Source organism: Amphiura filiformis, chromosome 18, assembly GCF_039555335.1.
Source record: "Amphiura filiformis chromosome 18, Afil_fr2py, whole genome shotgun sequence".
NCBI lineage: Eukaryota > Metazoa > Echinodermata > Ophiuroidea > Amphilepidida > Amphiuridae > Amphiura > Amphiura filiformis.
In genome coordinates, this window is record NC_092645.1 from 19,961,235 (window position 1) to 20,022,182 (window position 60,948).

At 36.4% G+C, this 60,948-nt stretch overlaps 1 protein-coding gene across 1 annotated transcript; it reads left to right on the forward strand.

Moving 5' to 3' along the window:
* Positions 1 to 23,824: 23,824 nt before the first annotated feature.
* LOC140139968 (intraflagellar transport protein 52 homolog) lies at positions 23,825 to 60,008 on the forward strand. The gene is given in 16 exon segments (XM_072161775.1): positions 23,825 to 23,889; positions 37,586 to 37,716; positions 39,306 to 39,393; positions 40,523 to 40,652; positions 43,978 to 44,053; positions 44,333 to 44,404; positions 46,552 to 46,650; positions 48,447 to 48,573; positions 49,990 to 50,059; positions 50,062 to 50,144; positions 51,699 to 51,764; positions 51,766 to 51,854; positions 52,694 to 52,781; positions 53,115 to 53,223; positions 54,743 to 54,888; positions 59,731 to 60,008. Coding segments are annotated over 16 exon segments (1,422 nt in total). The 5' UTR covers positions 23,825 to 23,871; the 3' UTR covers positions 59,761 to 60,008.
* The last annotated feature ends 940 nt before the right edge of the window (positions 60,009 to 60,948 follow it).

Genomic DNA, 60,948 nt, shown 5'->3' on the forward strand with positions numbered 1-60,948 from the left:
TTATCAACCAATCAGAAATGCTGTTAGATGACCAGTTAAATAATTCCACAAGGATACTTTATATCCCAATCAATGACTGTCATATACTCATCCCATCCATCAATATGGAATTTGACAACATGTAAAATGAGCAGACGAGCGCATCCCACGGGAGTTACCGACATTACATGCATGTATGTACACGACACACATGTCAACAGTAACATGGGACATGTAGGATGAAGAAACAATACATATGACGTCAACGTGTGTTACCTAACAACGGATAATAATGCCGTCCCATGATGCATTGCTTGAAATTGTGTCACATCACACAATGAAATTTATAATTTACTTTAAAGGCACTTTCAGAGATATTTTGAGGAGCAAAAAACAATGGGAAAATAAATCAAGGAAATACCATTACCTGATGATTTTTCCAGGAATTATCATGGTTAGAATGACCCTTGGGAAATAAAAATAATGAACGCATTTGAAAATTTCACACCCAGGGGGCATTTATTAGAGGATATATGGTATGCCCTGGATAAAAAACTTATTGTCTGTTAGCGTGATGTCAAAGATTGGAATTCTGGGCAAGGGTAGCGCTAAGTTGCTTTTTGGGGTCCCGGACCCACCAAAATAGAGTTGGGACCCCCTGTTTTTAAATTTTCTGCAAGTTCAGGGGTCCCTGCAGACCCCAGTTTTTCAATCTAGCGCTATTGCAGATATACTATTTATGCTGCATGTCTGCAACTGGGACTCCCCAAACTCTACTCCGGACCCCCTACTTTTTAATTTTTTGCAAGTTCGGGGGTCCCTGCGGACACTCGAATGTTTAGTTCTAGCGCTACCCCTGATTCTGGGGGGGTACTCAGTACAAATGACCATATGGGGACGTGCCGCAAATATGGGTAGCATTTTCAGCCTTTTGGTATATCAATGACCCTTTTTTCAAAGCCTATTTTGGTATATGAATGGGTCCTTTTTTCAAAATGTTCTCAATTTATTCGGAAAATAGCCCAATTCTTCCTTAATCTAGCCAAAATTTTCACAATTTTTCTACCAAAACCAAACTTGAGTACCCTGCCCCCCCCCCTGGGTTTGGCCTGATATGGCTGTTCCAAGTTACTCCCTGGAGTGACAGATCACCTTTGGAATGAATGACTATTAAGTCAACAAAATTTCTGTTTACAGCTATATTATTACTTATTGTTTGGAGTTATTTCTTTGATATATCGTCAACATTAATGTCCTACAAATGTGCTTGAAGAAAATTTAACACTATCAAGTCCAAAACATTTTAAATTTGACAAATTCAGGACAACTCCATAGACACCCCATGAAAAGTTTCACTCCAGTTATGGGTGGTGAGTGAGCATGTCAAATTCAACAACCCCGACTGACTAATAAAAAATAGGGAATTATGGGATAGCAATCAGCGGTGCTGTTAGTACTGTTACAACCTATTTTGAATATATGTGTTGATAGATGAGCATTCATTCACTGGTTAAGATGCATGCTCATATTTTGCATTCATTGAAGAAAATAAATACTACAGTTGGAAGCACTACTGAATTGGGATCAAATTTCTCTTAAATATTTAAAGTGAAAAAAAATTGTTTCCGGTATGACGTACATATTTTGTTTTTGGGAGCAATTATGTTGCATTTCATTTGCATTTCATTGAGAAATCAAGAAATTATATATTTCATGAAAAAAATATGCCCCAAAATGGCAGAGTAAAAATACTAAACTGTTGAATTTTTTGTCATACAGCTTGCTTCCGGTATGTGGAATCAATACCCTTGCTTTAAAATTGGTAAGAATCTGACGGAAATCAGAGAATCATTGGGGGTGGGCGGTGGGGGCAGGGGTAGGGTAACTTCAATATAAAATGTATAGGTGTAGGATTGAATACTTTCACAGTAAGAGGAGAGCAAAATATAAAAACAAAAATAATGGGGTCATTGGGTGAGAGCATGAATGATTTTTGGCATTCGGTGCCAGCAAAATGTACAAAATATGGGGTCATTTGGTGAGAGATGACCGTTTGGGCCCTAACTTAGGGTGGCATTAATTGCGTGAGAATATGACTTTTCGCCAGCCCATCGGGCTGGTACCTATTTCTGGGATGGTGTTTGTATGCTCAAGAGATTATTTTTTATTGGTATTGGAATGACTTTTGTTTAAAACTTTTTGTGGTTGAATTTTTTTTTTTTTTTTTAATTCGATTTGTAAGGAAAAGTAAGTATGTTTTGCTGTTTCAACGAACTAAAACGAGTGAGTATTACCAAAGTTATGTTTGAACTAATTATGACTTTAAAAGTTCTAGGTATAGGCCTAAATGTAACAATAATAGTTAATATATAGCATCATATGGTCAGCAAAAGAAAATCTGACATCACCTATGATGTCATATCAGTGTCCTTGACCGGGGTCCTTACTCCTTGACCACTGAACAGCGTGATATCATGTTGATAACAGATCTATAGAATCAAAATCTTCATCATATCCCGGATCATATCACAGATTCTCAACAATCTGTGATCATATGGACCATATTGATGTGAAAGTAGTTATCTATCATATCCTGTGTCGTTTTATGGATAACAAGAGCACCAATGGCGCTGTGGCTCTTTGCTTTTTGGGGACAGTGAAAGTGATAGTAATTTGACCTCAGATGACCCCTGGGTGACCTCAGATAACACTGAAATGACCTTCCAAATACTTGACTCTAAATGTTGACTGTACCCACCAAGTTCCATGCCCATACGACAGTTTTAGTCATTTGACCTCAGATGACCCCGGGTGACCTGAAATGACCCTGTAATGACCTTCCAAAACCTGACTCTATATGTTGACTGTACCCACCAAGTTCCATGTCCATACGACAGTTTTTACTAATTTGACCTCAGATGACCCCCGGGTGACCTGAAATGACCCCGTAATGACCTTCCAAAAACCTGACTCTATATGTTGACTGTACCCACCAAGTTTTATGCCCATGCGACAGTTTTTAGTAATTTGACCTCAGATGACCCCTAGGTGACCTAGGATGACCCCAAAATGACCTTCCAAAATTTGACCTCAGATGATCCCTGAGTGACCTTGGATGGCCCCGAAAGGACCTTCCAAAAATTTGACTATAAATGTTGACTGTACCCACCAAGTTTCATGCCAATGCGACAGTTTTTAGAAAGTTGACCTCAGATGATCCTGGGTGACCTTGGATGACCCTGAAATGACCTTCCAAAAACTTGACTCTAAATGTTGACTGTACCCACCAAGTTCCATGCCCATATGATAGTTTTTAGTAATTTGACCTCAGATGACCCCTGGGTGACCTCAGATAACACTGAAATGACCTTCCAAAAACTTGACTCTAAATGTTGACTGTACCCACCAAGTTCCATGCCCATATGACCGTTTTTAGTAATTTGACCTCAGATGACCCCTGGGTGACCTTAAAAGACCCGAAATGACCTTCCAAAACCTGACTCTAAATGTTGACTGTACCCACCAAGTTTTATGCCCATGCAAGTTTTTAGTAATTTGACCTCAGATGACCCCTATGTGACCTCGAATGACCCCTAAAGGACCTTCCAAAAATTTGACTCTAAATGTTGACTGTACCCACTAAGTTTCATGCCCATCCAACAGCTTTTACTAATTTGACCTCAGATGACCCCAGAATGACCTTGGATGACCCCAAAATGACCTTCCAAAATTTGACCTCACATGACCCGGGTGACCTCAGAAGACCCTGAAATAACCTTCCAAAAATTTGACTCTATATGTTGACTGTACCCACCAATGGATGACCCCTTAACTTACTTAAAATATAAAAAAACACCTTGGGGTCAAATTTTTTTTTAAAGGTCAGGTGAACAATTCTTATGACATTACTATGCTTATGCCCCAAACCCAACCCCTGGACCCCCTCAAGGTATTTCATTTGGATTTTTCATAATTTTTTTATTTCATCTATTTCAATAAAATTCATTTCAATAAAATTTATTTGTTTCACTTTTATTTTTTGTTTATTTTTTATCATATTAATTTTGCATTTTCTTATTTTATTTATTGTGTTTTTATTTTCATAAGTAAATATCACTATTTAAATATTATTTTATTCTATTTATTTACTTCAGCCTCCCAATAGCATTATGAATATTCATTAATAGCATAATGAACCAATCACTGCCGGTCGAGCTTTTGTCATACAGGCTTGATATAGCAAGTACGTAAAATTTCCACTTGGTGAAATATATTCTTTTTTGGCGTTCCTATTATGCTCGGATTCGACTATTTGAGACAACAAAATGTCCTTATTTTAACAGTTTTATGTAAAATATACTCTATCCTCTGTTCATACGCAACATGAAAAAGGTTGCTTTGGTGAAAGTTATGAAATTGTTGGATTCAGCGACCATTATTTTTGAAAGATCGGAGAACATTCATCATTTTCTGGCGACAATTTTGCTTTCGTCTACGTAAATTGCTATGTGGTTCTTCGTCAATTTACTCACGAAACTTGGTGATTTCCGCAAATTCAGCCATAAAGTCATCATTATTGATTCTTAATCTGCTGTAAAATGTAGCATATTTGTGATTATTGATGCAAAAAGCTAAGAATAACGATAGCTTCGACATGGTTTCATCGCCTGGTTTCATCATAGCTCGATGGTTTCATGTTTACACTTTTCTTTGATGTAGCCGGCCCTATTAAATTGTAATTTGTTTTCAATAATATAATTGAAGATTTCTCCACTTATCTTTTCCTTAAGGGCTCTTTCTCCTTTTTTATTTGGTGAAAATTCAGTATTTTTCCCCCCGTTTTTCCCCCGATGCTTTGGCTCTCAGTCATAGATAGCGAGTTGCATTCGCGCTGCTGCCTTGGGGTTGGTATCTGGGTACCGGTAGGCCTATATGGAATGAAAATTTGCTAGGTTGTGATGTGCGATACTGCAGCGCTAGCAGCGATGACCGGCCCGCCGGACATGTCCCTGGCAGGTACTAGCATGATCCCGGTATGATTGCCGTGTGGCAGGTATGCATTTTATTATATTCCAGTGATCATCATCAAGATTTACAAGCAACTAATGACATAGCTAGATCTCCTTCCACCTCCCATTGTGAAATTGAAAATCTCAATGGTATCATTCGAACGTTATTTTCTTCCTAATCATCTTGGTAAACTATTTTCATGAGTTCAAAGTCCGAATGTAGAAAATCACGACCTTGACCCGCGAATGCATAGAAAATAACCATGGATTCAGGGTTGCCAAAACCCGCGATTTTGTAGCCTATTAGGCGACTTTTGAAGATTTTCCCATGACTTTTCCCTGCCCCCATATAAACCAATGGTAAAGAGAAAAATTGGGCGACATCTCGGTTATTTGACCCGCCATTCAAGCTGAAATTTGTTGGCAACCCTGGTTGTTTAACCAAAAATCATCACAGTGCTTTTGTACTGCACTTGCAAGCAAAATAGTCCCCAGAAAAGTCATTTGTTCAGATTTATTCGGGATTTATTCAAGATTCAGACATGTTCTTGACTATTTTTGACATTCCTTACCTATCTCTTTATTTAAATTATAAAGAAATAGTGAAGAAAAGTTAAGAAGTAGTCAAATAATTTCTGATCTGAACTAAATCTTAAGAAATGTACCTCCATTGGTTTCCGTCTGTATCACGCATCTTAAATTATACAGACCAGAATAATCTCTAGCACACACAGGAACCAAGATATAACTTCGATTATCGTGACTATTTCGGACTTTTTACCCCAAAATAATACTTTTATCGCCTGAATTTCAATAAAATCTGGAGTGCAATTGATTCAAAAATAACTTAGCCAAACTTTGAAACGAAACTTAAGTCTTCATATCAGTCATTAAATGATCCTTAGCATAAAAACCAACAGCGTATTGTGGCCTGAAAATGAATGCTAGTTAGTTGCATGATAAAGGCACTGATAGCTCCGCTCAGAGCCAAAAATGACTCAAAATGTTATTGATGAAATGGTTGCTATCATAAACATCAGTTTTGTCTTTTCAACGGGAAAAATCCGATGCAAAATAAAGTTTTTAGGGCCTAGCTATAATATGGGCATAATTTATGCATGTAGGCCTATAGTATTGAACAATGTACCCCATTTGACATGCACTTATAGATAAATAAATTGTCTTACTTTATTAATTTAATAACTTCTTTATTATAAATAAAATGACACATAACTATTTGATTCATAAAATTACATTCAACAAAATGATTGAAGAGAAAACACACAAGGCACTAGGCAGACTGTTATAGAATGGAGTATGTAAGATGCCATGTCCATAGCTTCGCAGGAGTTTCCGACTAGCAATCAACATGATCAGCACATTCAGAAAAACACAGTTTAAGAGTGAAGATTGTAGTGAGTAACCAGTCCTTTATAAATGTGCTGGCCACTATCTATTATAATATAGTAGGCTTAAACTATACATTGCGAATTAATTAAGTTATTTTAAAATAAAATGTACATGTAAGTTAACTCAAACCGGCAGTGTATATATCGAAAGCAGTGAAATCGGATATTCCTAAGCGAAGATATTGAGTTCGTAAGTTCTGGTATTACAAAATTGGAAATTGAGATATCGTGGGTAAAAAGCTGAAAAGACAAAAAACAACAACAACAACAAAACAAACAGACCAGAACAATTTGGAGTAATGAATTAAAAGAGTTGACATGAGATTAGGAATTAATGTTTTCTGCTGTTTCAGTGTGCATGTTCTCATCGTTGATGGTTTGGTGGACTGTCATGTAGATGTAAGCGTGATCCTAAAAATGCCTTTCACATTGACCAAAACTAATTACAAGACCTCTTTTACATTGAGGCTGGCTTTCCCTTTTAAAGGGAATTTTTATTTAAATGGGATCTTTTTGTGAGAGCCAAAAGAAATCAAATTTCTAGTTCTAAATGGCTATGTTATTTCAAAATAAGTACCGTAACAAAATCAGTGATAAATGAAAGTTGCTATTCAAATTAAAAAATAAGGGTCTTTGGGTGCCAGATGGAATAGTAAACTAAGGGGTCTTTGGGTGACAGAACTTGTGTTCAAAGAAAAATGTGGGGTTTTGGGGTCACAGTGACTGAACTGACACTGAAGTGTGACAAAATGGAGCCCTGACCAGTTGACCACAGAAAGACTAAAAAACATGCTATTTTTAATTTTACACAATCCAATTATTTACTAGGGATTTCACTGCTAGGATGCCTAAAGACAATTTTACAATAAATATCACCTTTCTGATAAACCTGAAATATGGAAAAAAAAACTCATTGCAAAAAATGTAATGCCATGACATGATCATTATGAACATTTCATGGTTTTCTTGTTTTTCCATCCATTTTGCATTTCACTAGTCACTATACCTAATAATGGGTGCTCTTCCAGTTGAAATCCATACACCCCCATGGAAGACATGATCTTAATTTCTCACACAGGGAATATGGATGTCAAATGGAGTTTACCTGAATGGGTGACTCCATCTGAAATCTACACCCCCATGGTCATGTCTTCCACAGGGGGCATATGGAATTCAACTAGAATAGCCGAATATCGAAACTAGTTCAGTTCAAATCGTGTCTTACACTCTCCATTCTCTTTATATAATGTGCAATGAAGCTCCCTTTGTAAATTTGGTTTAGTCTTTCCACGTTTACAAATATTGTACACTTTGTCACATACAGTTGAAAATCTATGTACTAATTACATGTTGTATTCATGTGTAAACATGAAATACATGTAGGCTGTGCAAAGTAAAATTTTAGTTCTCCTCCCATCGCGCCTCAATTTCCATGATTTTTAAATGGTTTTACATTTTGGAATGCTTTACAATTATTACGTATATTAGAGAACAAGGATTACTTTTTGTCTTTTTGTGGTATTCCAGGGGTCGGTTCTCAATTTCTGGGATTTTTAAATTATGGTTTTACATTTTCCATAACATAAGACTTTGGAATCCTATAAGAAAACTTTATAGATATTAAAATAAATTCAAAGTATAGACCTCTGGCAAGGCAACCGTTACTTAAAGTTTCACGGAATACCCTCACTTACGATCATTGGGTAAACCGATCATCAGACGGATAGTTTGTCATGATTTCAAATTTACAGAAATGTTTATACGAGTATATACATTCTGTGGTGTCAAAATCATGACGAACCAAGCCAACCAGAACAGTCCCTACTCCAAAAGTAGTCTAGAGTGCTCAACCACTAAAAATAGTGGGCGTATTATAACAAGTTTACTTTACAAGTGACTAACTTTGGAATTTAAAGTGCTCAAACCCATTACAGGTGAGCTATAGAAACAAATTCAAAGTATAGACCTCTGGCAAGGCAACCGTTACTTAAAGTTTCACGGAATACCCTCACTTACGATCATTGGGTAAACCGATCATCAGACGGATAGTTTGTCATGATTTCAAATTTACAGAAATGTTTATACGAGTATATACATTCTGTGGTGTCAAAATCATGACGAACCAAGCCAACCAGAACAGTCCCTACTCCAAAAGTAGTCGAGAGTGCTCAACCACTAAAAATAGTGGGGGAGTATTATAACAAGTTTACTTTACAAGTGACTAACTTTGGAATTTAAAGTGCTCAAACCCATTACAGGTGAGCTATAGAAACAAATTCAAAGTATAGACCTCTGGCAAGGCAACCGTTACTTAAAGTTTCACGGAATACCCTCACTTACGATCATTGGGTAAAACGATCATCAGACGGATAGTTTGTCATGATTTCAAATTTACAGAAATGTTTATACAAGTATATACATTCTGTGGTGTCAAAATCATGACGAACCAAGCCAACCAGAACAGTCCCTACTCCAAAACACGGGGGTGACACTAAATTCACGGTTATTCTATCAAGCACGCAAACCTATGACAAATCCCGCTGGTTTGCTTGGTAGAAAATGAGTCCAGTTATCGATCGGTTATGAATATATTATGTTCGACCCCTTGATCATGTTAATTACGGTTGACAAAAAAACCGCCATTCAGTTTTTGAACTTTGTCTGTTCAATGCGAGTACCAAGCTTGAAAGTGTGTCCTCTATGAGAGCTGAGACCACTGACCTCCCTGACCTCGTTTGTTTTTGTTTCCTCGTGTGCTGATAAATATCATTCAATCTATAGTTATCGGATTTATTACCGTTGTTTATTACCGCCCTAAGCAGTTTGTTTTTAAAAACAAGTAAATAATCATTACTCGCCATTCTATTTGATCTTGTGCATTTCCCAAATCACGTAATAAATTGAAACGCCCTCAACTGAGCTGAGGCCACTGATTATATAATCACCCCAGTGTTTTAATTTTGATTTATACACTACAGCGTGTGAGCGGTTAGTAATATTAATGAAGTGACACACTGATGCACGGCGTTTATAGCACTTGTATAGGCTACATTGCACTGATAATGTCACTTGCTGAATTACGTGTATAGGCCTACTACTAGAAGAATTTAGGTCTATCAAAAGAATGATTGAATGATTTTGGAGTTTATCAAGGGCTGCATGTAATAATTCTGAGCCGGGGAGGAGGAGAAGGGGATTTTTGCACACATTTATGGTAGGCCTACGCCTATTAAATAAAAGCGCTCGAAAAGGCCTAGGATAACAGTACGCGTCCGGAAACGCTTAAATATGCAAATTGTCTTTTGAACAAAACCAAATTCTTCGCCTGTTTAATAGGCCTATGGTCAATAATCGGTCAAGTTTGTTCAAAATAATATATTTCTTTACGGTAAGCCTATAGGAGGGCCTATCCACCAATCTCATGAATCTATTTAATTTAAGGTTTGCGGGATCCCAATAATTTGGATGTACAAGGAGGGATGGGGGTGTCACAATTTTATTTGCAGATAAGCGATTTTTGGCTCATTTTTGACACGCCGTTTGGAAATTTGCTCCCCCCTCTCAGCCTGCCAAAAATCGCTTGCACCCCCCTCTCGGTCCGCCAAAAATTCTAAGCGACCCCCCTTGCACATGCCAAATTTTTGGGATCCATTTGCAAACATTATACATGTATCATGCGGTATGGCTTGTTGTGTTATGAAGCAGCGAGCAGGAAACTTTGCATATTAAAGCGTTTCCGTACTGTTTTTCGAAGCCTTTTAGAGGCGTTTTATTTAAACGCACCCCAAGGATGTGTGCCAAAATCGCTTCCCCCCCTCTCGGGTGGCCAAAATTGCTTGCCCCCCCCCTTGTGGCTCGCCAAAAATTCTTGCCCCCCCCAATTTTACCCTATAATTATTGCACAGCCCTAATGATTTCAAAAGAGAAATAGGCCTACAACAAAAACATTAAGAGAAGGGAATTGAGTGGTTGATTGATTTACTGACCACATATTATTTCACACAATATTATTTTGTAAGATGGATGATCACTGAATCTGTCATTATGGTAAAATAGACAGTGGTGACGGACTGACGGTAGATTTCTTGGCATTGGTGGGTGAATTATTTTTTCTGAAATAAATGCTAGCAATAAATTGCCATTTTGAAGTTAAAGTGAGACAGGTGTCAAGAGAAATCAAAAAATCATCATTATATCAATGTGTTTTTCATTATTAGACACATTAACATAATGCACTTTTGATAATACATTAAACAAAATTTTAAAAGTTATGCATATCGGATAAAAGATTTAAAAACAACGCTTTTTTTTAAATTTTCAAAGCGTTTTTTACACATTTCATTTTTTTACCATATTTCGACCTGAGATAAAATGTAGCTCCAAAAGTATACCCACCATAATAGGCCTTAAACTTTGCATATATTGTCTTTAGACTATTTTCTACTGCATGCACCTACAATCAAATTGATCTATCTGGGACATTTATAAACTATTTGGTCAAATTTACAAAATTGAAATAATTTAAATAATATTGTTCATGATATAATTAATTGGGTTGTTTTGTCATCAGAATGAGATTAATTTTAAGTGAGCGAGTGATGAAGTGAGTATAAATGTTAGTGATTAAATAATAAATAAAATAATAAATAAATAAATAAATAAATAAATAAATAAATAAATAAATAAATAAATAAATAAATAAATAAATAAATAAATGAATAAATAATAAATAAATAATAAATTATAGTATAGACAAGTTATTGTAATATATTTTTTTCCAATAGAGGCGTAACATTCTGTTTCAAAATATTTATTTAAATTTATTTGATTATTTTCTAACTTAAATATTTTCTTTAGAGCAAAGACAAATATTTTCCCTTTTCTCTAGTAGAGCTTTCTCCAATTTGAGCCCTAAATAAAACTATGCTTCTTTTATTATTGATTTAATTTCACGATTTATTCCATTGAGCAATATCAAGGATTAAAATCACACGTCTCACATCAGGTAGTTACTTGGCTTAGCGGTCGTGACGCTGTGCCTTTCAACCGAGAGGTACCGAGATCGATTCCGCCTCTGCCTACTATTTTGTTCAAGACTGGAAAGAATGAAGCTTATTTGACTTTAGACCACTTAATTATTCATGACTTACCCTACGCGGTGGTGTAAAGTGCTACCGGTAAACATGAATATGAATTTATAACACAATGGCTAATTTAAATAAGAATGCGGCCTCATGCTTATTAGGGAGTGCCTCTTCCTATCAATTATTCCATGTCCAAAAGTAGTCGAGAGTGCTCAACCACTAAAAATAGTGGGGGCGTATTATAACAAGTTTACTTTACAAGTGACTAACTTTGGAATTTAAAGTGCTCAAACCCATTACAGGTGAGCTATAGAAACAAATTCAAAGTATAGACCTCTGGCAAGGCAACCGTTACTTAAAGTTTCACGGAATACCCTCACTTACGATCATTGGGTAAACCGATCATCAGACGGATAGTTTGTCATGATTTCAAATTTACAGAAATGTTTATACGAGTATATACATTCTGTGGTGTCAAAATCATGACGAACCAAGCCAACCAGAACAGTCCCTACTCCAAAAGTAGTCGAGAGTGCTCAACCACTAAAAATAGTGGGGGCGTATTATAACAAGTTTACTTTACAAGTGACTAACTTTGGAATTTAAAGTGCTCAAACCCATTACAGGTGAGCTATAGAAACAAATTCAAAGTATAGACCTCTGGCAAGGCAACCGTTACTTAAAGTTTCACGGAATACCCTCACTTTACGATCATTGGGTAAACCGATCATCAGGCGGATAGTTTGTCATGATTTCAAATTTACAGAAATGTTTAAACTTGTTATAATACCACTATTCTGTAGTGGTTGAAATCATACTTTTGAGTAGGGACTGTTCAACCAGAACAGTCCCTACTCCACAGAATGTAGTAGTCGAGAGTGCTCAACCACTAAAAAATAGTGACAAACGTATTATAACAAGTTTACTGAGTGACTAACTTTGGAATTTACCCAATGATCGTAAGTGAGGGTATTCCGTGAAACTTTAAGTAACGGTTGCCTTGCCAGAGGTCTATACTTTGAATTTGTTTCTATAGCTCACCTGTAATGGGTTTGAGCACTTTAAATTCCAAAGTTAGTCACTTGTAAAGTAAACTTGTTATAGATATTAAAATATGTCTATTAGAGAACAAGGATCACTTTCTGTCTTTTTGTGGTATTCTAGGGGCCGCTTTCTCAAAGCATGGCTAGTGGTCCTGAAGGCTTCCTAAGCCATTAGTCCTATATTCCAATGCTTACAATTTAACATCATACATCACCTAGCGGGATCCACATTGACAGGGCTAGCCTACTGGCTTAGGAACCCTGACCAGTGACCACTACTAGCCAAGATTCGAGAATCAGACCTAGGGGACTTAAATCGCTCAAAGTTTCATATTTCGAAGGGTTTACATTGTACACAGAGAGCCACAAAATGTTTGTGAGTGGTACTTGGCTAATTAGGAAGTGCTGATTCAGAATCTTTGATACATACCGCATGATAACAGGTACTTTCAAAAAAAGTAGTGCAAGTCCTCAAATTAACATGAATCCTGTTTATGAGTGGAATTATTTGACCAACTTTGATTTTTGACCCATGTGTTACCATTTCATGTCAAATTTGAGGACTTTTGGCCAGTAATGGCCACTTTTATGAAAGAATCAGTGCACCAAATTGACCATGAACACATTTCAAACCTTTTGTGACACTAACTAGACATCAATGTTTTTTAGCCTTTTTAGCAGGCTAGCACCCTACATACAATACAAAATTTCTATTTGTGGAACACCTTGAAAACCTTTTAGTAAAACTATGCAGGTATCTGCATTGACATTGATGTAACATTTTGTATGTCAAACTTATAGTGTTATTTAATTTTCAATGTCAATTTTACTTTATGAACATGCCAAGCTATTTTAAAGGTGGTATTAGAGGCATTATGGAAGTGCTCTAAGCATGTTTTAAACAGATTATTTGAGTAGAGCAAAGCACACTTATCAACATGCAGGCCTTTTGTTTGACATATGGTTAAAGAAAATAAATAGATGTAGGATTATGGAAACCGTATATCCGATTTGCTCCAAACAAAAGGCATATTGATCAGTGTACATGTACCTTACTCAATTAATCTGTAACATACTCAAAGCATTTCCTAATTTCTAGAAAATGCCTACAATACCACTCTTACATTGGGCTAATTCCAGTTGAAATCCAACCCCAGTGGAAGATTTTGGAAATATCTTCCATAGGGTGAGAATGTTTTTCAAATGTTATAACTTATAGGTAATTATTTTGAAACCCATACTCCCCCTGTATAATGGCTTTACCTATATCTTCCACAACTGGAGTGAGTATTTCAAATGAAAGTTACCGTACCCAATTGTCTATTCTATTCAAAATCCACACTCCCTCTGTGGGAGACTTTTTGAAGAAAAAACTTTGCCCACTGATCACCTAACTAATGAGTAAAAAAAAATCCCCCACCAACTCTGTATAAAGTAATACATTAAAACTGGGAAAAATGCCACCTTCGGCAGGGGGGAAAATTTGCCGCCTTCGTGGGCAAAAAAATCCTCCTGACCCAAACTCCCATGCCCCCAGAATCAAATGGTCGGTTCTAAGTTCTAACTTAAGGATTATAATTGGATCATGTTTCATCAGGAAAAACAAGATAATATTTTTTGATAAAAAAAAACCAAAAATAATGAGTGTTGTATTTTTCTGGAATCAGGAGTACAGACAGGAAGATTATTACCGTACCCTGGAGCACGTAAGGTCAACTGCGGTCCTCACATTTGAACAGGATGAAAATTATTACAAACCTAAGGAAGGTATTTCCAAAATCTTCCACAGGGGTAGTGTGGATTTCAACTGGAATGGCCCATTTGCCCACAAGTGCAATGCATACACACACCATTTGCACTCTGCAGAGCACATAGAATTTAGTCTAAGCCCCCCCTTCAATTTGCAAAACTATACAAAAAGTCCCTAAATATCACAATTTGCGATCGTAGCTCGCCAAAAAATCAGGTCTGTGGTCCAAATTTGGGGAAGAAAGTCCACTTTTCTCAAAATCACACCCCCACTTGAAAAAAAAATCCACTTTTTCAAAATCAGCACCACCCCGAAAAAAAAAAAAAACTGCATACGGGCCTGCCTAAACCTAATAATGTACCTACAAAACATTAATTTCACTGATGGCTGACCGTGACCATAAACTCTTTCAGCAGATAACTGACTATACATGGAAATGAGAGCATAGAACCCAATGTCAATACCATCATGTAAACAGTTGCTGAACACTAGAGGTTTTCAATGCTACTGTTGACACTCCAAGTCGGCATGGATGGCGAGTGCTCGGAGTGCATGCCCGGACTACCAATTCACCTAGTTTCAACATTTCTCAATACAGTTACCGGTAAATGGGCTATTCCATTTAAAATCCACACTACCCCTGTGGAAGATTTTGGAAATATCTTCCAAAGGGGGAGTATGTTTTTTTCAAATGTAACTGGTCAGGGTTTATCATTTTGAAACCCTGCTCCCTCTGTATTATGGCTTTACTTATATCTTCCACAACTGGAGTGAGTATTTCAAATTAAGTTACCCAACTGTTTATTCTATTCGAAACTCATACTCCCTCTGTGGAAGACTTTGGCTAAATTTTCCACAGGGGGAGTGTGGACTTTAAATGGAATAGCCCAATAGATTTCATTCCTATTAATCCTGTATGATTTATTTAAAATTTCTCATTATTTACATAAGACACTCTAAATGGGTTTACGGTAATAGTACATGTACAGTGTACTAACCCTGGTACTAACCATTTGCAGAGTAGCTCTCAAAATTACCAGTATACAGTCCAACCTCTCTTATCCGGCCATGATGGGACCAAGCACTGTCCGCTCCGGATAAGTGAAAGATCCGGATAAGTGAATTACATGTAATTCTGCATTGACTGGCCCAAGTACTGAAATCGTGACAACAAATATTGTTTTTTAACATGGGGTAATAACACTAAAAGAAAGATGGCTTTAGAGCACTTTCTGCAACACATGTCATTCTAAGCATTCAGAGCATGGAATTAAGGTGTTAAATCATCAAAAACATGTTTTCCTGTGAAGATTTCACAGCCGGATAACAGAGAGATCCATTGTTGGACTGTATATCATTCATTATAGTTAAAAATGATGGGTGGACAGGTGGCTAGCTAACACCCTGAACTGCACAGAGCTAAAAAGTAGACCTTTTGTGAATTTTTCCTTTAAAAAAGGACTGATATTCAACATTTTTACAGAAAAAAGTGTACACTTGTTTCAGATTAGCATTTTTTAGGGTGCTGTCAATCTTCATCATATATGTTCTATTTTAATATTTGAAATATCAAATTATCAATCTGCTTTATTTTTGCATTTTTTTAAAGGTTCTATTCACCCAGGGGATTTCAAATCAAAATCACAATGATTAAATTTCAAGAAAACCTGCCAAACAGAACTTGGCTGAGCTCTGCAGGCTGTCCATCAATATAATGGATAGAGCAGATCAGTGAGAATGCTTCACAACCCCACCCCGCTCCAACATAACCTAACAACAACACATCAAGTCACAGACCCTGGATACTTTATGAATCTTGAGGCCTGTAATATTCCCTAATTTGACCAAAAGTTATTAGCTCTAGGTCATTGCAAAATTGACATTTGACAGGCATGGAAGGGGGAAAGTTATTATCCCCCCCCTCCCCCGCTCAAAATACAACAAAATCTATGAAAAATTGTGGTACATACATGTTTTCGGTCAGTTGCATTTTATACCAAAATTCAGCCAATTGTGGATCAAATTTTCACATGAATTTTAAACAATATTTTGCATTAAATTTGATTTTTTTTTTATTGCATAATTTCATAATTTTTTTATGGATTTTTTTAATCTGCAACCCTGATACAAGTAGAAGCTACTGATGATCATCATGACCTTGTTTCTTTCCTGTGTCTAATATCTGCTCTTTGCATTATTCAGGATATGCCACTCGTCACTTCTCATTCATCTCAATACAGATCATTTCCAGATCATTTCTTAAAATATCTCCAAACAAGAACAGTTACTTGGTGATTCAGTCATGTTATGGAAGGAAGCCAACTGGGTGTCTATGGCTAATGTGACAAAATGGGATGTTGACAGTTCACTATGGACCACAATGGCCTCATCCCAATGGCATAGTTCAATAACCTCAATTAAACAATCAGTGTAAAATTTGACTTCAAGTTGCAGAGTATGAGTTTTTGTACCCAAATTTTCAAAGGTCATTCAATGAATGAGTATAATGTATTGGGGATAAAGAACTTTGCCCTGACAGATGAGCATGTTGTGGAGCTTAGTTATTTAAGGGATACAGCCATTTTACCATCAAAACAGATTCGGGGTTCAGTTGCTTCAAAAATGAAGTACTTGAGTCAAACTCTGTAGGTCACATCTTTTTTCTTTACTCTTTCTCTGCATTTTATCATACTTTCTGATGTTTATCGTATTTTCAGGGAAGTAAAACAAAAAAGTCAGGCAGGCGGTGGATGCAAAACAAACAATTAAAGCCACATTGTAACATTTCCATAAAAAATAGATAAAGTATTTATTTTCCATAAAATGTTAGCTTTTACTGTCAGATATGTCCACTTTTAATTTTGAACTGAACAACTGAGATAAAGCAAAGAAACTTGGAATTTACTACCAGCACCGATGTCGTCAATGCGTGTCACCTCATCGATCGTGCAGCGGCACTATTCTTTGATGTGTGGCGAGTGTCCAGCATACCATGTACATACATACTGTGTATGATGAACATCGAGAATGTGTTCAAAAACTATTTCCATCGTAATAATTAAACGACGGTTCCTGCATTTTATTCAAAATCTCAGATTTTGACTAAACTACAGCACAGGGGAGTCTTGATTTTTGCTGGGTATGTTTTAAAAAATATTGAGGACGTCCAAAATACCCTGGGTGGGCGCTTATTGGGACATGGGCGCTTATTGGAACGAATACGGTACTATTTATGCTGCATTTGTGTTGACTCACCAAACTCTACTACGGACTCCCTATCTACTTCTTATTTTCTGCAAGTTCAATGGTGTTTTGTTCGAGCACTACCCCAAGTGTCTGGCACTCTTGCCAAGCAAATAAATGAGTCCATGCAGTCCATGAGTTCAGAGTACCATTTTAGTACAGTAAGTCTCCTATCCTACTATCATACCAACATTATTGTGCTTGAAATGCGTACCGGTACTGTAAGTAGTATTGAGTAACGGGACTGAGGAGGCCTAAAAAAAATTGATTGTCGTAACATAAAAAAAATTAGGGTAGGTAGGTCGGGATTTTTTATCAACTTTTTTTAAGCTGTAAATTTTGTTTGATAAAGGCTTGGAACTTTTTTCTTCTTCTTTTTTTAAATTAAATTTTTTTTGGAAAAAAAAAAGGGAAAAAAAAAGTCAGGGTCAATCCTATTTTTAGAGTAGGTCGGGTTACGCCAATCAGAAAAAAAAATTAGGCCTGATCCAGTGCAGCCATTTTATAATATAGGCCTATACCGGGAATTTTCTGATTAGTGGGTGAAAAATTTGTTAAATAAAGTGTACTGTGTTAGAAACTGCCCACATTATTGCCATTAGCTAGGCCACACAAAAAAACTGTTTGATTGGCGTAACCCGACCGACCCTAAGTAGGCCCGACCTATAGAGTTGTGTTTTTTTGTCAAAAAAAAAAAAAATTAATTAAAAGGGCATTTCGTGATCCACAGCCTCATCCCCCCACTTTTCTCAAAAAAAGTTGAGATTTTTATATCACTGGAAACCTCTGGCTACATGTTTATACAAAATATTTCTTGCAGATTAATTCGTTTAGCAAAGATATCGTGAAATTTGAATTTCGTTCTGGTGCACCAGAACGAAATTACAACGCATTGTCTATGGAGCAGTGTAATACACATAATCATGCATAACTCATGAACGCATAAAATCGGAAACAACTGAAATTTTGGGAATAGGTTTTGTGTGTGGATATCTAATGAAAAATGACATAAATCGAGGATGCGAGGATCACGAAATACTCCTTTAAATTTAATTAATTAAAAAAATTTTTTAAAGGAACATGGCCAAACAAAAGAGATCAAGCAGCAGTTAGCACCTAATGTCAGCTTGAAAATGACAAAGCAAGACACTTTGCCCATATCAGGGTCAGAACTTTGTCTGAGTGCAAGAATCAATCTTGATTCTTGCAGAATCCTTTGATTCTTGCACATCTGTGTAAACTACAAAAGTTTGCGAGAATCAACTTTGATTCACACAAATCTGTTCACAAGAATCTGTGTCAGAATCGATTCTCGGATTCTCATTGAAATTCTGGCCCTGCATGGGATATGGCCAGGGTTCGAATTTGTTTAAAAATTTTGTGTTGCAGTTTTTGGCTAATTCATCATAATCAGGATACTTCCATATGGTCATTTTCACGGTAAAGGGTGTAACTTTTGATTTTTAGGGTCAAAATTTCAAACCACTTAAATATGTTTCTGTTTACTGAAATCATGCATAGAAGCAACTTAATTTCAAGTAAAATAATGTTTCAAGGCTTAAACCTTTTGATTTCTAATAAAAAATTTGACATTTGCATAACATTTTGGTTAAAATCTAAGAAAAAATGTATTTTACATAACCTCAGAAAATTTTGACATGAAAGCTGGAATACATGTGAAATTCCATTCCAAAGTAAGTCAACAGATATAAGTTAAATTTTATACCATGTTTTGCTATGTTTGTAATTGCAGTTTTGAAAATTTTTAACATCAAGTGTCATTTACAATGGAAATTTCCAAACCTTAAACATATTTTTTAAGTTTTAATTGGGTTCCTAAAATAATTTGAATGTCTAACTTCATGTACAAATACTACTTGATGAAAGGAACCTCCCAGCCAAGTTTCACAGAAATTGGAGTTATTTTTAGAATTGGCAATTCAAGCGATTTGTGTTTGGAGGCTTCAGTTAACAACACAGGTGATCATAAAAGTAAAATATTTAGCTAACTACTACAAGTTGACATAAAAAAATAGGTAAAAAATATCACAATTACCAATTTTCATGCTTTGCTTCTAAGTATTGAATTTCAGTTGTGACAAAATTAAATTATCACAGCAAGTCATTTTTTTTTTGTTTGGAGGCTTCATGTTAACAATTGTTAAACATTGCAGAAGTAGTTTTTTGAAAACAACAGTGTTGGGATCATCTAAGCTGTTATTTTCTTGTGTGTATTGAATCAATGATTCTATGCGGCAGATATTGTAGATTTATCACACATTAATTTTTTCACCCATTTGTTAAGTATGGTGTTTTTTGCATGTGAAGCCTCCGAAACAGGCTTTTTAAGGTATCAGTATATTTTTCAAACATTAACCATAATGTCAATTTTTTTTTTAATTTATGACATTCTGCACATATCAAGTAATAATTACAATGCAGATATCAGTATGAAACACACCAATTTAGATATGCATAGATGATAATTAAGTTTACTGTTGTTTGGAGGCTTCATTTGTTTCGGAGGCTTCAATTGTTAACGGAAAGTTTGTATTGGGTCCCATTTTCAAAGCGGTGATATATATCTCCACGATTTAAAAACATGTGACTTGAGGATCTAGTTTGCTACATTTTAATAAATAGATTGGATGAGCTCTTTTATTTATATTTGCACAAGCTTGCTGAACAGTTTGTTTGGAGGCTTCAAAAAGTTAACGGAAAAACCGCTATTTGAAGTCAAGATTTTATAAAAATTTTAAAAGCTTGCAAATCGGCTAATTTTTGTTACCCATTTCAAGTTAAGATAACAACTGTTATGAATCAAGAAGAAGTGAAGAAATAACCAAGAATTATGAACCAAAGCTACACCCACAAAGTTTGTTAACAATTGTTAACGGAAAATGAAACCTCGAAGCGATAAATATCGAAGTCCGGTTCTCAAAAATACAGGGCCGTTCACAATTAAATCTAATGTGGCAGTGTTTACTGAACATATGACTGTACTTTCAGGATAAGAAAAATTATCCATGAACTAACTGAAGAAAACACAGGGTTTTACAAAATGTTACTGTTTTTTATAGTTTTTCAAAATGGCAATATTAAGTACATTTAAGCCTGCTAAAACTGAACGCAGTAACTCCTAAAGCTGATTATGCTACCCAAGGTAGCTGCTAACTAGATGACTTATGTGGCCAAAAATTATGGAATTCTGTGGCTTTATTAGAACACTACGGATTAAAATGTTAAAAATCCAAAGTTACACCCTTTACCGTGAAAATGACCATATACTAAAGGACTATAAAAAGTGCTTTACAAATGCAAAATTGGATAGCAGTTACTTCAAAACTGGATATGGCATCAAATGAGGGGGGGGGGGGTTCTGTAATAAAAATGCAAAATTCTGACACTAAATTATGCCCTGATGATCGGCTGTACTTACTGTAGACTTACTTCTGAACTACCATTGCTTTACAAGGTGTCATGCATTATTAATGGAAATGAAGTGAAATTATTTGTAATAGATTTTGATAGCAGCAGACTCTAGCCTCAAATATGAAGCTATCGGTGAGTAAATTTGAAGCTAGACTTCTTGAACAAACTCTGAGTTGACTCAATAGTCAACATGGTCAATGGATACGGATTGACTGGTATTTTATTTACAATGCACAGTGTACATCATCATCATGCGACCATGCATGGTCAGTCAATGGGTACACCCATCGAATGTGTGTCATCGGCCCGGTCATCAGCCCTCAGACACACACACACACAGGCATAGAGTTCTGCAGCAGCATGTTTTGTTGACATTTTTTAATGTTTACATCCATTATGACAGTTCTAATACCATCAAATGACAACTCAACAAAGAATATCAGTTGGCAATTGTAATGTTATGCAATCAAGTTTACAACACTATCTGTCTTACAATGAGCAGAAAGTCACCGAGTCACACCATTCAAGTACCAATATTGATTACCTCAAGTGGCCTACTGCAGTAACCAGATATATGAACACTGTGTGATTTCTAAAAAAAAAAAAAAAAAAAACCTTGTTTTCCTTGATTTTGGTATGAAATTGAGCAAATAAATTTCAATGTCATGACTGTCAATTTGGAGTTATTAAGGGCAACTAAAACTGATTTGAGGTAAGTTTTATCTGTTTGGAATCTGTATTGACTATTCTGAGGGAATTACTGCAATGTAAACAAACTAACTCGTAAAAACCTATCCCACAATCAGGCTTCCCGTTAGTGTGCGTCATTGCGTCCAGACGTGTATTTTACAAATTTGGACGCAAATTCACATGGCTAATCAAGTATTTTGCGTCCATGTGGACGCAGACAAAACTTCGAAATTTAATCATTAATTGATGATAAAAATAAGACATTTTTATTCTTTTATATTTTTAAGATAATAAAAGCCCCAAAATTTTGACCCACCTGCTTAGAATTGTAGTAAATTCTGCAATATTTGTAAATGCAACGTCAGGAAATCGTGCACTTTTTGCAAGCTTTCCGTACGATCGTTGTTTGATGGGAAAGTCCCCATTGATGCTTTGTTTACAAAGCTTGCTGGAGTGATGACATGCGGCTACCGTGCAGTTGCTGTTTATTTAATTATTTATCACAAGCTGGCAATATTCAGTTTTTAATGTTTTAAGTTTATTTTCTCATAAATAATCTATGTTTCCTTTATTAGTATTATTGTTACGATGAATAAAAGCAAAATCCAAATGATAATCTTTTTTTGTATTATTTGTGGTAGCGCGTGTTTTAGCTTTTATGTCATCAACAACACGTTTTAAAATTAAAGAAACCCGGAAGTAAAAGTACGAAAATTTGCGAATGTTTTTGCAGCTGTTTCTGACCACGTTTCCGACCAAAACTGATACAGAAATGAGAAAAATTATCATAGCGACTGGAGATGGAATATCATGGCGAAAATGCACTTTTATTTTATTTTAACAATCAACATTTGATGAAGTGTAGACCCGGGGTACGGGTACGTGTGTTAGCAACAAGGGGCTGCCGTTCTGATCATGAAATTCCACGGCGTTTCCCAGTATGATTGATCGTGAATTTCAGATGGACGCACAAAAATCTGTCTGGACGCAAGTTTTTTCAACCTTGTCAGCAAACTTGCGTCACACATGACGCACATTTTTAAATCCTTAACGGGAACCCTGCCCACAATAAACTAACTTATGGTCCATATGAACATGGTGCACTGGTTTTCAGTAGGCCTACCCTGTTTTCCATGGGTGACTGTAGAAACCCATGGATTTGATCCATGTAGTCAATGGGTCACATGCAGTGTTTACTCAGAGGCCGTATGTCTCAATTTTGGCCCAGTGAAAATTATTTTTGTCTCACAAAAATTTGTAATGCTGTATTACAATTAGTGAATTTAGGGAATTACTGCGCCAAAATTGGGCCAATTTGGGAAGAAAATGTGTCATTTGGCGCACCCAATTTCCAGAGAGAGTAAACACTGGTCACATGTGTCATCCTGTAAAAATGTAAACAATGAATTCACACCTGTCTGTCCTGTGTGTGACTTTATTTAATTAATTGAATCCTGAATTCCTATACAATTTCCTTCCGAAGCTTCCCTGATTCCGATGTCCACTATTACAAGCCGTATAAAACGTGTGTAAAGCGAGCTGGTTTATTATTAAATGGCACTACCGTCCATTCTTCCCAGCCATGTGTACTGCAGTCACTCGTGATGGCATGGCATGGGCAGTGCACTTGCATAGTCGGGTCTCAAATGTAAACACACGGCAGCCCTGCTGCTGCAGTGTCAAATTTTGATTTCCTACCATTTTAATAACTCACATTTATGCAATTTATCAATCACACTGAACAATATCAGTATCAAGCAACTGTCATGTACATCTCTTATAACACCAAAAAACGCACACTGAAAGGAAAATCTGGAAGAAAAACTTACCTGTACACTTCTGTGTGTTTGTGATCCAGCCAGCTCGGCAGAACAAAATTTATGAATTAATCATTTAAATGAACTTTGACCTGCCGGTTCAGTGACAAAGGTTACGAAGCCCCGCCTTTCAAAAGTGATTGGTCAAATGTTTTATGCTAATTTCGTATTGAGCATGAATGGATTGCAATAAAATGACAATTTTCCTCAAAACGATTGGAGTTTTGTCTTTGATCACAGTCAAAATCAAGAGTTTGATTGATTTTCCGTGCTTTTGATTGTTTACAAAGTCTAATTTTAGGTTAATTTTGTTAAAAAAACTTTGCTAAAATCTCGGTCTAATTTGCATGCGTAATTGATTGGCAAGATCCACAATTCATTGCGGCAAAATATTTTTCGGAAGCTAAATTTCAAGATGGCGCCCGTAGCACAGGTAAACGTATCGTAAAACTGCAAAATTTAGTGTGTAATGTTGTCTTTAAAATGTTTTTATGTTGTTTCCTTTGGTTGTGCATTGATCCGGTAATACCTTGAATTAAAGTGGCAACGAATCGTTGATGTATTTTCTTCGTAGAGCCTAAATACAAATGGTGAGTGGTAACTAAGTGTGAAGCGTTGTTGGCAACATACACAGTCTCACACATTGCATGCAGGGGTGAGCATGGGGTGAATTCGTGAACATGCATGCATGCAGAGTGAGTGACTGTCAGTTGTTTACTGCCAATGCATGCATGCCTAGCCTTCTTCACTCCGTACGAAGGCTACAGATTATAATAAATAAAGATACAAATGAAATAAATAATAATCTTATGGGGAAACACAAAAATATTTACATTACAATAAAAAACTAGTGGCAAATGGTGGTCATAGACCACAAACCTAGCTGGGGCATGTTGGTGTTGTGGAGGGTAACTGGACATTTCATCCCCTCGCATTTTCATCCCCTGGACATTTCATCCCCTGGACATTTCATCCCCTCATGTTAAAACGCTATTGTAGCGTTATTTGAGCGTGACAGTAAAAAGATTGCATATGAATATAATAATTGTTTAGGATCTTTAGAAGGAAATAATATAAGGAAATTAATCTTTATTTAAAATTAGTCTTATTTATCCAATGTATGCACCATGTTCTGTATGAGCTAGCACCAGCTGATCACACGTATAAAAATCGATCGATGTTGAATGGCAATTAATTATAGTGCAATGAATTTACCTATTGAACAGTGCGTGTAGGCCCCCTACACGGATGATTCTAATTCAGTATTACGCCTAGTAGGCCTATTATTATTAAAAGTATTATTATTTTGTTATTTTACCGGGTAGGCCTACCGTCATCATTATATTATTATTAATATTTTTATTATTATTATTTATATTATTATACTTTTTTTGGTTGTTGTTGATATTAGCCTGGACTATTTAACTTAGCTAAAGTGTATTTCTTCTCTTTCTTCCTGTTATTTATGTATTTATTGTGTATTGTTTATGTATCTATAGGCTGTTTATTTATGGCCCATTTCACGGTTAGGCGCCACTTTTTGATTTTCAACATATCTGGCCTGGTGTGTAAAAAATAATGGGGTTACAGAATTTACTGTTGGTGATTTTTCATTGTCTCTGTATGGCCTACCTCCATTAGCTTAATCGGCCTTTCTAATTTTATCTTTCAGGGCGCAGGGGTCAGAAGTGGTCAAATAACCACATTTCACTAGCAACCTGGAAACAGACATTTATTTTCCAATGCTGCCACTTTTAACTATGTTGAGCCTACCAGCTGCTTTTGTTGTTTTTATGTAGTGAACAAGTTGCACTATACAGCCATACATGAACAAAGTATTAGTTGTCAGTTAAACTAGCATGAGAACCATTTAAATTTCTGAATTCGGATGTGACATTTTCCGTTCACATCTATGTACCTTATTCAATGTGGAATAGATCGACTAATACTTTACATGAATGGCAAACTAGTGTGTTTTAGTAAAGTTCAGAGTCTTGTTACTATTTGTTGAACAAATTACACTTGTTGCTCTTAATATGTAGATACAGCGAAATTTTGAATTTTTGCCAACAAATTCCGTTCACAATTTTGTCACATCCGATTAATTTTCCAAATAGTGTAATTTATTAACAAAATGTGGCAGAATTTTTTTCTTTTTTTTTTTAAAAATCTCCTGCTATGAGCTATCTAATGACACCATTTAATGAAAACTCCTTCATCAACTTAGCTTGCAGATGTCATTTCAAAGTTTCCGTTCACATGTGTCACATCCATGGTACCTGTCACATCCAAAATAGTTTCTTCAAAGAACTAAGACAGGAATGGGACTAGGATGCCAGTTTGAAGTTATTTCATTACAGGTTTGTGGGGGATCAAAAGGCACAACAAATCTTTAATTCAGTATGCCTTCTTTAATTGTGACAGGAGATTCAAAAGCTTCAATTTCCGTTCACATGTCACATCCTCAAAATTAGTAGTTTTAGGCCAAAATACTTAAACAACATGATATTTGACTTTCTAAAATAGGTTTATTATTTTGTACATGTCATATATGATTATTTCAAAGCTTTGTCTTTGTCTTTAGAGGACAGTTTTGTATACAATTTACAGAAGCGGATGTGACATTTTCAATTGTGAACGGAACATTTCAGTAAATTATAAACATTTTGCTTGTCAAAAATATAAAGGGTCAGGAAAAACGTTTTAGCATTGCTCAATTCAATAGAATCTCACAAAAATATATGTGTTAGAAGTGCCCAAAGCTTATATTTTGACAAGCAAACTGTTTATCATAATGAAACATTCCGTTCACAATTGAAAATGTCACATCCACTTCTATAAATTGTAAACAATGTTTTAAAATGAACACTAACACAGGTTGATATGTTTCAATATATCCCATTTAATTCACTGAGTGTGTGAAAACTCTTTGAATCATTATTTTCTGAAACATACTCTGCTTTACAGTGTGCGGTTTCCGTTCACATTGACATCAGTCACATCCAAAATTGCACAAACATCAGAATCTTGAATTTGACCTGTGTTTTCAAACTGGCTGATATTATTTGTGAACATTACCCATATTATGACCTTCAAAGCTGTGCAATATCAGAGTCATTCATTGATTATTAAAATTGTTGAGTAAACCTTTTCATGTCAATTTCCTTTTTACCACAAAAATTACATTAAAGTGGCCATAAATTTGTCATTACACAACAAAATTTGCCCAAATTTGGTCAGAAGGGAGCCTATGACATACTCGTTTATTTTAAATATCTATGATATATGTATTGGACAGTCAAAGTATTTATATACACTACTCAATATTGATCAAATTTGTTAAAAAATTACATAACATGAGATAATAAATCATAATTTTCTTCAAGAAGTAGCGAGATTTAAGCTGGGAAATGATATTTTTATGAAAATCTGGTCTTATTTGGAAAAGAAAATCCCTATTAAATTAAATTTAATCCATTTTGAAAATTTCGAGTTTTTTTCACTAAAAGTGGCGCCTAACCGTGAAATGGGCCTTATTTATAATTATTATAATTTATGTATTTATTATTTATTTTGTTTGTTTATTTATTTATTATTATTTACTTAGTTGTTCATCTAACAAAATTAGTAGGCCTACATTTTATGGGAACCATGTATCTGTTAATGTTATGTCATGTGGATAGTATGTTATATTATTAATAAGATAGTGATAAAAGATAATAGCATCAAATATGTCTGCATATAGGCCCAAGGGAAGGTTCATGGCAATATTTTTGTATTGTCCACTTGATGAGGTGATTAGATTTAGTCCAATGTCATGTTATACAATAGGAACAATAGCAGTCAGCCGAATGGTTACAGGAAGTTGAACTCTTTCATTCAGTGGAATCTATACATATATCTATATTGCCAGTTTTAGTTGCCTAATTCTCGGTATTCGCAATAAAAGGCGCCGCCAGCGGTTTGCGATGTAATCGTGATGTATCATGGGAAAAGGTCGACATCCAAGTCAGCGTAATCTGAATATTACCATGCTATTACATAGGAACACGTGGCAATATTTTTTAGTTTGTCAATATAACGGTGTTACACGCGAATCGATACTCAATAATACTTAATAATGTGATTTGAAATGTGCACAATTAATTTTTTTCTCTATCGATTTGCGTGTAATACCGTTATTATTAATTGGCAAACTAAAAAATATTATCACGTGTTCCTATGTAATAGCATGGTAATATTCATATTGGCGCTGGACTTGATGTCGACTTTTCCCATGATACATCAATAATACATCGCAAACTGCTGGGCGCTTCTTATTGTAATACCGAGAATTGGGCGATTTTTGACTTTCGTCCCGTGACAAACAAAGTGCTCCCGCAATTTCGCGACATTTTGGCTACTTTGAAAATCTCACCCGCGAAATCCATTAAATATTGGGCGATTTTTGAAAAGCCGACTTCATAATTGTTAAATTGGATATTCTGTCATAGTCAATGGTCCTTCAAAACAAAACCTCCAAACAACTAATTCAAATAAAAAGAATACATTCTGTGGTCAGTGTGCATCCAAGTATGACAATGGGAAACAAATTAAAGTCGATACACGCGCAGGGAGATAACTGATATAAGGGCTTAATCCCCATGATTATCCTTAGAATATTCCCATATCAATTCTCACAAGTGGCTTAAGACGACAAAAGTGCCAAGCGGGGGGCCAAGTTTCTCTTTTCATGTAGGTTCATTTGGGTTTATTAAAAATAACATAACAACATGTCGTTCCATGGCTCTGGGGAGTGGGGCAGTGGCTGAAAATAGGTTAGTCTACATTACCAGTCGTTATCTATTTTTTTTTTTTTGAAAATCAACTAATTTTACAAAAATGCATATGATGTAGGCCTACAAAAGAGATTGTTTTGGGGTTAATTAAAAATATCACTAAATACATGACATTATACATTGGCACGGAGGGGTGGGCACGGGGGGGGGGTGAAAATAGCTTTTAAAGACTACATTACCAGTCGTTATCCACGGACCCGGGAGGGTGTTCTGGGTTGATTGATTGAAAGTTGACTTAACTTAAAACTCATGGTTTAAAAAAATTGTATAGAAAGGAATGGTAGGCCTATACCATTTTTTTTTTTTTTTAGCAAGAAAGTATACAAAGTGCTCTCGCGTTTTGGCAACATTTTGGCTACTTTAAAATTCTCACCTTCGAAATCCATTAAATATTGGGCAATTTTTGAAAAGCCGACTTCAAAATTGTTAAATTGGATATTCTGTCATAGTCAATGATCCTTCAAAACAAAACAACTAATTCAAATAAAAAGAAAACATTCTGTGGTCAGTGTGCATCCAAGTATGACAATGGGAAACAAATTAAAGTCGATACACTCACAGTGAGATAACTGATATAAGGGCTTAATCCCCATGATTATCCTTAGAATATTCCCATATTAATTCTCACAAGTGGCTTAAGACGACAAAAGTGCAAAGCGGGGGCATCTACTATTTCCATGTTCCATGGCTCTGGGGGAGTGGGGCAGTGGCTGAAAATAGGTTAGTCTACATTACCAGTCGTTATAAATTTAAATTTAAATTTAAATTTTTAATTTTACAAAAATGCATGATGTAGGCCTACGAAGGGGGTGGGTGGGTGAAAATATAAAATAGCTTAGACTACATTACCAGTCGTTATCCACGGACCGGGAGGGTGTTCGCAAAGTATAAGGTCTCACATAAATTTATCATGAATTTAAAAAAAAAATGGTTAATGACAATTTGACTTCCAGTACGGCGTGTACAAGCACGACCCGAAATATTATGATGCATCCATCATCATGCACAAATCGGATCAAGGTATTTTCAAAATGAAACATTTGTCAAAATGAGGAAACCAGGTTTCCTGGGTTCCTAGGGCACGGGTTACAGCTCTAAGGTATTTAAGGGTCTTGGTGAAACGCTCAGTCTTTGAGTCCTTCCCCACCAGAGTCCTTTTTTTTCTCAAGTTTCTTTCTTTGAAATTCTTTCATTCATTTACGAATATTATTATGCAGTGCATGGTGATGATGGGGATACAGCTGGCTCAAAATATGCTAAGGTGTCATATTATAGCCATATATTTTGACATCTTTTTTTAAAATAATAATTATAGAAATGGAATATTTGCTAGTTTAGTGGCAAGTTTAGGTAGTAAAGACATAGCATACACAATTTAAGTAAAATCCTTTCACTCTAAATAATAAAAATAATAAAAAATAGCTGTAAAATGCCTATTTTTACACTTTTATTTGTAACATGCCAAGAGACGCCTTTTTTTTTTTTTTTTAATTTTTTTTATGGATCCTTATAGAAATTCATGTGACCTGTTTCCCAAAATGGTGCAGTAAACCAATCAAAAAAAAACAGAAAGAGGCATTATGAATTATAAGTTAACAGATCAAAAAAGGATTTAAAAGTTTGCCTTTATGTATGTTACTATTGTCTGTCAAACTTTTGATTGATTTTGAAGTCCCTCAGTTTTTATAAACAAAGACTTGAAGCATAAACTAAAGGGTAAATCTATTGTAAATAACTTCATTTCTCCATATTATAATCAATTTGTAAGTGGCTGCCATCTTTTTGAACATATAACAATTTTAAAATTTTTCTTGAAATGTCTGTCAAATAGTAACATCACGCTAAGACGGTGCTGTAATTCCTGCTAAACTAGGGTGATACAGCTAATTATGCTACATGACATAGCATTTAGCTCCACCTAGCTTTGTGGCACTATCACTTTGTGAGGAGAAGCTTTTTGATGACACAATCCATTGTTAAGTGTTGTCTGTCAAACATTTTATGCATAAGTAACATACGCTAGATTTGTATGTGTCTGTCAAAAGTAACATACGAAATACGTTTAAAAAAATTAAAAATCACTTGATGTTCACATTATGATGATAGTTTAGAGTTTATAAAAGTGTTTTAAAACATGTGATTTATAAACTGCATGTGATCTTTATTCAATTTCCCATCTTGAACTACTGTTTTTGCCAAATTATTATTCTGTATGTTACATTTGACAGACATCTTATGTATGTATGTTATGGCTTGACAGACACACATATTTTATTTATAACAATTTATCCTCCTTATTGTAATATTTGGACACATTTTTTCCACAATCAGTTGCTGTAGGTCCTACACCTAAATAACCACAAAATACCTTATGTAATACTTTATAAATTTTTATTTGATTGCAGAAAATCATCAAAATTGTGTCTGTCAAATATAACATACGCAAGGGCTAGAAAATTAAATTTGTGAAGTAAATGGTCTATAACTTATCTTTCTTTTAGTGTATTATGAACGATATATGTGCATACTATAATTTAAACCTGGTTGGAGACCAAAAGAAAAGAGCTGGAAAAATAATTGTGTGTTACACTTTTATGACACCTTAGCTTATTTTGAGCCAGCTAGATAAGATGGTCATGATGGTCTGAGACTAGGTATTTTCGTCTCAGATTATGCATGGTAGGGTCTTTTGGGGACAAATGCTCAAAGTCTATAGTTTTTACACGGGAACCCTTCTTGATCGTTCATCTTTTGTTCTAGTCTTTTCATTTGATTTACCAAAACCTGGACAACCTCCTCCTCACATAATAGGTTTATATAATCATTTTACAGATGAGCTCAGTGCTAGCTGCATGATCTGAGTTGCGCTTTTTCTCACCGCTGCGTTTACAGTATTTGCTGATACTGTGTATAGAACCTCCGGGCATGGAATTACAGCTCGGTGATATAGGGTCTTTGGTGAAGTTTTTTAGTCCTTCCCGGTAGTTCTTCATTCTTAAGTTTCTCTCTTGCTTTCTTCTCTCTTTCAATATATGCATGACTAGTGTGCAGAAAGCTGAATGTCAAGAGGCGGGGTCAAGAGCTGGAGACAAGGTCATAATGTATTTCTACGATTGTATTTCAGTAGGGCCTACTGAACCCTGATCATGCTGATATTTTGGCATATTATTTGTAATGTTTAACATGTCTAACTGAGCTTACATTGGAATCACTCAAATTCATTATGTTTGTAAGACATTGGAGCTACCCTAAGTAAAGGTAAATGGAACAAATGACAATTTTGTATAATAATATGTTTAGTGAAAGGGACTTTTCAGATACTCAGGGTTTTTTCCCTGTTCACGCGTGCATGTAGGTCTTCCCTATATCAAACACCCAGATTTGGAAGTAAATACAATTATATGTTGTTAAGTTTACACTCTGCATCTGTATGGATTACAATCAATGGCCCCTAAAGACCGGGTTATAAAAAATCGCACGACCGCAAATATTTAAATTTGATTTCATTAAATTAAATTTTCTAGATTAATTTTCTAAAAGTAAGACAAACTCAGTTTCACCCCATACAAACTTGCTCAAAACTATTAATCAACATAATTTGTCAGTCGAGTATACATGTAAGTCATATTTGTTCACCTGAAGATCGTGTGGTTACTTACTTATTTTGTTTATTTATTTATTTATTTATTTGTTTGTTTGTTTGTTTGTTTTTAAACTCTGTCGGGAATCACGTAGTTCAAACTTTAAAGTTTCCGGGGAGGGGGCACTCTAATAGTAAAATGACATGCATGTGCGGAAAAACCCCAAAATCAGTTCTTTCTGCAGTTTTTTGAGCCATATTCTAAAACTTGGTTGCCGATCTTATAACAGTTAACAGTATAATAGAGTGTCCCCACAAAATGATCTTGGGAGCAAAAAATTGGCTTTTTGGGTGAAAACAAGAAAAAATTGGATCTTTGGAGGTGGTGAAGGGATCTTTGGAGGAAAGCAAGAAAAATAAATGGGCAAAAACAGGAGAAAAAGAAAAAAATATAATGCAGATATTTATTATCAGTTGAACTGATGGAATTCCAGTATTTTTTTTTTATAGTGCTCCTTAGTCTTTACCGTTTAGTATTAATTTAATTCTCCTATAAGTATAAGTTCTAACTATCCTTGTACTTTACTACTTTTAGAACCTTTTAATCGCACCTTATCAGTGGTTATATTACAGATTCCCGAATGATTATATAGTTATGTAGATTCCATTGATTTTATAATACACCAGTCAATGATTGAAAGAATTCAACTTCCTGTAACCATTCGGCTATTGTTCCTATTGTATAACATGACATTGCGCTAATCACCTCATCAAGTGGACAATACAAAAATATTGCCATGATCCTTCCATATGCAAACATATTTATCAATACAATAAACAGATAAATAATATTAAAAATATACTAATTTTGTTAGATAAACAACTTTAAGTAAATAATAAACTAACTAACTAACTAACTAACTAACTAACTAACTAACTAACTAACTAACTAACTAAATAAATAAATAAATAAATAAATAAATAAATAAATAAATAAATAAATTAATTAATTAATTAATTAATTAATTAATTAATTAACAAACAAACAATACATAATAAATACATAAATAACAGGAAAAAGAGAATACACTTAACATAACAACAATAATAACTGAGCTATCAACAAAAAAAACCACAGTAAATAATAATAATAATGATGATAATAATAATATGCCTAATAATATTAACAATAATATAGTAATATAATGATAACAATACTCGACTCACAGTAGTAACAAAAGATATGCTTGGCGTATGCAATTTAGGTAAATTCATTGAATGTATAAACTATTATTAACTATTAGTCTATTATAGGCCCTGCTGCCATTCAACATTGATCGATTATTATACGTGTGATCAGCTGGTGATAGCTCATACAGAACACGGTGCATACATTGGATAAATAAGATTATTAATTTCCTTATATTAGTTCCTTCTAAGTTCAAGATTCTAAACAATTATTATATTCATATGCATTCTTGAGTCACTGTCATGACTGTCATGCTCAAAGAAGCGTTTTAACACGAGGGGATGAAATGTCCAGGGATGAAATGTCAAGGGATGAAGTGTCCAGGGGATGAAGTGTCCAGGGGATGAAGTGTCCAGTATTCGTTGTGGAGGTATCTGACCCCTACAAAATGTTCCAAAATGCTCCCCTGGTCATGGGGTTTGTTTTCACTGAGTTCGAGTCCCGTACTCCTAACAGATGTCCAAAAAATTCAATTCTAAGATTTGACCCCAGATGACCTTTGACCTGACCCTTGCATGACGTTCCATAATGTTCCCCTGGTCTTGAGGTTTGTTGTCACCATGTTTGAGCCCGTACCTCTTACAGATATCCAGAAAATGAAATTCTCTGATTTGACCCCAGATGACCTTTGACATGACCCTTGCACAGTGTTCCAAAATGTTCCCCAGGTCAGTAAGTTTGTTGTTGTGGAGTTTGAGCCCCGTACCCCAAACAGATGTCCAGAAAATGCATTTAGAAAATTTGACCTCTACATGACCTTTGACCTGACCACTGCAAAATGTTCCCCTGGTCATGAGATTTGTTGTTACTGATTTTGAGCCCCATACCCCTTGAAGATATCAGAAAATGAAGTTATAAAGATTTGACCCCAGATAACCTTTGACCTGACCCCTGCAAATTGTTCCAACATGTTCCCCTGATCATTAAGTTTGTTGTCACCAAGTTTGAGCCCCATACCCCTTACAGATGTCCAGGAAATGCATTTCTAAAATTTGACCTCTTCATGACCTTTGACCTGACCCCCGCAAAATGTTCCCCTGGTCATGAGATTTATTGTATCGAGTTTGAGCCCCATACTCCTTACAGATGTCCAGATAATGCAATTGTAAGATTTTACCCCTTAATGACCTTTGACCCCAATTCTGTGTGCAAGGTATGGGCACTGGGTAAAGCCGATGCACATGTGTAAGTGACGACATTGTGCTATGTAATATGTGGCAGAAGAAGCATTTTGAAGATATTTGGTTATATACCGAAAATGCCCCTTTAATGACCTTTGATCCCAATTCTGTTTGCACCCTATGGGCACTGGATATAGCCGATACATATGTGCAAGTTACGTAATTGTAGGGTGTAACATGTAGGAGGAGAAGCATTTTGAAATTTATTGCCAGAAAGAAGAAGAAGAAAGAAGAAAGATCGGATAGCAAAACAGTACCTAGCTCGGGGGGTTGAAAACCCCCCAGCTAGGTAATTAAACATGATAAAAAAAATCGGGAAATCATGCCTGGAAATGGAATCGAGTGTAAACCTGTGCGCCACCCTCTCAGAATTTCTTTTAATTTAATTTCACTTTTGAAAATGTACCAACAATCATGACAATCATTCGAAAAAAACCGCAAGTTTCAGATTAGCCCGAAACATCCTGGCCCTGTTCCTTCCTCACTAGGGCCATGAGTGCGATACATACGGTACGTAAAAACGGGGCACCATGAACTCACGTCGCGGTGATGACGTCACACTGACGGCATCTATAGGAAGAATTCAAAACACGGCGACGATAACAGTCACAAGTCTGGTCTTTTACATCCTCAAATGTGCTCAAAATATATATGAACATGCACCAAATATGTTTTGTTTAAGTCTCATCTTCACGTGAGGAATGGTAGGAAGTGGTATTTATGAGAAAAAGTGGTATTTTATGTGTACCCTGGACCAGATATGCTCAGGAGTCTCAGACCTTCGTACGGAGAAGGCCAGTGGAAATCGTAGTGATGGAGGTGTGAGTACCTCGGGCTAGTTTCAGATATGTAGCACTTGCCGTTTTTATGTGTAATGTGGTTCCTGATCAAAAAATGGGCACACTTGTGTGTCGAATTTCCGCATCCCTGACCCTGAAGTTGCACAATATCATGCATGTCATTTGCATAATTTAGTTTAACCACCCTAAAGTCATGTGCATTTTTGACAAACTTAATCTTTTAATGTTTATTGAATGTAACTTACGGTATTGTTTTAACATGCTCATCCTATATTTTTCTAGACACATTTAATTATATAGTAGACAATTCAAATCAATTTGCATGAACTTTATGAACAGCACTGTGCCTTCACAAACACTATGAAAAAGAAGTACTTACAAACCACCTCATTATTTAATTCCCTGTAACAATGTCAATGAGGAATCATCTTGTCTAGAGCTCCTAACACAATCCACTAATAAAATCAATAGTCTGGGATGAGTATTAATTCCAGACCAGCTCTTGACATTCAAAACCAGTACTGTACTAATTTCAGACCTTCAGGTCATTATGTGTGTGGAGGATTGTTTTTTTTTATTGATTTATTGATGATGACACACTGTGGCAAAATACTTAACATAACAAGGTGGGTTTACAAGTCTAATACAGGTACTTCTTTTTAACTTGAGATTCAGGAAAATCAGATTTTTCCTGGGGGGTCATCAGAATTCAATGTAGTCATATTTAGATTTTCATTAAAAAATCATTTTTTTGTGTGACATTTGACCCCAAACGGGTCATATCAAGAAAGAAGAAGAAATTGCTGAAAAACAATATAAAGTTTGGCTAGACAAAGAACCAAATTTTGGCTGGATTAAGAACCTGTATACATGGGTTCATACAGTCACTCAATATGATTCCAAACAGATAACTTACTTCATATCAGATTTAGTTGCCCTTAATAACTCCAAATTGACATGAAATTGAATTCTATTTGCTCAATTTCATACCAAAATCAAGGAAAACATGGTTTTGTTATTACAAAATAACATGAAAATCACACGGGTCATATCTGGTCCTTCCAGCAGGCCAATATTGGTACTTGAATGGCTTGACTCAGTGACTTTCTGCTCTTTGTAAGACTGATAGTGTTGTAAACTTGATTGCATAACATTAAGATTGCCAACTGATATCCTTTGTAATTAAGTTGCCTAATAGTAATTAGTTCTGTCATAGAAGTAAACAGTAAAAATATGTAAACAAAACATGTACTGCAGAACTCTATGCCTGTATGTGTCTGAGGGCCGATGACACACATTCGATGGGTGTAGAACCTGTAAGAAAGAAGACAGTGACTATCGACTACAGTACTGCTATGTAAATAGCTGTAAATGTATTTTCCATTCACTGTTTAACTCAACCCTGTTGAAGATCAGGCCAGACTGTCCTGTTACAAAGTACATGTCCTGTTACACATGTTCAACTGAATACAAAACATAAATAATGCTACTTTGTGCATTGATGAAAGATCTAGACACACACACACACACACCCCGGGTGTGAGTGAGTCCCGGGAATTCAAGTCCCGCCCGATAATCCTATTACCGGGCAGGAAATTCCCTGCCTGGTGCCAAATTTAAAAAAAAAATTTTTTTTTTTTTTTGGTTTTTTTTAAAAAAATTTTCAAAGTTTTTTTTCGGTTTTGTAGTGTCTCTGGACCTAGACCTAAATGCTATGATCATGGTTGACCTAAAAAAAATTTTAAAAAATTGAATTTTGCACATTGTTTTGTGTTTTTAATATGAAAATTGATGTATACATAGTTTTCATGTCAAATTCTATTAATGATATCAAAATGCATTGAATTTGAATGCATTTTGATATCATTAATAGAGTATGACATGAAAACTATGTATCAATTTTTATATTAAAAACACAAAACAATGCAAAATTCAATTTTTTTTTTTTTTTTTTTTTTTTTTTTAGGTCAACCATGATCCTAGCATTTAGGTCTAGGTCCAGAGATTACTAAAACTCAAAAAACTTTGAAAAAAAAAATTAATTTTTTTTTTTTTTTTTTTGCAATTTCGGTTACCCGCCTTGAAAAATGCGCCGGGTACCCGGGCACAAAATTACCGAAAATCAGACCCCTAACACACACACACAAGTTAATGATGTGACTATCTAGAACAATTTCTGCATGGGTTATGGGTATGGAGGTCATTAAATTAATCATGCAACAGGGCCTCAGATTCGACAAGAATCACAGAATCGACTCTTGTTTGTAATGTTTCTCGTAACATTTTTTCGGATAATCAGCATCTTTCATTGAATCATGCAGTAAGTAATGTTTTTTTATTCTCGCAAACTGGCACAAAATCGAGGCCCTGTGCAACTGCATGTAGCAAGTGTAAATAATCTGCTTAAGTATTGTTTCACACTTATTTGGCTGATTCATGAGGTTACAAATAATTTTTTAATGTTTACAATCATTGTTACAGGACGTGGAGGATAAGGACAAGGGACAACGGACATCTATTGTCTTCAACACATCCAAAAGAGAACTGTTCACCCCACAGAATGGATTCAAAAGTTTACAAAAGAAATTAAGGAGTAGCTGGAAAATTACCAGGTAAAAACCATTTTTGTTCGTTATGTATAGGCCTACCGAAACACCTTTTGAGTGGGGTAGTGGAGCTTCATCAGTAAGGGGTACCATATATCTTTCAATGGGTTATTCCAGTTGAAACCTATCACCCCCTATGGAAGACATAATCTTAATCGTCCACACGGGGTAGATTTCAAATGGAGTCACCCATTCAGGTAGCTTCAGGTAACCCCATTTGAAGTTTACACTCCCTGTGTGGAAGATTATAGACTGGCCCCCAGTCTCGGTTCGGTTCCATCTCTGGATAATGTAACAATAAATAATTACGTAATGCCTTATGAAAAAAATGCCAACTCCCCCCTTATTTTCTTCAATGCCAAAAACCCATTCCTCTTCCTCCACAAATCGACGCCACTACCTACACCCCCCATCGCCAACCACGCAGCAATATAGAAATATACTCGTATTATAAGTGACGCGAAAGTCCATTGAGCGCTGATTCCGAGACTGGTCCAATCTGTTAGAGATCTCACTTCCAAATATTCGTTCAACGAAGCACGGTGATTCCGATGTCAATTACGAAAGCCCCGCCCCAGTTTCAATTCAAATATGGTAGCACAAAGCTATGCCGTGGGATGTGACTTAAGATCGGATGGGACACTTGTCAACAACTGAGAGGTATTGAGCTCAAGTGGCACGCGTCTGATAGACCCATGGTACTCATAATAATAAAAGGCAACCACTCGACTCGGACTTAGGCCTATTGTCCATATTGCGTACATTATCGCGTGCGGTTTGCAAATGTTTGCACATTATTTAGCTAGGGAAGCCTTTTCAAATATCCCGCTGCCAAGCTGCGTTGATTGGTCGGATACAATATCGTTGTTTAGTCGCTACACAAGCGTTAATGTAGTGAAAACATGGACGTGGTATATAGAAAGATTGCGTGACTCCAAATCCGTAAAAGTGAACTTCCAGCAGTTTGTGGGAGCTGGAAGTCAAATTGCCTACAGACTGGGAGGGTCCGTGTATTGGGTTGATTTTTAATGCTATGTAATCTACATTACCAGTCGTTCTCCACGGACCCGAGGGAGGGTCTAGGAAGATTAAGGACATGTCTTTCATAGGGGTATGGATTTTAACTGTAACAGCCCAATTACACTGATGTGGGTCTCCTATCATTTGAGTCTTGTTTTACATCTTCAAGTTTCAGTATAAAATTTGTGACATTCCAAATTGTATCCTTGATGGTTTTAATATTTTTTGAGGGTAGCCCTTGAGGTCAATCAACTTCTGTCATCAGATGGAGGAGGGGGGAACTGACACAATGTGTTATTTACTCATGGCAAGCTGAAATTATGAGAGGGAAACTTGAGGTTTGAAAAGAAAATACATACAAACTGAAGCAAAATCCTGTCTGCTTGGAGGGAAATTTCAAGCTTATATTCCTGGGAAATTTACATACTTAGAGCTCATAATGAAGCCATACTTAAAGGCACTTGTTAAAAGCTCTTTCTTAGCATTATACAGATTACAACTATTCCTCATGTTTTAAACTGTAAATGAATGTAAGAAATCAAGTTTGATGTAAATTGATAATTGATTCTTTGTAGCCATAAAGAAGAGATAACAGAAGAGAAGCTAGCCAATGCCAAAGTCTTTGTTCTTGGAGGACCCAGAGAGAAATTCACATCTCCAGAGGTGAGTTATTATATTAAGTTAAAGCCATATTATAAAATTTCTGTAAAAATAGATTAGTATTTATTTTCCATAAAATGTTAGCTTTTACTGTCAGATATGTCCCCTTTTAATTTTGAGCCGAACAAGTGAGGTAAAGCATAGAAAATTGTAATTTACTACTAGCCCCCACTCGGGGTGTGTGTGTATGTGTATCCTGCACACCGTGTATGTACTGTGCATACGTGTTCGTCACTGTTCGACTAATATTTCCATCGTAATAATAAAACACCGGTTCCGTCCTTTTATTCAAAATCTTTATTGACTAAAGTAAATTACAATCGTGTAAAAACCAGAATTTAGAGGGCGTTCTCCTCAGCAAATGTTTTAATATGGCTTTAAGCATAGGAGGAAATCATGGTATTCATGGCCACAATTGCATTTTTGGGTGCAATTGCATTTTTTTTTTCCAATTTGTTTTTACAAAAATTTTAAAAAAAGGAAGTTATAGACTTTAAATTACTTGTTATTCAAAATTGGAACTGGGGAAATACTGCTCCTAAATCAAGGTGAGAATGTTGGCGAGAATCTGAGAATTGATTGATATTTTATTCTTTGTAGCTATAAAGAAGAGATTACGGAATAAAACCTAATAAACTTAGTAGTTTGGGTTCTTTTTCTGGAAATCACTTTTATTTTTGCGTTTTTTGGACAATTGTGTCGCGTCTTCCACCTGTGCTTATGTTAACTTACAGAGAATCTGATTTACACCTTTAGTGGTGAACTTTGATGGGCAAATCAGCCTCAACCAAGGGAGAGAGATCCTTTTGGATGTTTAAGATGATGGATACTCACAACAGCACATGTAAATGATATTTGGCATGGATTTGTGACCAAGATTTTACTTAACTCCCTGGACACTACTGGTCATCTAATAGCATTTCTGATTGGTTGATTACTTGAAATGCTCATTTCAATTGCCAATTATGACTAGGCTTAATGGTCAAACTTGCATTTGCAGATGATCTTATTAATACCCTCCTTGATTGGTTCAAAATTGGGCATAATATTCATTTTGGCCAATCGGCAAGTAGTTCTCATTTATGTGGAGACTTAAAACTCCTCATATTATTATTCCTGTTTATTGTTTCAGTTCGAAGCTATTAAGAAGTTTATTGACAATGGCGGCAGTGTACTGGTGCTCGTGGGGGAAGGAGGTGAATCCAAATTTGACACAAATATCAACTTTTTACTGGAGGACTTTGGTATCATGATTAACAATGGTAAGTGAGGAATTACTGTAAAAGTGGACATTTTTGTGGTACATTAATTTTTGTGCTTTTCGCACGCAACACAAATTTAAAACAAGCAATGTAGTTCAAAGTCGACAAAGGGCGAAAAATTACAGGCTCAAAAATTACCACTTGTACAGTAGATCATTCTAGTAGTATGAGAGTAATGAGTGGCTGCCACAGAATTAGAGAAGGAGAACCGGGACTCCCTATACCGCCACGTACAATCGCGCCGTCAGCTATGGGGAGAAAATTGGGGGTATTCGGGTCCTTCTGTGTCTCATTTGTAGCGTCTTTGTACTTGCGTGCAGGTCGCATCAAGTGCGTCTCTCAAATGCGCCCAATATCTATGTCCCGCCTGCATGACAACGAATGCCTTGAGCGCATTCCGAGGGAAACCGAATACCCCCAATTTTTCTGGTTTTAATTCTGTGGTGGCTGCATTTCATCTTGTGTGTGTTCCCTTCGCGAGGCTATATCTTGACCTGACTCAATGATTTATGATGATCCCTATTTCAGTAAGTTTTTTTACTCGCTTTTTAAAACATAAATGATTAATGAAAGTGGTCCAAATAATGCCAAAAGAATTGAAATCAGTGACGATTCTGCTGTACCACACATTTCTTAAACACTTGAGAACGTTCCTGTAATCTTATTGGTTCTTACCCGTGTGATATGACACGATATCACACGGGTCAGCGTGTGTGCATCGGCGCGATACGCGGACTCGCTATTTGAACCAATCGGGAGGCGCACTGCAACAACGGGACTGATCGATTTTAAGCCCTAGGTAATTCCTTGTAAAATGCAGAATTTAGTTTGATTAAAATTTGTAATACTTACAATATTTTTATTTGAATTAAAGTGTTTAAGAATGAGAATAAAGGTATTGTTTTTAGCCGCTGTCGTGCATCTATTGTCTCATATAATACGGGCGACATTATTTTTGGCGTAAAACAACTCGGCTCCGCCTCGTTGTTTTACTTAAAATAATGATGTCGCCCGTGTTATATGGTACATTAATTTTTGTGCTTTTCGCACGCAACACAAATTTAAAACAAGCAATGTAGTTCAAAGTCGACAAAGGGCGAAAAATTACAGGCTCAAAAATTACCACTTGTACAGTAGATCATTCTAGAAGTATGAGAGTAACAGGCCTCAAAATAAGCCAGAATTTCTGAGGGCCATTTGGGCCCTTGTTCTTAAATGTTTGAGGGCCCTCAAAAAAATTTGTAGGTCCAAATTTGGGTCATTGGTACTATGAACCCCACAAAAAGTGAGCAAATTGCCACAAATTTTGCAGGCCATTTGGGCCCGCTGGGTGTGCCTTTTGTGGGCCCTCACTGATTTTCAGGGGCCGAGGGCCCTTGGGACCTCCTTATTTTGAGCCCTGGAGAGTAATGAGTGGCTGCATTTCATCTTCTTGTGTGTGTTCCCTTCGCGAGGCTATATCTTGACCTGACTCAATGATTTATGATGAGCCCTATTTCAGTTTACACTTTTTTTACTCGGTAATCAAAACATAAATGATAAATGAAAGTGGTCCAAATAATGCCAAAAGAATTGAAATCAGTGAAGATTCTGCTGTACCACACATATAGCAAGTGAGTTGGTAATTAATAACTGGGTAACATCTTGTGTATAATTGTACCACTACTGGGATCTTCTTTTGTAATAAGCAAATTTTTAAAAAGCGCAGAGATTGTTTGTGCGCTATGCACAGGCACAATGCCTAGTCGTTGATCCACAAGCCTCAGCACACTTTACAGTGAGTTTGATGACATTAATAATTGTAACATGCATAAACACACTGCATACATTTATCTGTATCTCCTGTCACCAATGTAATGAAATTGGAAATAACGATCTTTTGCATATATAGTCTTTCAGTGTTTGGGTTTTGTTGAGTTCCAACTTCTTCAAATGTTAGCTCTTCAAGGAAAAGCTTTACATGGGCACCATTTCTCCTAATGCACAATTGTTTTGTCCATAGGTCTGGAGACTGTTAAGATCCAGATGACAGATTTCTCTTCAAATGTTCCTGCAGTGTGACAGGAACTGGCTTCAGATAACCCCATAGGAAGAAATAAGAACATAGTATAATTCAGATCTTCTGGAAAGTAACCGATGTGGAAAGTTGAGAACAGTTACCGTTTCTTGATTTTACCAAAAGAAGTACAAGCCTATAACACCTTACTTGCTGAGTGCACACCATAATGTCACTGTTTGCGAATGTAATGGTCTTTCCACGACTTTGTGGGGTGGGTGTAGCCCCAAAACACCATGTTCTTCTTGTTTACATGTCCACTAAGAAGAAAATGGGCTTCATCTGTCCACCAGATATCATCAAACCAATCAGGATATAGTTCTAATCTTGCAAATGCAGCCTGGCAAAAAAGAACACATACTTGCTTGTCTCAAGCAAGTAATCCCTGCTTCACCTGGATATGATAAGGAAAAAAGTTCTGGTCTTTTTCTCAAACTTCTGTGGACTGAACTCCTCGGAATTGCTGAATTAAGTTCCTGTGATATGCTCCTAACACTTTTCTTTGGTGACTGTAACATCGTCACATTAACTCTTTGGACATTGTCCACTGTTCTAGTTGTTCTTGGTCTACCAGAACTGTGTTTATTCTTGTTCGTAGCTGTCCTTACATATTGAACTTGAAAACTAGTTTTTGTAAAGTTGGCTAAGAAGGAGCATCGATGTTAAATGTCACTTCAAATCGCTGCTGTGTTCCCAAATTTAAACTCTTGAAATAAAACAGAACAAGTTTAATTCTCTGTTCAACAAAATAAAATACTGTGTCTGCCATGCTGTGGCTGGACCTATTCAAATAACCCGCTAAATGCACTGTGCGGGCAGTGAACATAACCTTTTATTGGGACACCCGGTCTGTTATTAAAATATGGATTAGCTTGAATGAATTCCCAGCAAACATACATAGTCTTTGAACAAACTGTCTGGACTATACTATGTCCCATCGGGCGCTGAAGGTGACTTTTCCCCTCCTTTAAAACACCAGGCTGGATACACACATCCTGCGTTCTGAACCCAGCTGATTCATTGGTACTAACTTCCGCAGCCACTAATTTTGGGTAGGGTGCAATTGATATTAAGATAATGTTTAACTTAGCTTTGATGATGCACTATCACCTGATTTCGCCTTGTTCATTAGGTTAAAAACAGCTCTTCTAAAGCTCTTGTTGATGTCACAAAAAGAGCCTTTATTATCATACAGCCTTACTTCTTAGGGCGGACCCAGCTGCATTTGTACCAAACTTTATTGACGGATTTATATTTTGACCTTGACAGATGCGGTGGTTAGGACATCATACTACAAGTACTTTCATCCCAAAGAAGCACTTATTTCAAATGGTGTATTAAATAGGTAAGGTGATTACTGACAATGTGTGACTGATATGCCCAAGAAAACTAAAGAATTTCTGTGGCTTCATAAAAATGATTTGTGTGCACTAAGGCAGGCCCGGAAATGCCACTTTTCCTATTTTTTACTCAAAATTATTAGTTACGTATTTTCCACCTTTTTATTTTATTGAACTCTACTCGCAGATCCAAGTAAAATAAAATAGGGCCTATTTGAGTTGAAAAAGTACATAAAAATGGCAGTTGTTGAATTAACTATTGAGTATATTTGTTTCATTCCCAGGGCAATAAGCCAGGCAGCAGGCAAAGTCATACCCAATGCAGGGGACGAGGAAGACGCAGCTAATGATACACAGTAAGTATAAGTAGTATGACATGTTGGATGTAACGTTGCAGTGGCAGATTCAAATCACGCGCTAACCTAATCCCACATATACATATGCATAGAAGGGCAATTTGTCCGTATGTTGGCGATGCAACAGTGTAAACGCACCGATTCAAATCTGCCACTGCGAAATCCAACATGGCGGTACTCTAAACTTGAGACGAGACACGCTGTAGTTGTATGTCTCTTCCAGGAGTAGGTGCAGTTTACATTCCTACCAAACCTATTGCCTATTTCATTCATTTGATTTGATTTTACATTTATCCTAATTTTCTTGTTTGGCATATACGGGGTGAACATAACCTGGTACCTTAATTCTTCTCCAGTCTGTATTTTGTTTAGGTTGTTAAGTACTTGTGTACATACATATCAAAACGGTGCACTTGTCGGCTGCTACATGTGTCTCATTTCACATAATCGCTAGGATTAAATACCAGACTCATCTCAAGTGAAGCTCACTTCAAATCATTCCCAAGTGGCATGTTTTAGGAATACAGAGGACTCTCCTTGACCATGTGACTTCAGGGATGATTCAGTGACCTCCACTTGAGATGAGTCTGGAATTTATTCCTAGCTATTATGTGAAATGAGACACATGTAGCAGCCGACAAGTGCATCATTTTGATATGGATGTACACATATGGGGAAAGCTTTTACAGCACCCCTTCATCGTTATCCCATGATACAGCTTTGCTTCCATCCATTATCATTACTATTTATGTAACCCAGATATTGACCTAATCATGTTACTTAGTCATTTGTAACCCTACAAATACCATTCCATTATCATTTTTCTCTCTCCTTTTCTAACTCATTTCAAAAGTGGAAAATTTAGATGCTTTTCGCGACCCTAAATATTTTGTTCTCCCCAAAATTATGTTAGCTTGGGTTATGCCTTTATTATTATTATTCTTTTCCTTTTTGACTTAAACTGTACCCAATGGTTTTATTTAACATGGTCAATCATATATAATCATCTTATAATACTAACCCATATAACTTACCCTTTATCATTTTGCAGTTTGTTTTTCCAACCCATAATTTTCATGCATGGTAGTTGTCTTACCTTGCTCCTCCCCAGTAGAGCAGGATAAATATGTGGTATACTTGTGGCCCTTGAACATGTTTAAAACAAAACTGCCAAGAGGTTACATAGGAGGTTTTGCTTTAAACATGTTCAGGGGCCAGTGACAGAGGGTTTCCCTGCCCAATGACTACATACTGATGTAAAAACACCCAAAATGTGTGATTTTGGTGCATTGTTTAAAAATGCACCCAAGGTGGAAAATTGGGGTGCTTTTCGCTAAAAAAAAACATTTTTCTACCAAAAAAAGGGAATGTCGGTTTATAATTTTATTATGCCAATGTAACAGTTTTGTTCTGGGCTCTGTGGCTTTAAGGGAAGGGGTATGAACGTTTGGACAGTATTTATTGTGGGACATTATCGAATTGCATTCTGAATACGAAGAATGGCCTTCTGATATCAAATAATTTTGATTTTTTGAAATTCGCAATGTAATATACATTTTATGGCAAATCATTAAAAATTGATATTTTTGATATTTAACAGTACTCGAAGTTAACTTATAAATCTGATGATTTCTACCTAAAGTGTATGTAGGTGGGATGAAAAGCCGACGATCAATTGAAAATGTTGACCTTTCGTATTGAAGATATGGAATTTTTCCCAAAACACCAAAAAAAATTAGGTTTTTTGGGAAAAATCCATATCGTCAATATGCAAAGTCAAAATTTTCAATTGATCATCGACTTTTCCTCCAACTACATACACTAAAATTACCGAGGACTGTTACATCTCCAAAATGTGAAAAATATCAAATTTTAATATTTTGTCATAAAATTTGTATTATATCGTGAATTTCATAAAATGAAAATTATTTGATATCAGAAAGACATTCTTCGTATTCAGAATGCAATTTGATAGGTCTGATGTGCTCTCATGTCCCACAAAAATGCTGTCAAAATGCTCATTCCAGTTCCCTTAACTTTACCCAATAGTTTTATTTGCATCATTCATAACCCTAACTCTACTAACCCATTATCATTTTGTGGTATGTTTTTATTCATTTCTAACCCATTTCATGCGTATTGTTTAGACGCCAACGCGGGCAGTCTTCTCACCCTGCTTCTGCCAAACCACCTTCTGTACCCCCAGCAGAGCAGGATATGCATACTGAGTCCCAATCTTACAATGAGTGAGTTGCTGTGGCAATGGGCTATTCAGCTAAAATCCATACACCCTCTGTGGAAAATATGGGATTAATCTTCCACACAGAGGGTGTAGATTTCAAATGGAGTCACACATTCAGTAAACCCGCATTTGAAATTCACACTCCCTGTGTGGAAGAGGTCATCATGTCTTCTATAGGGGGTGTATGGATTTCAAGTGGAATAGCCCAATGTTGATGTTGCATGCTCGATGTTGTTGTTTATGGTTTATTTGTTCTTCATTTATAGCACATTTATATTTGTTCTGAAAATGCTACAATCTGTGTTTTGATAAAGTTGAGGGTGCTCTGGTTTTGCATAGCAAATCAATGGTAATTCAATTCAATTCAATTCAAGAAACATTTATTTCACAACTTCAAAAATACATAGTATAAATGACAAATGCCATAATTTTCGAACCAATTACATACAAAGCAAAGTAGTGAATCCGATCACAAGCCCACTGATGACAGTCAAATGCGATCACGTTAAAACAAACAACCTATTAAAAGGCAAGAGACAGGACAAGAGTGGGCCTGAGACAAGATTAAGAGGGGCATCAATAAAAAACCTAAAATAAAGTTGTGGGGCAACACGCTGGGAGAAGCAAGCTCGTGGGTGCGGGTTGCCGACAAACAGTACAAGCGAAAATACAAATACAAACAGGACAAGACAAGATATTACAAAAAAAATAAGATGTCAACAGAAGATTCTTTAATTCTCTAAATTTTGGGTAACATGTAGTGGATTACATAGACCATGACTGAGTGCAGCCAGTTGCAATCAGAGTAATGCCTTTTGTTGTTGTTATTATCGATTACAGCTCCGGTGACACCTCATTAATTTCCCTGGATCTTTGGTTGCATTGAAATAGTTTAGCATAATACTTTGAAAAATCAATATAATAGGGCTGTATGCCTAGTTTTCATGCCCCTTCAGTAAACATTGGCCTAATCCTACCCAGGAAAATATGCATGAGGTGTCACTGGAGTTTGAACAGATAATAGTACTCATTGTCTTTCTGTCAACATGGTTGAACAGTGTCTGAACACAGTAAAATTAAAAACTGTAAGGCAAAAAAAAAACAGACCGGTTGTAGTATTGGGCCCATCTGAACCATATTTTTTGATGTTTTTTCCTTTTTAGCTGTATGAAATTTTAAAAACAGCTGTTTTTTGGTGTAAGTGGATGATAGATGTTGATAGAATGTTTTGGCAAATTTTTTCCAAGTTTTCTGTTATTTTTAAAAGGTCATTTAGCCTCTTCCAGCCGACTTGGCAAACAGTTTTGTTGGGTTTTTTCGTTGCCTAAAGCACAATATTTTTACTGCACAAAGAGCCTTACTGTTTTTTGCAAAATTGACACATTTCTTGGAATTCCTTAGGTACAAGAAATATTTGCAAGCTTTAAACAATTCTCAATTTCATGTCATTTGTTGTTAAAATTTTGATGCACCCAAACATTTCATGCTTTATGCAGTCGACCAATGAAGGCATAGCTAATTTGCATATTAACTTTGCTGTGGGAAGGCATAGCGACTGCAAATAAGCCTTCGAAGGCATATATCATGTCTTTGAAGGCGTAATATGGACATGTCGATGCATATGAAGATCATTACTTAAACCGACTACATAAAATAACTGCATCTACGACCGCATAGCAACTGCATAGCGAAGGCATTCACTTTGGTAAGGGAAGAAGTTGAGCATTGTCTATGCCTGGCATTTGTGTTGAATCCATTCTATATGTATCTAATTCATTTGTTTGTATCCATTTATTGCAGGGCATTAACTTATTTATATCCATATGGTGCAACATTGAATGTAGCCAAGCCAGCAACTGCTGTGTTATCAACAGGGACAGTGTGTTTCCCATTGAATAGGCCTATCTGTGCATTTCACTCATCTAAGGTAAGTAGTACATGGGGTGGAGGTGGGATGTATGGTAGGGGAATTGTGTGGTGTGGGGTCTGCCAAGCTGGAAACTGCTGTGTTATCAACAGGGACAGTGTGTTTCCCATTGAATAGGCCTATCTGTGCATTTCACTCATCTAAGGTAAGTAGTACATGGGGTGGGGTGGGGATGTATGGTAGGGGAATTGTGTGGTGTGGGGTCTGCCAAGCCTGCAACTGCAGTGTTATCAACAGGAACAGTGTGTTTCCCATTGAATAGGCCTATCTGTGCATTTCACTCATCTAAGGTAAGTAGTACATGGGGTGGGGGTGGGATGTATGGTAGGGGAATTGTGTGGTGTGGGGTCTGCCAAGCTGGAAACTGCTGTGTTATCAACAGGGATAGTGTGTTGCCTATTGAATAGGCCTACGTGTGCATTTCACTTGTCTAAGGTAAGTAACATAAGGGGCGTGAGTTGGTTGCTTTGTGCAGTGTATGGTAAGCCCAGGGAAGTCACTCAACCTTAATGTTGTAGATGCATGTGACAAATTATTTTCGAAATACCCCAGTAACTAGATTTGGTATTTTCACCAAAAAGGACTCTTCAGTATTTAGGGCAATTTCCTGCCAAGTTGACTCCCTAAACAAGTTTGAACCAAAATATGATCACTTAAAACGGGTTCACACGATTCAACTAGCTTTTCTAGGAACGATATTTGAAGATCCGTAAATGCGGAACCTGCTTTCCGCATTCTTTCACAGAAAACAGAACACACCCCTTTCCACACATAAGTGTGAACACCAATATAGCCGAGTGTTCTGCCCCCCCCCCCCTCCCCCACTGGATGGGGTATGCCAATGCCAAGTCATTTACTATTTAGCTTGGCTTGAGTCAAGTCACTCATGCATTGGTGGTTGAGTGTCCAGGCAAGTCATTTACTGTTTAGCTTGGTTTGAGTCAAATCAAGTCAGACACATGCATTGGTAGAGTCAAAACCTTGCTTGAGTCAACTCATCTCACATAATAAGGTAATAGGGGTGTACGGTTGAGGTAACTCACACATGTTGTGTTCATAACTATTCATTCAATAATCCTGTTATCCAAACTCTTAATTGTGGATGGGCCATTCTGAATGATGAACTAAGGCCTAAAAACCTAAATGCAAAATGCTTTTTTCATTCATAAATGTAATTTTTAAAGTCCAAATGTATGGTAAAATATGCCTCAAATTACTTATATTTATCATCAAATCAGTGCAGAGTAGCTTAGATGTGAAAATCATCATTCTTTGCTTCAATTATCATTTTTTCTGGATTTTGCTAATAAAACAAAATAAAATGTAGAAAATTCCTCCCAAAAATGAAATTCGCATGGCCTGCAGGGAGCAAACCTTTTTTAACCTAACATGGGATTTTTGTTTCATTTCTCACAGTACTCCAAAGGCAAGTTAGCAGCCATGGGATCAGCACACATGTTTAGCGACCAGTACTTAGACAAAGAAGAAAAGCCAAGATAATGGACGTCATATTCCAATGGTTAACAACAGACAAAGTTGTACTCAATGGTATCGATGCTGAAGACCCAGAGGTGAGATGTTTGTTTGTTTGTTTGTGTAAGCACATGTTTAATGACTAGTACCTAGATTTAGGCAAAGTAAAAAAAAAGATGATAAGTGAGTTTTATATTACTGAATTCCTGCTTAGGTAAAGAGTCAGTAATACACCAAATCAACTCTTGCAAGATTTGTATTCTATATGTAAATATGGCACTAATGGCAGTAACAAAACTCCCAAAATTGGTGTGGTTTTTTTCTTCAAATATCGTAGCGATGTTATGAAGATGAAAGTCGTCGAAGGCCAAGTAATCATGAGATGCCAACCCTAGGAAGGCTCCTTATTTTTGTAAACATTTTGACACCCAAATTTGGCCAACTCCTTATTTCTGGCAAGTTTTGTGCCCTTGAAGTTGCATGTAATTTTGAAAAAAAAATTTGTTTGAATCCTCCCTATTTTGTGGATGTTAATGTTGGCATCTCTATATTAGGGGTAGATTTTAGTTTTCAGCACAGTACTTTAGCAGCCAATTTGGCGCAGTTTATGGCGTATACATAATTGGGGTTCTGATTGGCTAATTGAATCGCATCATCATCACATCGGCACCTCATTCGCTGGTCGAGCATCGCGTGACCTATTTCTTTATGTGATAATTGGACAGAGCAGGCGTACACCGCTGAAGTAATTTGCGAATAGTAAGACATGACCTTAATCAATCACACGAGGGGGGGGGGGTTCAAGTAACCCCATTTGAAATTTACACTACCTGTATGAAATATAAAGGTCATGTCTTTCATAGGGGGTATATGCATTTCAACTGAAATGGCCTATTTGCTTTATGAACTTTCACCTTCCTGGTTACACCCGAAGTCTGTGTTTTGTTCCTTCTCAGCGTATCACTTCATTCAATATGTGACTGTCCACGGCGAATGAGCCGTAAATTCCTCCCCAGGTCAATTTTGTTTTATTTCGTGTTTAAAAATAAACATCATAAACTTAAAAATGGTATATCATTTGACTTCAAAGCGATATCCAGAAGCGGAGTTATGGTTAGTTAAACTTTGCTCCTTCAACAAAATTATAGCTTTTTTCGTTTCTATGTGTGTCTCTTTTTCCACATTGCTGGCAATAAATATCAAACAGTCATAATTGGCGGTCATTTCAAATCATCCCCAAGTCAACAAGGTTTAAGAAGGTTCTCTCATTGTTAATTGTTGGTTATGCATACCTGTACAAATAACCCACCACTTGAAAAGGATTTAGCAAAAGCAAACAAAGACCAGAGCTATTAAAAGTTCTATAGCCATCTAAGGTAGAAGCTTATTATCCACTTCAATAATAGGATTATTGATTGGTGTTGTGACTATCAAAATAAGACAGATGTCGCGCCAGCTTAAATGACCGATGAATACGACCTTCGTACACATTTTACACCATAACTCAGAATACAATTTAGGGAATTTACGGCTCGTTTGTGCTGCCGGGTCACATATAACTTTGTGCATACAACTGCTTTACATGAAAAGGAATCAAACTGCGGATGGTTTTATAAAATTGTTGGGTTTTTTTGTTTTGTTTTGTTTTCCAGATTTCAGACTACAACATGTTACCTGATACAGCCAAGATGTCAGAGAAACTCAGGGCGTGTTTACAAAGAAAGCGATGACACTCCTCGAGACATGGCGTCGCTGTTTGACAATGCATTATTTAAGCTAGATACAAGTACTGTGCCTAAAGTAATCAGGTAGGTGAAGAAGATCATATAAATATATGGCTGAAAAAAACAAAAACAAATATGGTGAAACGGTGATCTGCTATACATCACGACACCTATTTGCAAAGACTGTTAGCACTGCCCAACTTGGCACAGTTTACGTTGTAAACATGGAGTGTTTTTCCGATTGGCTAATTGAATCACGTCATCATCATCACATCAGCCAGTGGTCAACATTTTCTAATGTCCCTCGCATGTTCAAAGGGTGTGTCTTCTTTATGAACAATAACATGTTACTTCCTTGGGCCATAGCTAGGGTCCAACGATTTTAGCGGCACATGCTGCAAAATTTTCCTTTCTCTGTGCAATTTCATTTGCTCCGCAAAATGCATGTTTTTCCGTGCTATTCACAATGAAATGTGAACAAAAATGGTCTTTGGTTTAACTGTATTGAAATATCAGCCTTGTTTGATGCAGCACAGTAAAGTAACCATAGATTAATAAACACATGAATATAACCATTTGCTAATTTGTCTTTTACTGTGTTGCTTACTTTCGCGTATTGGGGGTACTTCTCTAATTCTGTGGGATGTACGAATCACAGGGAATATGATTTGAAAGTATTTTTTTATGTACTTTGAAGCTTGTAAAAAGTATGAAATGGTGGGAAACTCCAGATATAGGGTGTTTTTCAAAATGGCCGCCAAAATTATATCATAATGCCAAAAATACAATATACTACATGACACAGTATATTGGCTGTTTTTTCCCCGCAAATCATTTATTCCTGGCCAACTTTTTTACTTTTTTGTCTTCATTCTGCGAACTAAATAATACTGAATGTTCCATGTTTGTCTTTTCATACACAGAGCTTATGATAATTTAGGAGTGAAACACGACCAGTTACAACTTATAACACCTCAATTTGAGTTACCGCTACCACCATTGCAGCCTGCTGTAAGTTTCCTATTGTTTTTTACCATCACAATATCAAAGGAATTAAAACACTGTATCATTGTAGACACACAATGTTTTTTACCTGTATCTAGTAACCTTCCTGTGGGTGTGCTGTCATGGTGTAGTGAAAGGAATGTGGGTGTTAAGCATACTAATTTTTTTCATCCTCCTTGGGATGTTCATAAATACTTTGGTGGGGGTTGGAAAATATGGGGATCAAAAAAAAGTCTTGAATAGGGGGAGGACGGGGATCAAAAAATTTGAGGGGTAAAATGTACGACAAGGCATGCACTTTACAAATTTTTTAATTTAAATTGATTCTTATATTTACAGGTGTTTCCCCCAGCCTTCAGGGAGCTACCTCCACCAGCCTTAGATCTGTTTGATTTAGATGAGTCATTCTCATCGGAGAAAGCAAGATTAGCACAGATTACAAATAAATGTAAGTGTTTAATCGCCATGGGGCAGGAAAAAACTCCTATGTACTTGTTGCCCTTGAACATGTTTAAAACAAAACTGCCAAGAGGTTATATAGGAGATTTTGCTTAAAACATGTTCAGGGCCAATGCCACATAGGAGTTTTTTTTGCTGGACTATTAAATGAAGATTTCAAAAAATGTTTTATTTGTACGAGATTGGAACAATTAGGCTCTTTGCGGCTAATTGTGAGCTATTAATTACATCCATTTGCGTTTGGGTGTTTACAAATAAGGGCTCATATTGAAATACCCTACCACGTTTTCACACAGAAAGAAGGCAGGATTCCCCTCGCTAAGCGTGCACCTTAGGAAAGCTCGGTCATAAAACGGATGGATTATATGCATCAGTGATACACCCTGCCCAGGATTTTAACAAAAGAAGGCTAGCACAGGAAAGCTGCAGGATGGCGCACACCTTCCTGTGTAAGGGAATTTCAATATGAGCCCTAACAAAATATGATTGGATCTCACGCATCGCATGTGTGACACGATCTGGTCCCGGGTCTGGTCCATGGGGGGGCCAAAGGCGGCAAATTTGAAAACCTCATAACTTAAGAACCAAGTGTGCTAGATCTTTGATGTTTTCAGTATTTGATATTTGATGGTACTACAAGGTAATAATTATTAGTAACTTGATTGTCATAAATGCCTCCTTTGGCCACCATGGAGCAGATCGTGTCACATAATATTCATGAGGTTATTAATCTGTACTAAGTGTACTGAGATTATACTTATCCAAACAGCACCGGAATGTATTGATATAGACAAGAATCTTTTTATGGTACTCATCAAATTTTATTTTTACTGATTATAACCTGCTTAAATTATCCAGGTACTGGATTTAATTTCAGTCAGTAACTCAAATTATCATTAGAGCAAACTACAAATTCACTCTTAGTTATTTGGGAAAGTTTGCAAACAGCATAGTTCCCAAGCTAAGGCCATGTGGCGCTCTATTTGCCCTGCAAGTTGAGAAATTCATGGACTGTCTTTTAGAATTTACAGGAGAGCATTATATAGCTCTTCTGGAGTCTTCAATGAGAGCTGTTTAGAGCATTTACAATAGAATGTAAGGAGAGAATGGTCAACTAAGGAGAGCTAAAAATCGCTCTTGCTCTACTCAAAAGGCAGTCCCTTGAGATTAACCCAGAGTAAAGAGAATAATAATAATGTGGGTTTTGTGTCTCATTGGTCCAATTTGGGGGCTAAATTGGGTTATTCCAGTTGTAATCCATACACCTCCTATGCAAGCTAGGCATTACCTTCATCTTACACACAGGGAGTGTGAATTTCAAATGGGGTTACCTGAATGGGTGACTCCATTTGAAATCTACACCCCCTCTGTGAGAAATTAAGGCATGTCTAACATACGGGGTGTATGGATTTCAACAGGAATTGCCCATTACCAAATTGACCGAGGCTTAAAATCTGATGACTTCAAACTTAATTTGTGCTAATTCCCCCCCCCCCCTTTCCAATCAGGTTCTGATGACGACTTGGAATACTATGTGCGAGAGTGTGGAGAAATTCTTGGAGTGACAGGAAAGCTACCTGCAGATAGCCAAGATGCCAAGCATATATTAGAACATGTATTTCACCAAGTAGTAGAATTCAAGAAACTCAATCAGGTAAGCCAATGCTGTTGTAATGTATACTGCGCCAAAAAAGTACCCTTACACTTAGAAAAAAATCCTGATTTTAAAACCAAACAATATTGGGTAAATGTATTTGTTTAATAGTTATAGATGTACTGTCTAATCCAGCACATTATGAAACCCCATTGAATCCAATGTGACTTCAAAAAGGAAAGTAACAAGCATTTGATTCAACAAAGGTCCAGTTTTAACAGTGACAAACTGGCCTATTCAAAAATCCATGGACTAGACATCTGGTTTGAGAGTAGTGAATGGCTAATTTATGTGCGCCTTTAATTCAAAACAAAAGGAAAAATTAAAACTGAACCAAAAGAACTGACAAATAAAATGAAAGTAATGAAAAGTGCAGATGAGCAAAAACTGAAATAAAAACTGCTTTAAATAACGCTCCTTTGAATTAACTACGTTGTCTCTTTGCGGCACTTGTTGTAATCTTTTCGCCTAGTTGTATAGGCCAGTTTGTCACTTTTAAAACGGGATCTTTGCCTAGTCAAATGCTTGTAACTTTGCTTCTTGAGGTCACATTGCATTCAATGAGGTGTCATAATGTGCAGTACTAGATAGTGCATATATTGAAAAAAATAAATGTACCCAAATATGGTTCAGTTTTAAAATTAGGATTTTTTTTCCAAGTGTGAGGATATTTTTTTGGCCAGTATAGTTTAATCAGTATCAAATAGGTGGGATTTGTTTGATTTTATTTCTGTGTAAAAAAGTAAACTGGGCCTTAAAATTCATTTCATTTTACTGCGGAGCAGGCGACTGCTAGGTTTCTAGTGAGATAGTAACCTCTGGTTGTAAAGCGTTGTTGGTATCCTCCAACAGCTACTGTATACAAATCAGATGTAGCTTGTTGTCCTGGTCTGCTTTTGCTATAAGATGGAACACATAAAGAGTATACAAGGTTCCTCCACTTGCATCCTTAGGATGTGTCTGAGAAAGCGAAGTTGGTGCTGCCTTACTAGAATGATAAGAGTCTGGGTGTCAGTCATAGCATAGATCCAGGTGTTACACAGTCAAGGTGCGATATTGAGCATAATCCTGTATCAAGATGTGTAAAATACATACTCATTACTCTCGCATTACTCTTGTTGCATTTGTGTTTGAAAAATTGGTTTTTGTGCATTCAAAAAATAATTTTAAATGTTTTAAAAGAATGAAAATAAACCAAAAAACATGTTTATTTTATAAATTATTTAAATGTTTTTAATGATAACATTATTACAATAATAAATTAATTAATAATAATTACAGCAATTTTCCCGATTTGTCAGAGGTCAAAAACCGGAAGTTACAACGCCGATTGGGCTTATTCCAGTTGAAATTCATATCTGTGGAATATGTGGTCTTAAAACTCCCACACATAGGGTTTAGATTTCAAGCGGAATCACCCATTCAGGTAATTCCATTTGATATTCACACACCTTGTGTGGAAGATTAAGGAACATGTCTTCAATAGGGGTAATATGGATTTCAACAGGAATAGCCTATTAAAGCAATCTTATAACATTTTCAAACAAAATAGATTAGCATTTCTTTGCCATAAAATGTTAGCTTTTACTGTCAGATATATCCCCTTCTATTTTTGAGCCGAACAACTACTTCAAAGCAAAGAAAATTGGAATATACTCCCAGCGCACATGTCGCAAAAACATCCCACTCCTTCGGTCATGTTGTGGTACGACCCTTTGTTAATGTATATCACCGTCGCGCATACGCCGCGTAGTACTGTGTGTTATGAACATCGTGTATGCGTTCGACTAACAATTCCATCGTAATAATAAAGGGCTGAATCAGCCTTTTATTCAAAATCTCTGATTTTGACAAAACTACAGCACCTAGAGTCTTGATTTTTGCAGGCTATATTGGTTTAATAAAGTACAATTTAATCATTTAAAAAAATTCAGTGAGGGCGTCCTCCTCAGCAAATGTTTTAATATGGCTTTAAGTTATGGGTGAGAACAAGTAGCGTAAATATGATATTTAGAGCTAACAGCATTTGGGAGCATAGTGGTGGTAAGATTGACTTTGTGAATGTGTTTACACAATTGAATAGCACACTATGGGCTCCAAAGAGCTATTCCAGTTGAAATTCATACACCCACTGTAGGAGACATAACCTTAATATCCCAAACGGGTGTATATTTCAAATGGAATCACCCATTCATGTAGCCCCATTTGAGTTTCACACTCTCTGCATGAAAGATTAAGGACATGTCTTCCATAGGATTGGATGTATTTCAACTAGAACAGCCTAGTTGACATCTTTGTTTGGCAGCGTCACATGTGTAGGTGTATGGGGGGGTAGGGCGTCAATCAATGTGGGACTTGCATCTGTGTGCTACTCAAGTAATCATATAAATATGCATGCCATGGAAATGTGAAGAAGTAATATGAATTTTGTATAAGAAGAGAGATGTTGACCAACTTTCAAATACCATTTTGTTTCCCGTTCAGAAATTTTGGACATCTGATACACACAACGTAACGGTCAGTTCTTAAAATAGAATAAGCATGGGGTGTACCACTGTCATGATATAGCTGATTGTGTAAATTACTTTTGAGAATTTATTTCAAACCTTCCTAAACTTGTGGTGTACATTGCTTGCATGTGCAATTGGCTGTTTTCAAGGTACATATGCAAGCATGTTGTCCTATCTTCCCTACCCTTATATATACTTATTGTCATCAGCAAGGTGAAGCAAACTGAAGTGATTTGCAGAATTTTTGCTGGGTGTATCCAATTTAGATACAGGAGTGTTGACTGTCAATGCACAAAAATGCACTCAATTGTCGCCAAGCTGTGAGGAACACATATAAATAAAACCATTTTGGCATCAACACAGATTTCCTTAATCTATATACATATCTGGCTTACAGCGGTGACTGAACACTGTAAAGCATGACATCCCTGGACGGGCAAAACCTCATGTACTTTTGCCCTTGAACATGGATGAAGCAAACCATTCAATATAAAGTCTACACCTCACGAGGCTTTATCCATTTTCAAGGGCCAAAAGTAAATATGAGGTATATATAATGTATTGAGCCAATCAGAGATGTGGTAATAGCATAGTCAGTAGGGATGGGTGATTAAATGGGATTATGCTTAAAATTGCTGAGAGATCTTGAAGCCCTTTATTGATTGGTTACTCAGCTGATTATACCATGTAATTAACCAATCAGGAGCCATGTAAGAAAGACTGCCCATGGGTTTAATCAAATTACTATGTGTAGTAAACCAACTGTTATGGCCTGATATACACCTTAGTCTCATAAGTGATGCATGCACTTGAACCCAATGTTTATTTTATGCATTTTGATCCTACATTAATTTGGAATTATCTTATAATTATTGGGCTATTCCATTTAAAATCCACACTACCCCTGTGGAAATAACCTTCCACAGGGGGGAGTATAAATTTCAAATGGAATGAACACATTAGGCAGCTCCATTTGGAACTTACTCTCCCTCTGTGGAAGATTCACATTGAATCTTTCTCAGAGGGTGTATGATATTCAAATGGAGCTGCCTATTGTGTTCATTCCATTTGAAATTCATACTCCCCATGTGAAAGATTTTTCCAAAATCTTCCACAGTGGTAGTGTGGATTTTAAATGGAATAACCCATTTATGTAGTACATTATATTTGTGTTGCACTTTTTCTCAAAGTAAGAAAGTGCTACTCTATTATAAAGGATAGCAGAATGATACTAGTCGATTTGGCTTCCTCGAGAGAGTGATATCAGCACTTTGTTGGAGTTACTTTGCACATGTACAGATGATCGCCTTTGGCAGTGCATGTAAAAATGCCAGTTCTTCTGAGTCAACAGGCACAATTTAATATTAATCGCACTGGGGCATGCACAGATGTCACTCTCTTGATGAAGCCAAATGTACCTTATTGTAAGGTTGTAGAAGGCATTCATTACTTTGATCAGTTGTTAACTTTGAAAACACTTTGCTAGATTTGTTCAGATTTTCCTGAAAACAACTGTTCAAATTGCCTCTGAACTAGTTTTTCTTGATTTTTGTGTGGCCTAAGCTTCTGTGCATAGTACTATAATGAACACCAAAGATAAAAACAATTTATCGCGTCTGATGTCACTGTCAATTACGATCCTTGATTGGTTAACACAGGTTAATCAGTGCATAAAAGGAAGACCGATTTATCTGGTGCTGATCGGAGAAAAGGAATAGCAGCAAATGGCGAAAAATTCTGTACTTTTACAAGGCAAAAAGCAGCTTTTCTAGGCATTGTGGGCATGGTGCCTTCGGTTAAGAAAGTTTCCTACTATAAAGACCTAACTTTTGAGATGGTTTGCATGTCGAAAGGTGCAAAATTAACAATAAGTCGCCCGGTTATAAATCCACGTTCAGCAAGTCATCATCACGACACTTGTAAACAAACCGTGCTCGAGTTTGATTGACAGATGACATCAGACGCGATAAATTCTCTTTATCTTTGTCTTTCATTGTAAACAGTAGCCTCTAAGGCCTCCTCAACAAATGAGTATGTCTCAAAAGCTTGCAAAAATTTTTAAATCAAATGTTAAAACTTACATTTTTACACATAACAAAATAGTTTTCACTCCCGCAATTAATTATTTTTACCAATATTTATGTTTTTAAAAACGCGCAAAATTAGTACACTGGCAAATTTCTCCGAGACAAATGAGCGCCGCAAAACAAATGTGCACTTCAGCTCTCATACCTTTTGAATATTGTTTTTGCCTAATTGGTCTGAATAAGTGTATGTTGGGGATCTTGTTTCATTTACTCATTATTGTTTTTGTCATATTTTGTTTTTGTAGGAGGGTGACTTGGATGACGGATTATTGTGAGATCATCACCATGGCAACTGAACTGTAGATCATCTCTGTGTGTGTGTAATTACATAGTTATCCATCATACTGGCCTATGTAACAAGGTTTGAAACATGTTGGCATCATTTTCACCTGATGCTTGTCAATGCCTTTTGAGGGCTATTCAGTTTAAATCCATACACCCTCTATGGAAGACATGATCTTAATATTCCACACAGGAGTGTGAATTTCAAATGGGGTTACCTGAATGGTGACACCAATTAAAATCTACACCCCCTGTGTGGGTGATTAAGGTCATGTCTTCCATAGGGGTGTATGGATTTCATCTGAATAGCCCTTTGAATTGACAGTTGAGGAACCAACTCTCACTCTCCCTGTGAAAACTATATTATGAAAGGTTGACGCTTAAATGATGAATTACGATGTAAAACACAATAAATACTATTATTCAGATTAGCATTAACCCTAACTGTACCCATGGTTGTAAGCTATCAGAAGGGAATGAAGAAACAAAAATGGAGAGAAGATGAACAAAGAAGTCAATTGGTACCCCCGGGATTCGAACCTCTGACCCCTCGCATGCCAGTAGAAGATTACCGACCTGTAGCCGCGGGGGTTACGTTGGCCCGGCCAGTAATTCCCTGGGCATATATGACTTTGGCTGATTGCGTCATCACATCACGCGGAATGCATGCACGCGCACGAAGGGGTTTTAATAGTGAGCTTTAAAGAGGCCTGGTTGGTTTAGGGTTAAGCTACCGGCTGTAAAATATTGACAGCAATGACTGAGTGCAAATTATGTATCTGGTTGTTTTCATCATCCCATGCACAGTGGGCTAATCCAGTTGAAATGCATACACCCCCTATGGAAGACATGACTTTTATATCACCCATTCAGGTAATGCCGTTTGAAATTCACACTCTCTGTGTGGACAATAAAAGTCATGTCTTCCATAGGGGTGTGGCGATTTCAACTGGAATACTCAGTGGATATGGCAGCATCACTTCCTATGGAGAGTAGGCCTGGCATTTTCGGGTAATTTTGTGCCCGGGTACCCGGCATATTTTTCGGGAAATTGCAACAAACAAAAAAAACATTTTAAGGTATTCATTTTTTCGGTTTTGTAGTAGCAAAATGCATTCAAATTCAATGCATTTTGATATCATTAATAGAGTATGACATGAAAACAAAGTATCAATTTCATA